Source organism: Pezoporus occidentalis, unplaced genomic scaffold (assembly GCF_034315485.1).
Source record: "Pezoporus occidentalis ecotype Australia unplaced genomic scaffold, CSIRO_AGI_Poc_V1 ctg11, whole genome shotgun sequence".
Taxonomy (NCBI): domain Eukaryota; kingdom Metazoa; phylum Chordata; class Aves; order Psittaciformes; family Psittacidae; genus Pezoporus; species Pezoporus occidentalis.
In genome coordinates, this window is record NW_026912886.1 from 9,867,429 (window position 1) to 9,939,517 (window position 72,089).

General features: G+C 44.3%; 1 protein-coding gene and 1 long non-coding RNA gene across 4 annotated transcripts; both read right to left on the minus strand.

The window, feature by feature from the left end:
- Positions 1–19,456: 19,456 nt before the first annotated feature.
- On the minus strand, positions 19,457–24,308 carry LOC134169599 (uncharacterized). Its single transcript, XR_009966939.1, has 2 exons — positions 23,770–24,308; positions 19,457–23,095 (listed from the first exon to the last, which is right to left on the minus strand). It is a non-coding gene; the product is annotated as an uncharacterized LOC134169599 (long non-coding RNA).
- A 1,215-nt stretch (positions 24,309–25,523) lies between these two features.
- Positions 25,524–44,137, minus strand: MINAR1 (membrane integral NOTCH2 associated receptor 1). 3 transcript variants are annotated; one of them, XM_062630317.1, is made up of 5 exons: positions 43,855–44,119; positions 38,132–38,273; positions 35,041–37,378; positions 33,339–33,593; positions 25,524–29,366 (listed from the first exon to the last, which is right to left on the minus strand). In XM_062630317.1, exons 3-5 carry the CDS (start codon positions 37,330–37,332, stop codon positions 29,169–29,171), a joined length of 2,745 nt encoding a protein of 914 aa, XP_062486301.1. In that variant the 5' UTR covers positions 37,333–37,378; positions 38,132–38,273; positions 43,855–44,119; the 3' UTR covers positions 25,524–29,168. The 3 variants fall into 3 exon arrangements, with proteins under 3 accessions (XP_062486301.1, XP_062486309.1, XP_062486320.1); XM_062630325.1 differs by lacking the exon at positions 38,132–38,273; XM_062630336.1 differs by lacking the exon at positions 25,524–29,366 and having other exon boundaries at positions 33,409–33,633; positions 43,855–44,137.
- Positions 44,138–72,089: the final 27,952 nt, after the last annotated feature.

Below are 72,089 nucleotides of genomic sequence, written 5' to 3' on the forward strand. Positions count from 1 at the left end.
TCCCCATCCCTCCGGGAGCTGGGGGGAGGGAAAAAAAGGGGTAGTGAGAGAGTGAGACTGCATGGCTGACAGAGTTTAAACCATGACAGTCTGAAAGAACCAAGGAGATTGGGAAACAAATACTCATTTCCTTTTAGGTGGAAAAGTGCAGAATTTCAGTATCCCGACAAGAAGAGATACCATTTATGGGAAAATATTCAGTAGGGTTTAATAGACTTACATTACCACAAGAGAACTACCTTGGATGGCTGAAACCCCCACAGACAAAGTCCAATTCTCTGGGCTTTTTCAGACCACTTCCATGGAACCCCATTATATTTTTATAGAATCCAGAAAATTCCCTTTGTGGTGGATCCCCTGAGGTTTTGTCATTAATGTAATTCCTGAAAGAGAGCTCTGCTGTTAGGGGAAGGAGGAAATAAAATGAGCGTTGCATCCCTGAAGAGCCAACACACACACAGATCATATTCACAGGGGCTACAACAAACAATCTGAAACTATAAAAGCTTATGGCTCCATATTACCGAGTTGTCCTTTAGAGAACTTCACAAAGTCTTCTGCTTGTACCAGTGATAATGAAAGCAATTAGCACAACATTTGTTTTAAAGTTTGGAATTTGGAATTATCCTCTTTTATAATGACTTTGGCATTATATTGTCTAAACTGCATGGTTTTAACTTGGTATAAAATACTAACCCATGAGAGAAGCTGCAGAGGTTGATGGTGTTATCAAGTCTTCAGCATCCAATCTAAAAACTTCTTTTCACCACCTTTTTTTTTCCCTCCTAATAAGTCTTTAAAGTAATAAATAAATCCCAGTTTCACACGTTTCTTATTCTCAAGGTATCCAAACTGCTATCAAGTGCAATTGGCCTCATCTCAGCAATCTCCAGCTCCCTCAGCCTCAGAAACAAGAGTGGTTGAATTAATCTGAGAAGGTAAGGAAGAAAACCTCATATTTAAAACAAACCAACCCCCAAATCTCACACACAGCCCTGAATAACAGCTTTATCAAGGTGAAAATTAGAATCTTCACCCTCAGGCTGGCCACTTCACTGCATGTGAAAGAGCTGAACAGAGGGCTCTGAAGCCCCAACAGCATGCCGTGGAAGGGAGCTCTTGGGTCAGGCTTGGCAGCTCCCAGCCCTCATCCTTGCAAGGAGGACGATGTTCTCCCCCAAGTTCTTCACAGCTAAGGAAGGGGAGGGGTTTCTAGGACAAATCCTTCCCCAGCATAAAGCTGGCAGCCTCTGAAGACCTGCAGAACCCCACAGGGCACTTTGCTCCCCTATAAAAAGGAGTCTGGTCACCTGCTGAAAGAGCTACTTGACAACCACAGCTACAGCATCTCACTGCTATTGGACTTTAAGCACATCCATCATTCTAATAGCTCCATGTCACTGACAGATAGCCCATTGAGCTTCAAGGCCTTTGAAGAATTAGCATGCAACAGACCCACAGGATTAAACAGACTCTCTGAAAGTTAATGGGAGTGAAACTGCAAATATTAAGTGCTAGGAAAATTAATCTGATGTCAGGTGAATGGAATTTTCCCACTGATCCTCTTGCTGGGCGAGCAGCTAGCAGGAAGGACCTCAGGCATCTCCTTTTTCAAGTGTGGTGAATCTTCTTGATCCCCTTAATCACTGAGCTCCCCATGCAATAGTATCCAAAGGAGTCCTGCTGCCACCAGGCCCAAAGTAAAGCTCGCAATAACATCTTCCAGTTTCTGTTCACGTTTTATCCCATGTGAGGAAGGGCTATAAATTCAGTGGTGAGCTCTCCTGAATCAGCAGCCAGGGCAAAACTGAGGCTTCAACTGCAGACCCAAGGAATTTCCTCACAATCTGCTCTGTTCCAGGGTGGGTTCTTGTGCAGAAGACCTTCCTTTAGAACATTACCTTACACCCTAAAATTGTTATTCTCTGGACAAAAAAAACAAGTTACTAGATGCACAGTCCACAGTTGCACTTCTCTGGATGCATTTCCATGGCAAGGAGTGCCTTACAGATGCAATACTTGCCTTTGCCAAAAAAGCATCCCCATGGGCCCAGGTAACAGATGTTTTACAACAGCAAAGTCCCTCTGACTTCCCTCTCACATCCCACTGGCCTCAGCTTCACTGCTGAATCTTTGTGCATGTCCCTAGAAATAGAGATGGCAAAGGCAGGTTTGCTCAGTGCCCAGAATAAGGCTGCAGCAGGCCAGAGTAAAACAGCTGCATCTCACTGATACAGATCCAGTAAGCCTATGCTTCTTCCCATTGCAGACTAATTTCCCCATGTGTTGTCCTTCCAAGATGTGTACATGTACTGTTTCTAATATCCTGATCACAATGTTTAATGTCAAAACAAATTTCTGCCATTTGATTTCAGAATAAAGGAGACTTAAAAAAAAAAATAATAAAAACCCAAAATGCAACTTCCAAAACCATCCAAATCCTCTCCCCTACCTTTAATGTTACAGGTCTGATCTACTTACCTGCCCATTGAATTCTAAGGCACAAAACTTGAAGGGCAGGGTCCAATATTTGCTACTTAAGAAAGCGAGAAGTCTGTACCTTTTTTGTGCTTAGGGCCAGGCAGTTTAGGAGGCGAGAGATGGGTTCCCATCCCTACCTGTACTGGGGCTGGGTGGTCACAGGTACCAGCTCAGGGCAGTACCCTTGGAGTCTGCAGCGTGTCGCACTTGAGCACAGGAGGGATAAAAGCTGCCTCAAAGTTTGAAAACAAGTGACTCAGTCTCTAAATATTTGTGTAAAGTTTTGCCAGTGTGAAAATATTCTTTAGACATCACACTTCCATGATATTGTTCTGAGAGTTCAGCCTTTCTCTACTGTGATTCATCAAAACTGCCACTTTCCACTCTCTTGATTTCCACTACGCAAAATGCCTCTCCTAGGAGGCAATTATATACACTTTAATATTCTTAAATGTTATCAGATGCCTCTGAAAAACAGTTGTCAGATCTCTTACAGAAATCTAAGGGATTGCTGTTTTGTTTGGAGTACCTTTGCTTATAATAAATCAGATTAACAAGACTAAGTGCAGCTTAACTCTTCCCACTGTGGCTTGAGACTTTCCCAAAGTACATGTGCTGCACTTTTCAAGCTGTGACAGCTATTCTTAACCATCAAATGAAAATGAATTAGGGGAGAAGTTCTCCATAACATACTTTACTTCTCAAATCAGCACAAGTGATGAGCCGGGTCTGGCAGTTGTCTCTTGACACACACCTCTTCCCCTGTTAGACTGAAGATTAGACTCACAAAAGAAGTCGACAGCCCAAAGCAGTGGATAAGGGCAATTTAGGTGCTTGAGTTCAGAGCGACTGTCCTCAAAACTGCTCTCAATAATCATAGAATGGTTTGGGTTGCAAGGAATTTTAAAGCTCATTCAATTCCAACCCCCTGCCATGAGCAGGGAGACCTCACACTAGACCAGGTTGCTCCAAGCCTCGACCAACCTGGCCTTGAACAGTTCCAGGAATGGGGGAGTCACAGCTTCTCTGGGCACCCTGTACCAGCACCTCAGCACCCTCATAGTAAAGCATTTATCTCTTTTGTTTAAAGCCATTACCCCTTGTTCTATCACTACATGCAAAACATCCCTCTCCAGCTTTCAACATAATCATCGCATCATGTGCCAACAATAAACACACCTTTGCTAGCAAATTCCTTATGTACTCTATGTTTTGTCCCTGTGCTAGTTGCAGGTTGCTAGTACCCCATCAAGGTAGCTCAGAGCCTTCCCCCACCTGAGATTCTCAGCCTGGGAAGTCTCCACATCCCTGGCATGTGCAGGTGAGCACCAGCAATCCCAAGACACCTTCACAAGTGCACACCACAGTTACTAAAAAGTGAGACCAGAGGTCTCTGTGCCACCCTAAAAGGAGGCTGACATTACTTGGGAGCTGGGAGAAGTGGGTTTGAACCCCCTCAGCCACACAGCAATTTGTCCCTTGATCTTTGCCAGTTCAGACCATGACAGTAAGGGCAACCAAGAGGAGCACCTCTGTCTCCTCCTTCGGCACCAGCAAGGCTGCAGCAGGGTAGTGGCCCATCACTAGGGGACCTGGGAGTGGAAGAAGAACTCAAGTAGTGCGAGGTAAGCACCCCAGATTAGGGGCTTGAGGCACCAGCAAACTGGGAAGCTGCAGAAGCATCTCTCTCCAGCATTTCCAGTGGCTCATCTAGGAAGGTCTCTGTCAGGCTGGGGACTCAACTCAAGAGAATCCCTCCTTGACCATCCTCAGCCATAGGATGACAGAAGCTGCATTGAGAACCAAGGATCCCAGACTATCCACAGCAACCTTCCTAACCCTGCAATTAAGGCTGGATTTGACCAGCCCTTTATCAATTTATTCTATGATTCTATGATTCTAATAAACCACTTGCATATAGAATCATAGAATAGTTAGGGTTGGAAAAGACCTTAAGATCATCCAGTTCCAACCCCCCTGCCATGGGCAGGGACACCTCCCATTAAACCATGTCACCCAAGGCTCTGTCCAAGCTGGCCTTGGGCACCGCCATGGATGGAGCATTCACAACCTCCCTGGGCAACCCATTCCACTGCCTCACCACCCTTACAGTAAGGAACTTCTTCCTTATATCCAAGCTAAACTTCCCCTGTTTAAGTTTTAACCCGTTACCCCTTGTCCTACCACTACAGTCCCTAATGAAGAGTCCCTCCCCAGCATCCCTATAGCCCCTCTTCAGACACTGGGAGGCTGCTATGAGGTCTCCACGCAGCCTTCTCTTCTCCAGGCTGAACAGCCCCAACTTCCTCAGCCTGTCTTCATACAGGAGGTGCTCCAGTCCCCGATCATCCTCGTGGCCCTCCTCTGGACTTGCTTCAACAGTTCCATGTCCTTTTTATGTTGAGGACACCAGAACTGCATCTGTGCCTGGGGTATTTAGCATTCCTTGACCACTGCATAGCTCGGTTATCTTGTACCACTGATTTCCTGAGTTCATAAAAAATAATAAATAAATCTGTATATACCTGTCTCATCTGTGAAAATGAGCAGCAACATCACTGCTTTTAATGTCCCGAGATGAAAAAAGAGAGCAGAGAAACAGGTTTGAGAGAAGGTTTAATAAACACATTACCATGGCGCTGACCTGGAGAGAGGCCAGTGGAAATAAAGTTGAAATAGTTAACAAAGACTTGCATTGACTTGAAAGGGTCAAAGGTTTCACCCTGCCCATTTCAGAGCAAGGAGCTCAGACACAGAAGCAAGGTAACCACAAGAACCCTTCTCCAGAGAAGCAATGCCTTTCTATGCACATAAAAATATACCTTCATAAGGAGGCAGATGCACAAAACTCGAAGATGCTGTTTTCCAAGCAAGCCACTCTCCTTGAAATTTCTGATGGATCTGTGTTCCCAGATTCTCTCACAAAACCATGTCACTGTCAGCAGGGAAGTGACTGGGAGGACAATGCACAATCTATACCCTAAATCAGAAGGATCTCAGCACACAAACTGGCCAAGGAACAGCAAAAGAGAAGTAGGGCATATGATGAAAACATAAATCTGTTCCCCAGCAACCTTGATATCACAATTTCCAGACACCCTTCAAGAGGGCTGGACCTCTGGTCTCCACTTATTTTTCATGGGTAAACCAAACTCATGAAGTGGGTTGAAAACTTCAGCCAAACTCATATCACCACACTCAGTCCCAAGTACTCACAGGGGGTTTGCATCGTGAATCACTGCGATAACTGGTGTGTGCACAAGCAGGTCAGCCATCTCTGGCTCCAGAGCTCAGGTGATTCAGAAGTCAGTATGTTGCTATGCAGAAAATCTCTAAATCTATTGACCCCTCTGAACAAAGACACAGAAGAATCATTTTATGGCAGACACAGTTATACCAAATCCATAACACAAGCAGATCTCACATTGATCTTCCCAAGGTCACAGCCCTGGGACATCTTCTGTGCTCAAGTGGGACACGTTGCAGACTCCAAGGGCACTGCCCTGAGCTGGTACCTGTGGCCACCCCAGCCCCATGTCCCACCATAGAGGGGGCACACAGCACTTCCACGCTCTTCACACGGGATGGGAGAGTACAGGTAGGGACGGGAACCCATCTCTCACCTCCTAAGCTGCCTGGCCCCAAGCACAAACAATGAGGATGAGGACAGAGCAATAGCAACATTTTAATGCATTTTAAGATAAAACTCAGCAGCTCATCTAAAACTGCCCTAGAAACTTGCACCACCTGCAAAGTCTATGCCTTCATGTACAGTAACCTGGTGAAAAGGTTAACTCAGAAAAAAATCTCACTGCACTGAATAGGCTTCTAAGGATTTTCCTATGCTCCTTGTCTCTCACCTGGGCTATTTCCTACTAATTGCTTAATACCAGTTCAGCAAACAATGCCATAACTGGTGCCATGCTTCCATAAATGCTCTGAGCTGAGCCTGGCCATAGGGAAGCTCACTGAGAACAGGAGTTAGACCAGCTGGTTATTTGACCTATGTATTTATTTTTATTTATATACATATATATATATGCAATTGCAAATCTTATCTTTTCTACACATATGGCTCCTCTACAGAAAATGCTTTTTCTACTAAGAGAGCCTCTAGGGGCATAGCATTAGCTGCAAGCAAGCAATGCAAAAACTGAAATGCTTTATCACCATACAGAGCCCAAATGCAAAAGCAATATTTGACCCAGAGATATTTTTCAATTTTCTTAAAAAACAAACAAACAAAAAAAAAAAAACAAAAACAAAACAGATGACTAAAGGCTTCTGTAGCTACATCCAAATAACAAACAGTACAATCTAAATAGCAACCACTTCCTGCCCAACTACAGCCAATCAGGGATGGCCCTCCAAAACTTAATCACAGGTTGTGGCAATTCACCATATTTTCACATTTTTCTTTTTACCATGAGACTTCAGATAACCTGCTCCCATAAATGGGTGAGGCAGGAATCAAAGACAGGAGGACTGAGGCAGGTTTGCCTGAGAGAGGAAGGATGCTATCAAAAAGCACAGGCAGAAGGCTTTTGGGGAGTAAACATCCTGCTGTATTCTTGCACGCATCAGTGCAGGAAAACAAGTGTTCAAAGGAAGGGAAGTTTTACATGTGAACACACAGCTATTCATGTAGCCTTTTCACAGGAGACTAAATTATTGCACTGGTTAGGAAAGATGGATCAAGCTTAGTCCAAGCTAAAGAACTTCACAGAACAGTTTGGAGCCGAAAGCTAGAGGGAGACGCAGGAACAGCAGATGCAATAGCTGGATCATGTCAAAAGTACCACAGGATATTTAACACATTCCTCTGGGCAGCTATACGAGATGCCACTTCAAATGGCACTTCTCCTGAGACTTTTCTATTGAGTTTTGGGCTGCAATGTGAATTCCCAGTAGGTGTTTCATGAGAAGTTTCTGAGTTCATATATATGATGATTTGATTGAACCCAGAAACCCAGCTGAAACTGCTGAGCTTCATCCAATTATGAGGTAAACCAATGTAAAATCCAAACAGCGTATGGGCAGCCAAGGCACAGGTCAGAATTCATAAAAGAGAGCAAACCCAAGGGAGTTTGTTACAGTTGCAGGTCTCTCAATATTTCTGACACTGCAGAGATAAGTTCTGATCTATTCTTAATAAAAGTTGTGGATTTTTATGTCCTTAACATTCCCAAGTACTTCAGCATGTTTCTGGTAGCTCCTACTACCCATGCAGTTTTGCAGGAGATACTGCTGGGTCTTTCTGGAGTCTGTGCCCAGTTGGGTTTATGTGAATTTGGCCACACACCTGGTGAAGTCTGCTGATGCTTGGTACTTATCACAGGCACTGCTGCCTTGTCGTTCTTGGATGCTCTTGTCCTAGCTGGTGTATAGGACTTTCACTGTATGAGGTTATTGAGAATTAACCATGTATTGATCATGCCATTTAGACACCCAGGATTAGTCAAAGAAAGGAAAGTTACCCATTCACAGGTTAGCAAGCAAACTGCAAGCCTTTATGAAGTAAACTCTTTTGTTCTATTGCATGAACTCTTTTTCCATCCTATTCCTTCCCTATCTGAAATACAACACTGTTGTCTTGCTTTGTAGGAGTAACCTTGTTTATTGGACCACCTGTCCCAGGCACTGAGATTATCATCATTCACTTTCCAGGTGCTCTCCTTTCACTGCAGCCATCACCATGTGCACAGAAGTCCATAAACCTCAGAAAGAATCATCCTATTCCAAGGGCTCCATGTGGCCTGTTCTCTTCAGTACATCTATATTTTCTTTTCTCAACCACTGAGGGGACTCCAACAAAACACAAAACCCTCACAAGTGATTTTCTAGGACAAGCGAGTTGTCAGCTTTGCTGCTAACATTGGTTTTGACAATCTCAGATAAAGGCTGAGCTTTTACTCAGCTTTCAGATTATCTCTGAAGTTCACAAGCAGCCTGCCAGTGGGCTTGACTTCGGTAAGTAGCGACGCTGGGTCATTTTACCAGCAAGTTTTCACTTGGGCATCCTTTCTAGGATGAAATGTCCCTATTTATCATGTGAGAAATTACTTGTTTTTTGTTATTACAGCACTTGTCCGATTTGGTATGATCAGAGAAACAACTGAATGTATCAGCTACCTCACATTTCAGCTATGGGAGAGAGCAAGAGAAAGATTCACGCTCTCAGCAGCTTATTTCTAACTGCAGAAATAACGCCTAGGCATTTGCCAAGATGGGCACAGCAGAAATCCAATCCCTCATGGCAAAGATTGTGCCATCACTGATGAACACTAAAGCAATGGTTTTTATAATGAGCCATAACAGGTTACAGCAGCTCTATGAAAGTTACAGAAAGCAGGCTGGGAGGTCTTCATCCAAATTAGTTTAGCCAATTTTTGCCATGTTTGCATCCCACTGCCTTGTGAATGTTCTGGGAAGGCACAGAAAAGTAGCACAGAACTGAAACCAGAGCCAGCTTAAAGTTGTAATGGGACAAGATAGAGTTAGGTCAGGTCCACAGGCAGGAGGGGAAAGGGTCTGCATAGAGACACACTGGAAATCCAGAACTGCTGCAAGGCATTACTAAATACATTGAGCAAATTCCAAGTAATATGTTTCTGCTATTGCAAAATTAACTGGGGTTAAAGTATTACTGATTTTAAAGACAGCCAGTCTGTTACTGAGATCAGTTAAGAAAACAAGGGTATGGAGCGATGTTGTCTGTGTGTAAACTGGCAGGCTTAATCATAATTTATGCTGAAGGTGAGCCTCAACCAAACGTGCCAGAGAGAAGCCAAACAGGTAAAAAACAGGGGTGAGCTGGGGCATGTTGGGAGCTCAGAGCACCTTACTGTGTAACATGGCCAAAAAAAGAGGCGTTCCTGCAGGAGTGTGGTTGTTCATGAGAGCGTTATTTCCGTTTGTGATGGATATTTGTGTGACCCAGGTCACAGTTCTGCACACTGCAGAATTCTGAGCAAAGCACATACAAGTGTGAAAATTATTCAACTTCACTGATCTCTGAACACCCCCAAAGAGGTTGCCCTCCCTTCTACCCCCACGCTTCAGGCATGAGGCAGATCCATAAATGATACACGAGATAAACACTCACAGAAGCGTTTCTGTGATTTGGAGTTGCTGTGGTACTTCTGAAAACATTGCTCTTCAGGAATCCAGTATCTGCACAGGGCCCTTTAAAACAGTCACTGATTATTTTGTTCCTGATCTACTCTCTCTGGCTCGTAGTGGTTTTTAATGTGTCCTACATTTTGAGTGATCATTCAGGTACACCAAGAAATCCTTTAATTTCAGAAATCCACAGTTCTTTCATTTTACAACCCATTAATGAACCACTGGGGTTAACTCTGCAGTCCTCACAAAGACAGACCATTATTACTCTGTTCTTTGAAAGCAAGCTAACCCAGGCTGCCCTTGCAGTTACCAGAGAATAGCAAAGTCCTCAGACTCTGTAAGAAGCACCTGGAGGCAGCATCAGAGAGATTATGTTAGGGAAAAACCAAGAGCCACATGCACCTGGAGAATTATCATTACTTCACCAATTGCACTCAACAGTACTGATTTACACAAAGGGAAAAAAAATGTAGCTTTGAGATTTAAGACATGGGGTACTTAATTTAGCTGGAATGAAAACCTACAGTGCCTCCACCCTGCCATTACTGTTCAGGGAAAAATCTGAGCTGTATTTTGGCATCTTCTCTTGATCCTTCCTATTGAGAGGGATGCTAAAGGTGAGAACCTCAGCAGAAAGGTCACATCTTCCCTTCGACCAAATGCACATTGAGAATACTGATGCTTCTGACCTAATCTTGTGGTTGTGCTGACCACCAGATAAAAGCTATGCTAAGCATTCCTGCAAGCCACAGAGCCTTTCTTTGTCTTGCACTTCCAAACCCAACTGCACTTCCATGATACTGCAAGAAAGGTGAAAACAAGCAAACCACCTCAGTGTAGATGTGGAACTTAGGGATGCAGTTTAGTGATGGGCTTGACAATACAAGGTTAATAGATGAACTCAGTATTCTTAAACCTAAACAACTCTATTATTCCATTTCTATCAAGTTTGGCCCTAGGGGGAGAAGCTTCTACTCAGCTCCCTCACCAAACAACTGTTTCACACCCAGAGAGGCAGCAAGAGAGCTGCAACCCCCAAATGAATCTGCTCAAAAATGAATGAAGAATCCTCTCACATCTTTATCTTTCTACACAAGAAGAGAAAAACTAAATCCCTGGCCATAGCAGGGCCTTACCTTGCAGTGACAACAGGAAAGATCCCCAGGAGCACTGCTACCATCCACTTCCCATACTGCATGGGCAAGAAGGCTCACCTGCTCTACATCAACAAATCACAAAGGCCATAGATAAGTGCTGCCTGCTGGGAGAAGGGTCTACATGTGTTTTCACTTACAAAGCAACACCTTGATTGGTACACCCTGCTCCAGCCCAGAGCAGCTTGTGGCTCCCTGTCCTGAAATCTCTTCTAATCCTTGTAGGTCTTTATGGCTAGGGAGAAAAGTGTGAGGTTTAGGTCAAAGGGAACAAATGCCTCAGTTTTTCCTTCTGTGCCCCACAAATCCCCTGGTTTAAATACAGAGGGGAAAAAAAATAGTATTTCTATTTTCTGTTCCTAGCTATTTGGGTTGGGGCATTTTTCCCCTCATAGTGCAGCATGTGAATCACACTACATATTAAAACACGCTGTAAAGAGAAAAAAAGCAGTTATTCAGTGGTTTAGTCACAACCACTGGAGAAAAGGTTCACCCTCTTCTCTTTCCTCCCTTTTAGCCTCCATATGTGGGCCAAAGGGTTCACTTGAAAAATGCAGCAGCTTTTTGCTCTGTGAACTGTTTGAAATAAACCTTACCAGCCTTTGCATATGTTTGCAGTTTAAAATGGATCTGCATTTACACTAAATGAAATATTTACCAAAATGATTATGAACATTTTTTCATTTGCATAAGCCAATGAATTGTATCTTTAATGCTGTTTGAAGGATCGGTGCATTTTTGCAATGAGAAGTAATGTTTTGGCAATATTAGTTTTTTGCGTAGTTAAAAATCAGCTATTTTTGGCAGAACAATTAGTATCAGACAAATATTCAAAGCAGTTCTGTCAGTTTCTCATTATGGATATACACTGGAGTCTCAGTTTTTAAGACCTTTGCCATTATTAAGAACTTCCAGCATTCAGCTCTGCATCACCAAAGCTCAGGCCCACCTTCTGATGCTTGTGGGAAGATAAATCCCCAGGAGAAACCTGTTACTGTCAACAGGGACCTGAGAGGAGAGGAGAGGAAAAAGAGGAGGAGAACAAACACATTTAGAAACTGGAATATCCACAACAAAGCCAGACTCTCAGCTAGTATAGTTTGCTGCGTATCTCTGAAGCCAGTGGAGCATCATTTCCCAGCAGCTGAGGTTTGCACACACTGTCATGCTTATAGCCACGCAGCAAAATGTTGGATTCCCTGCTCTACACATGTATTTCTTCTCTGTCAGCTACTCCATCTGTCATGGTGTTATTGCTGGTGTACTGCCAGAAAGGATGTTCTCTTCTCTGTCTGGAGGAGCAGTCTTCTTCCAGCTGATCCTTGATGTACTGAGCATTAGGAAGCCATGCTGAGTGTCCTCCGAAGACAGAAAACCCCTGGGAAAGAGTTTTGCCATCCTTTGTCTGAAAAGGTTCATTCATTTGAATGTGAGCCTCACTGGGAGACCTTATATATTTACACTGTCCAAGTGTTGTCCTTTGCTGTAAGGATAGATGGTGGTAATAGCACCATAAATGCTTTTTTCACAGCACTGTTTATTACACAGTATTGTCAGACTCCCTACCTTAGCCTTCTAAAGGGAAACGGTGCTTTACAATCCAACAGCAGGGTGGCAGCATTAGGTATGCTGGAATAATCTTCTTAATTGATCTTGGAAGGGGTGGGCAGTGATTTCCTTTGAGTGATTTTCATTAACTGAGTTCTTTGTTATTGCTTGGGTGTGGGTTATGAATATAAGAGTTTTCACATGAGCGTACCTTCAGTTCAAACACAGTTCAAACACAGTATAATCTGCTTCAATAAAGAGTTGGAAGAATGCAGTTTTCAGTGGCATTTTTATTAAGTACTGGCAAACCCTTGTGCATGTTAATGCTTGATAAAAATACAGCTGACCCAGATGCAAAACACTGTGGTGAGCTAAGCCATACGATAGGTGAAGGAAAATAAATCCAGTACCACGTGATACCCACCATCCCTGCAAATTCAGTTCACAAGAACGGGAAGGTGGGATGATTTTCCTATGATTTTCAACATATTAAATTTTGACCATCCACTTATTAAAAATCTGTATTTACACTAAATGAAATAAAATTAAATAATAAATTTCACCCCAGGAAAGCTATCTGAAAATAACCCACAGAATAACTGAATTAGACATTGGCAAATGGGTTGTAACTTGTATTGTTGCTCAAGATATTCTGTGGGAACGCAGTGGTAACGGGTCATTTATTTCATATTCACATTTACAAACCCAGCCAGAACAACAGGCAATTAGATACTCTTATGGCCAGTATATGCTAAAAAACACAACTGTGAGTCAGCAGTTATAATTTCTTGCTGTTTGAGACACTAGTTTCCTTTATTCACTTTTGGTTATAAAAGTCACCTATACAAAAATGAGCTTCGGAAACCACTTGGTTAAGTAACCAAACAGTTGTAGGTATGTCCTTGGCCACAAGCAGTGGAGAACATGAGCTTTGCCTGTCTCGTGTGACAGTTCTGTGACCACTTTGAATTGATGTAAGCTGGTTCTGCCACCAAAACAGCCATTCCTGTCCTGCACTGCTTTGTCCTGTCCCATCACTCTGTTTCAGCTCAAGCATCTCTACAGTTGCATGGCAAAGCAGAGCAAGAGATCGGATGTGGATTAAAAGTAACCTGATGAAAATCAACAACTGTGGCTTATGGTGATGCTGGCCCTAAGGCATCAAGAAAGGCATTATTCCACCTCAGAATGAAATCTTACATGATCTTTCCAAATTTACTGTAGTGCAGCATTTTCCATGCCTGTAAGAATAAGATATTTCTATTTAATAATCCTTCTGCAAAACTACCTCTGTTTCTGTCACTGTTAGAAACTTCATATCACAGTTGGATACAGCTCACTTTGGAGCACTGGTGCAAATCTGAACTGGTGCGAACAAGTGCAGCTCCCCTGGGTGCACAGGGCTGGCACTGATTTCACTGGGGACGTGCAATCACACAGCAGTTGGCACATGAGCTTGACACTGTAACCATCATCCGCGGCACTTGGGACTGCAGCCAGCCTGGGGTAAAATAGCGGATTTCACAGGGTTACACCAATAATTGCCCTTCAGCCCTGGATCTGGATGACAATACAAGTAGCCTGAGTTAGAAGAGCAAACAGAATTGGTGAGCAGTTCAGAGATGCTCTTTCAGACAGTTGTTTTTACTACATTACCTATTGTCCTGGGTTCAGCAGTAGCAGTCATTTTTTCTCCTTCTTGGTAGCTGGTGCAGGGCAGTGTTTTGACTTTCAGCTCGGGAACAGAGCTGATAACAAGGATGTTTTGGTTTGGCCAAGGACTTTGTGAGCCTCATGCTCTGCCAGGGAGGAGGGGAAGCCAGGAGGAAGCAGAGACAGGACACCTGACCCAAACTGACCAAAGAGGTATTCCATACCACAGCACGTCATGCCCAGGATGTAACTGGGAGTTAGCCGGAAGGGCTGGGAGACTGCAGGGCTGGAGGAGGTATCGGTCGGTGCTTGGTCGGGCACGGGGGGCGAGTTATCGGTCGGCTGGTGGTGAGATGATGTATTCTCTTCCCTTGTTATTTCCTTTATCATTATTATCATTGGTGGTAGCAGCAGTGATTTGTGTTATACCTTAGTTACTAAACTGTTCTTATCTCAACCCATGGGAGTTGCATTCTTTTTGATTCTCCTCTCCGTCCCTCCGGGAGCAGGGGCAGGGAAAGAAGGGGGAGGAGTGAGTGAACAAGTTACCTGACTGGGTTTAAACCACGACACCTATTCACATTTTTTTCTCCATTAGACTGTGCTCTTAAGACCCTCTCACACAGGGTCATTTCAGTTGTCCAAAGTATAGTATTGGAAGTGGAGGAAGGGAGATATTTTTAGGTGTACTGTAGGAGGACATGAGTAAGCACAGATGTTTTCTGTAAGGCTAAAGAATGGTACAAGGAGGATACATGAAAACAAACAGATCTGGCTACTTTTCTCCCTCCCCTGAGCTTACCACTAGTAATAGCAAATCCAGATCATTCAGGTAGGAAGAGCTGAGAGCTAGGATGGACTTGAATCTAACCACCACACATGACCTACTCTGCTGGACACATCTGCTTTCAGCTGTGGTAGAGTGCAGTGCTGCCACTGGGGGCCTCAGAAGGGATCCATCAAACCAGGACTTTCCAGGGAAGGTGAGGGAACACCGTGGTATTCACCCTGCTGTACTGAAGCAAAGCCAACATTTGCCATTTGACTTCAGCCTGTAGAAGAGAGTCGTGTGAGACAATCCCTGGAGCACAAAACACAACCTGTCCCCAAATCCCCAACAGCCACTGGCAATTAGTTACAGAGGCTGGGAAATTATTCAGCCTCACATTCATACCTTTGTGAACACAGCTAGTTTCTTTTTACCCTCAGTAATAGATCCGTTAAAGTCACTCCTCCCTATATCCACTTTCTCACCTATTTGTTCTCTCTCACAACCCACAACCGATTATTCCCACAGCACCAACGGCACTGCAGAGCTGCTGTATGCTATGCTAGATGGATGGGTCAAACAACCAAAGTCAGCCAAAACTCTTTGGGATATTTGTATGTGTGTTAGTCCTGGTGTATTCTAATCTGCAGAAATCTGGTTTTGAAGGCAGTCACAGAAACTGACTAACATCACTAAGAAAGTGGGGATGTCTGGTGGGGCCAGACTGACTGAAGGCAGCTCTGCAGTTGAAGCCAATGTGGACCTGTGCCCTGATTTCATTCAAACTCCCTTCCCAGCACAGTGAGTCCATAGAAAAATCACTGCCAGGTCGGCATCTACCGTTGCACTACTACACACTCTATCGGCAGTAGGGCAGTGTCAGGGGAGCACAGTGTTTTCTTGGGGACAGTGAGTGAGCAGTACACATCATTTCTTGCGTGTGTGTCAAGTTTTCACTGTGCTGCTCAATCAGCACTGCTTTGTATTGCTGCAAGCAGGGAATATGGGAATGTGGATTGTGCTAGTGGTTTTGCTGCATTCCTGCTGCAGGGATATTGTCCTGGTTATACACAAAGCTCTCTTCCCCACAATGACAGCAAGAAACAAGGGTTTTAGGACTTGATGGTATTTCCACAGTGCCACTGAGAGAATGTGAATGAGCAAAAGCAGCTCAGTTCAATTTGTGTTATTTAGGAACTACTTGAACCACTGATAAAGGACTATGCAATGTAATTAGGCATGAGGTCAGAAGAGCTCCTAATGCAATAAATAACTCAGTTTTGAAAACATATGTTCCTGTTCATTAGGAATAGCAAGTGTTAAGCAAGTAATCTGTCTCTTTGGTGCAATTTCAACACAATATATGTCATGACTTGTCTTATGAAATGAATTGCAGGGCTTTCTGATAAGGTTTCATTTTACTAATAGTAAAGTGGTTCCGTACACCCAACAGGGCTTTGTTAAGATGGAAGCATATTGTAGCACTAATGAAGCATGAGTTCAGCCTAATTAACAGGATGGCAATAGCAATCATACAGCCTTTTCATTCACTTTTATGCATTCTGTCACAGTAACAAAGTTGTGTTCAACACTGCTGGAACCCTCTGGCTTTGCTCCCTATTTGCACGCCTGCTAATCCCGCTTCTTTGTTCAAATGGGCCCGGATCCAGCCAAACTCTAAGCCCGTATAATCATAGATAATAAGGCCTGGCCCCTGGGCAATCACACCGCACATCCACCCACCTGCCAGCTCCTGCTCCTCGTATTTAACTTTAAGCACGAGAGCTGATCCCTTGCAATCAGCAGGCCCACTCACAAATTTCCAGTTAAGCACATAATAAAGGGCTTTACTGGATTAGGGCCATGGTTTCTATTGTGAAAGGAAGAGTCACAAGCAGAATTTATTTGCCTGAATAACCCATTTTGCCCAGTTTGGAAAACAATAGCATTTTCATTACCCACTGCACAACTCACCTGAATGAAGGGGAAAGGCTCCTTGCCTCCAGCTGCTCTTTCAATTTGGGTTTGTAAACTGAGCCACTGAAGGGCATTGCATGGTACACCATACTGGCGAGTTATTTGTGTCTAATGTGGGCATGATGGAGGAGATGTCCAGACAGAAATTAAGTTTGTTCCATTAATTTTGATGTGTTCTGTGCAATCCCTCATTTGAAGTGCTGAAAATTAAGCCTGCAGATGGAGAGCCACAGATCCTCTCCCTTGGCCTTGCTCCAGCTAGGGTAATTACATGCTGGCTGGCTGAATCCCCTCATATAGCTTCAGATGGAAAAGTCATTCTCCACTTTTCCTCCTGAAATACTGCAATGTAGTGCAGCACTCGCAGAACAGTAACTGAGCAGTACCTACAATTCAGCAGTGGTGGGAGCCATATCTTATGGGCTAAATAAAGGCTGAATTCCCTCAGTAACCACCACAGCTGCCCTGGAGAAGACTGTCCTGCTTCAGCGTACGGCTCCTGGCCCATAAGAACTTCAAAATGCAGGCATGCAGACGGGGCTGGTTGGAGGGATAGCACAGAGATACCCATTATGCCATACAATTTGGGGGAAAGCTCACCTCCAATTCTGAAACGGTGAAACTTGAGTGCAGGAGGCGACTTCCATTTCATTACAGTCTTTTCCATTTCATTATAGCATTAGAGCGGATAACGAGCACAATGGTGCTCTCTTGTGTGGCCCCACTGTGAGTCATTTTCAGCATCCCCCCAAAAGAACTGCTCCAAAATAATTCAAAACCTACACACAACTCAAACCCAGAAACTGGCCATCTCCCACCTTCAGAATGGATTTGTCTTTCCTTGGTTAAAGTAAATCATGCACTCCATTTTTACATAGAGTTACTCTGTAAGTAGCATGAAAAGAAATGAAGGAAGATGTGGTCAAAGTCTCTAGTAAGACTACATACAGTCACTGAGGGCATCTAACAAGTTGACAGATTTTGTTCTTGTTCTAGTTTTTCAGAAGCAGAATTTTCACTTGATCAGGTATTTAAGTAAAAGGAATCATTGCAGCAGAACTTATTCTTTGAGAATTTCATTCACTTCAACCGGTTACAACCTACGGCAAACTGATAGGAGTAAAGATAACCCACTGTTAATGGAGAAAACTTGAATAGAACAAACTTCAGACAGGGAGGTTGGACAGCTTCACAGACTGACAATGTGCAGGAAAACCTCTCTGATTAATGCACTGCAAGTCTTACAGTGACTACTGTTTTTGACTACAGGGAAGCTGAGTCAAGACAATACTTGAGACGTGGGACACTCTTCTCCCTTTACTGGACTGGTTCTTGCTTTTACATTGCCATATTGCTCTGCACCATAAAAATGGCAGCATGTTCCTTCTTTGCAGTGTTTTTGAATGGTTACATTTTACCTGCACTATTTCTGAAATAGAAAGAGTTGATTCCTGTAACCTTGACACTTCATATGCTTTAAGAGTCTCAGCTTCCTGAAAATATCAACATCATAAACTCATCTCTTCCCATTGGTTCCAGCAGACAAGCCAAATACTAAATAAAACCAGGCACTAGATTACCCTCTTATTCCTAAAGTTTGTAGAGGAATTCTTCCAGATTAGAGATACATGATGATAAAATAATACATGAAATGCTGTCCTTTACTTGCCATAAGCATAGCTCTTCAGTTCCCAGGATACTCTTTCATGATTACAGTTCACTGAGAAAGACACAGTTCATTTGTACTCAGTGAAAAATAATTCTGGAGTACTACTTTATAATAGAGTGACATTAAAAGTATGTTCTCTGGTTATTTTTTTTTTCCATTACTTCTATTGTACAGCAGAAATGCAGGTAGTGAAAGTAAGATGAACACCTCCAAAATGACTTAAAGGGTCAAAACCACATGAAGTACAATTGCTCTCCAAATGTTTCAGTTGATACTAATCTGTCAGGAGAGAAGCATGACAACCTTTTGGCAAGTGTGGCATGAAAACAGAGCTCTGGAGCACTCAAGACATTTTCAGCAGCAGGCCCTGATACAACATACATCTTTACTTGCAGGTGTCTTCCTCTACATGTGGCAGGGGAAGATCCTGAGAACAGAAGAAACTGATGTGAGAACAGAATGTACTAATACATGGCAATGACGACTCTTAACAAATGGATTTCAAACCTTTTTTGTTGATCTGAGTAAAATATCCAGGATACGAAACCTCATTAGAAATGAAAAACTTTGAGACAAAATGTGTGGAAGCTCAAGACACAGACAAATAGTTATGAAATGGCTTTATTATCCAAGGTAACAGTGCCATCAGCAACAAATATGCTGCTTGTCTGTCTGCATTTAGTACTGCAATGGTGTTGATTCCTGTAAATCACTGGTTCTACATTTACCTGGGTTTTCCTCTTTTTCCTGAAATAGATAATATCCATTAACACATACTGACATGGGACATGTTCCCATGCACAGTGTTCGTTTCAAATCCACCTAGATACTCCACTCCCTGGACACAAGCAGTGGACAGACAGCCTTCTTCCAAACTGTTGGTTGTCATTTCAGCTCTTTCACTTTGAAACCGTATTTCAAATGGGAAGCAGCCAGGGAAGACAGAAACATGGGACAGTTACTGCAAGGACAAACCCCTGCTGCAGTGGGTGGGATGGAGCAAGGCGACCCATTCCACCTCTCATCACCAGAATGAATGTGAGCTCCTGCAAGGAAAATCACTGGGAAAAGGCATTCGAGTTCTTTTAAAAAAGGACATTTCTTTTTTCTGAATTTCACAGAGTTTCTCTTTGCTTTTTGCTCTCCATCTGTTTCAGGCAGCTGATCAAGGGGTTTTCCCCTTCACCCACAGCTGGAAATGGGAAACCAACACGAAAACCCTTGTTGCCAGCAAACAGCTCAAATACTTCCCCAGCTGGGGACCAGCCAGGGCAGAGGGATTACAGTAACCAGCATTGACAGATTTGCATATTCAAAGATTGTAATTGAAGAATAAGCAGTAATGACATTATGCAAATCCCCGGGCACTGAGTGGCCGAAGCCAGAGCTCAGTATAGAGCATCCTTACTGAAACAAACTCATGCTGACAATGAGGCAGCACAGGGCCAAGCACAGCCAGGGAGCAGGGAACTGCTGAACGGCAGGAAAAGGCACCATAATTCATAAGTAACTGTGCTTAGCCCTGAACTCTGGTGGCTGGGACATCTCCTTCTTGCCTCAATATTAGATATATTTAAGGTCACAGTGATCTTCTAGGTCCACGGTGAGTTAGATGGCAAAATTATTGCCGCAACTGAAGAAAGGCCAGAGAAGTATATCAATAAAACAACATACTTTCATGTGCTACCGGGGAGTTAAGCAGCCCTTATGGTTCCTTTCTTAGTTTTTGTCTTAAACCTTTTCAACCTCCTCATCAGCAGAATTGGTTTCAAGGAGGCATATTTCATCCTGAGGAAAATTCTTCATTAGCTCCACTTCTGAACTCATGCTTCTAGGCCAGCAAAAGTTACGGAGATATAAGGAGTTCAATCGGTGCATTTAAAAGCAATCAGTAACTGCAGCAACACTTGAAAATACCTAAAATACAGCCATGCTTTCAGAGGGATTCTGTTCAAGTCTGTCGTACATTATTTTCCACAGTATATGACTGACTCTGCACCAGCAACTGAGTTCACCTTTATTCATGAATAACTATCCTTCTCTTCCTACTGTAAATACAATTCTAAACATATGGGAGAGGATTTATAGTGAATTAGGGCTGTACATTATCGCCATGATGAGCTGCATTTGTTACCCAGCAGATGTCTGGGTAGTAAAAATCCCCCATGAGTACAGTATCCTGGAGTTTCCCAATTCCTTGATAACTGGTCCAAGAATTCTCATTCCTGCTGTGCTCTGATCCTGGTGGCCCACAGCAGATGCTCGCTGTCTGCCCATCTCCTGCAGCACTAATCCTGCTCTCCCCATGCTGCGATCCCAGCACAGCATCATGCTTTCCCTGCTTTTCTCTTTCCTCCTATACTCCCCAAAAAGCTTTTCTGGTGACATTCATTACTGCAATAATACCAAAACTCTTACACAGACTAAGCCAAATACCTCCCAGGTGTTGTGTCACTGATTACCAACAGAGATTCAAATTTGATGACTGATCTGGCTGTAACTGCTTATGATACTGGTAATGCCATTATAAATATCAAGACAATGCTTGTAAGATGTCTCAGCCCATGTCTTTTCCTCAGCACCTCACAACCACACAGCAAGGGGAAAGCTCTGTTCCAGGAAAAAGCCTGGAGACACAGTGAATAACTGGCATGAAACTAAAGCCTGCAGAGATCAAGTGACTGGTTCCAAAACACAGAAGACATACAGTAATGCCTTGAGAGCTTTCACATGAGATTATCTTTCCTCCTGCTCTGGTTTCTCCATCCCAGGGATGCCTTACTTTTGTCAGCTCATGTCTTCCAGCAGAGAGGAAAAGATGTCACTGTTCCCCCAAAAGCCTGAGACAAAAGGTGCTCCCATACATACAGGGATATTTTTGCTCTCTACCACATCTTTGCAGGCTGCTGTCACTGAGCACTTTGACAAGAGATCACTTGATGTAAAGCCAGGGTCTGGTGTGGTTGGAGGCCACCCTGTGAGACCAGTGGGCTCATGCATAGTGTAACTTGGACTTAATCACCAGGCATTCCCCTGCCCTCGAGCTCCACTACATCTCAGCTGCTCAACACTTCATACATTCCTTTTGAGTCCCAAGGTTTTACCTTTAAGAACAATGATCTTGCATGTACGATATCCCAGACACAAGTCTATAGTACAAGGTAGATCATAAGCACTGAGTTTTCTTCTGGCTGTCAGACAAAGCTTTGAAGAAGAAAACAAGCACTGTCAGACACCATCTAAATTCCTGTCTCGGCACTTTCAAAATATTCCTCCAACCTCTTCTTTTCAACCAGAATACAAGCAAACCCTCGTCAGGTTATCTGCTTTGCATTGTTATATCTGTCTTTAACCTGGAATATCACATTTCAGTTGGTAAAGAGGCTACAAATACTAATCCACCCTTCTAGTAGAAAGTGGCTTTTTTCTTTTTGCTTAGTAAGAAAATGTAAATCTAAACATAGATAACATCAATTAATTCATAATTTACTGAACTGCTATTGTTCACTCATTCCAAAGAGCACAGGGTGTAACTCCCAGGGTAACACCAACATCAAATTCAGCCTCTCCAGACCAGTCATGATTAAGGGGCACATTTTTAGTCCACTGCATTCAGACACATCTGGTTTTGAACCTTTCAACTAAATGCCATTCAAAGAAGTTGAAAGCCAACTGAACCAATTCACAAGGCCAAGATTTTCAAGCCTCTAATTGCATAAACAAAAATGCATTAAAATACATATCCGCGTGTTCTGCACGTGCCTTTTTTTAACCATTACCTGGCAAACTCTTCCAGGCAGAATTATTTCAAGGAATTAAGTGCCATAAGCTGAGCAAAATGTGAGCCCTACATTATTGAACAGCCATTAGCCATGCGAGAAGCTGCGCCATAACATTAATTTTGCAGCTACAAGACGTTGGCCTTGAAGAGAATTAATGCATGGGCACATATTGCTACACAGTCATAAATTTCAGTAATGCAATTTTACAAACCTTTTAAAAGGTAACCATTGGAAAAAAGAAAAAAAAAATAAATTAGTAACAGGAAAGGCAGGGCAGAGTTTAACAGCAATATTTCATTACCAAGACAGGGAAAGAAGACAAATGACTCAGCCTCTTTGGTTCTCCCCTCTCCCCCCACTATTACTTGGGGACAAACACACAGTGCAGCACAGATTTGTTTTGTTACAGTAAGCATGTCAGCCCTGCAGGACAGCAAATCAGAAGGATTTTTCAATACAAGCAGAGATTTGGCTGGTGCTAAAGCAGAGTTTACAGCAAAGGTTTTCAACAGGGACCAGACTTCCCATCGTTTCCAGGACAGGCAGAATAATTAGCATTTCTCTAGTCCCTCTCCCAGGTAGGGCTGTTTTACCATATGTAATTCCCTCTTTTCCTCCCTTCCAGGGGACACCCGCTGTTGTGGACACAGGCTGGAGTCACACCACGTGCTGAGGGACAACATGCAGGCAGCTCACCACATACAGGCTCAAAATAAGCATGGAAAAAAAGAGCAATTTTGCTGTGAGTAGTAGAATTTGACATTTTACATGAAGCACCAGCAATCAGAACTGCATGTTCTTACCCAAGGACTTCACTGATTTATTTTCAGCCTTAATAAATGAAATCAGTTTTGAATCCTCTGGTTGCAGAGTCTGTCCTGGAAATGCTACCTCCACAAAGCTCAACATGAAAGCATATGGGAGTCATCTTCATAACCTGCCATTTCCAGGGTTGGGATAGATGAGAGGAAGGGCCAGGTCACATTTCTTACAGTGCTGTCAACCCCACCAGTGAGACACAGAGATCTCAGATCTCAAGGCAGTTTTTTTAGCTGAGGTCAAAGCATCAATGTCAAAGCAGAAAATTCCCTCTATTTTCTGAGGAAAGCTGTTTAACTTTGAGAAAGGATAAGATCTGAGCTTGCACCATATGTCCAGAGACCTGCTTAGTGCCTCAAAGGAATATCCCAAAATCCACAGTTCCAGGGTGCAGGAGGACAGGGAGAAGCAGAGCAGGGGATGGGTAATTGCTGCTATAAAGCTCTTCATTTCTAAAAGCCTCCAGCCTCAACAGCAACCATGTCTCCAGATGTCTAGCATTTCCCCCACCCTAAACTGTATTAAGCCTTGTGGACAACTTCCCTGGCAAGGAAGAAAGCTCTGCACATCTTCTGCACCTGCATCCAGGACAACTGATGTGTAGTGGTACCATGCATAGGCCAAGCACAACTGCTTTCTTGTGCTGTGCTAATCCAGGACCATTAACTAATTTCTTTGAAAACCTCAGACTCTTGGGAACGATGTCCTGTTGCTTTTGGAAGAGCTTTGTGGCTCTTCTAGACATAGTTTGTGCTACATTGCAGAAAACAAATAAAACTAAATGGAACTTACTTATGTGAGGAGTTTGACTGCTGACAGGACACTTCTTCCTTTGTTGAAGATTTTGCTCCTGTTTCTAAGTGAATGTCACAGATTCACATAACAGCCTGCAAGATATGGAGTGGTCCATGGTCTCAGATGCAATCTGAAGTGATGAAGCTTGCTGCAGAGCTACTGGCAGAGTAGCACTTTACAAGATATAGAACTCTTTCCTGAAAAGATAAATTAAAAATGAGATGAAAGAAAGTAACTCATCTTCATAACTTCCACGGGTGCTTGTCTTACCCCAAAGTGCACACCAACACAAATGACCTTTTCTTTCAATAGGACCACGCTGCTATGGGCAGACTACTGGCTACTTTTTCCTCTTCCATATGTAGATTCGATGGGATGAAGTCACTGTAGCACCTCAGAGGACAGAATATGGCTTCAAGATCCAGTATATTGCTTTTGACTCTTCTGTGCATTAGGCAGAGCCATTCATCAAAGCTAGATCTGAAATAAAGAATTTATTCAACCAGTACAATTGATTGCTGTGAGCAATACATTCAAAGAAGCGCAGTGATCGTGGGACTGGATCCTGGTTGCCGTTTCAGTGTTTCATGAGACTCAAGTGACTCTATCCAGCAGCTACTGTAGAAACCTGCAGCTGCCCCATCTTCCAGCACAGTGATGGCTCAGATGAGGTCCACATATCCTGCATATCCAGCTTTCTGACTGAGGAATTCTGTACCAGTGCTTAGGGTTTTTTGTCATGAGCCTGGTTACACTTAGCATCTTTATGAAAATTTCTGCTGCTGGATTTCTTCTGTAATGTAAGGACACCTGTAAGCTTCTGGACTTGACGGGTAAAACCCTGAAACTGATGCAAAATCATGCCACCATCCCCAAAACTGAAACCAACACTAAACTGTGAATCACAGTCCCTCCCAAGGGGACCTGTGATGGTTTGCAGCCCAACTCACAATATGCGAATACCCAAGGCTGGAGCTGGTGACTTCACCCTGCTGAGGGCATTTGGCACTACCCCATCCTGACCATGATTGCTAAACCAGTGCATTAAAGGTGCTTCTGCAGTAGAGATGAAGGAACCAAAACCTTAGGTTACTATGTTTTCATGGCATTGCTGACTATTTATGTAGGTCCTCTTCTAAGACTGTCTTTTGCAACCTCTGACACTGGATTACCTTTAGTGGTAGACTCAGCATTATCTTTGTTTCAACACTTGGAATTTTACAACAACATGGTTTTGCAATTAATGAGTCAAAACCAGCAAACTGTATTAATAAAGATATCCTAAGCAGACTGATTACCTTTTGGTAGGTGACTACAAATAGTTATATAAAGTACTGACTTAAAAGGGACAGTGGTTGCATAAACATGTAAGTGAAATAGATACAAAAATATTAGTCATGACCTTGTTAAAACAGTTGATATGGCAAAACCCAGTCATGAAATAACCTATAAAATAAAATATTATGATTAGTGTCAAGAGCTAATCTCCCAGAAGCCCAGACAAGCAAAGGAGCTTGTAAAAGAAACCAAACAAACTCATTTTTCATTATCTTCTGCCATCTTATTATTTCACAAGTGAGAAATCCATTAACAATTCTGCCAGGAACTAGATAGGTTGCTTAGTTATTTAACACTGAGATACTCGCATCCCATGGCTATCTTGATGTCCCTGGGAAAAAAAAAGAAAGAAGAAAAGCAGTAGAGTAATAAATTATTATAACAGTTCCATTAAAACTTAGGATGCTGAAATGTTCAAGTTTATTTGGTATTATATTTAAATGAACCAAAAGGCAATGTTGTACAGTAATGTTATAAAATAAAATTATTACATAGTACATTAACCAAAGCCCCAATAAAAAAAAAATCCTAAAAAGTTATTTGGGGACAGATCCTGCTCCTGCTCTTCTGCATACATTGTTTATTGAGCTCAGTTCAAGCAGCACTCTTGTTTTAAGAAAAGCAAATGGGATTTGCCCCCAAAAATGGAATATCTATTTTCTAATTCTTGTCGTTTCATTTTATCATGTGTAATATATCAAGTTCATAAGGCATAAATACGAAAAACAGTTCAATATGCTCATCATTATTTTAATTAAGTAATACAATCTAGGACACTTTTTTCAATCACACCAAGGATTACAATGTACCTATAGCTTTAATTTGTTTATTTCTTTTTAATACAAAAGTCTATCATATAGTATACAGTATATTCTAGTTGGTAACTGGTTCACAAGGTTGATCACAATATTCTTGCAGGTTAATATTGTCAGGATTTCCCCTAGCTTGTATACTCTGTGCAGAGCCGTGGGTCCCTCCTTCCCAGGCTGCTCTCCTCTGGCAGCAGCATCCCACTGCTCCATGTCTTTACCTATTTTTAAGTGAACAGCTCTGTGCCAGATACAGAACCCACTGGGAATGGCTGGGGATGCACATCCCCGTGGTGCCAGAGGCAGACAGGGAGTGGAGAAGGCAAGCAGTGGCTCACAGAGGTATTCTTGGAGCAGGGAGGCAAGGAGCCAGGCTCTGATTTCCCCATTCCCCTTGGGCTTCTGGCACTGTGGAGATCAAGCCCCAAGAGGGAGATGCATGACAAATCACTGTATGGCACATAGGGAAAACACTGCCCTGATGGAGGTGGGTGCCACTGGCTGCTTGTGCAAAGTAAGATGGGCAAAAGCACCTTGATAAATTAAGAGCAGCATGGATGCTTTGGATGCTGAGTGCTTGGGTTAGGCCAGCTCCACATCACCCATAGCTCCATAACCTGCCAAATTCTTCCCAGGATTTTGGGAACCTCTAATGTAAAGAACTCATCTGGTGCCAACTGGATGAGTCTTGCACAGACAAAAGAAAAATCCCTGCACAGACAAAACAGGGGTCATTACATCCTAATGCATCAGTGCAAGCACAACCCCAGCCTGCCCCAGCAATCAATAACATCCAGGGCACCCTTCTCACATCTCCGCTTAGACATTCAGATATTCTCTAAAATCAGATTTCTGAGATGCAGCCGAGGAAACGCTGCTGCTTTCAGGTTGGGGGATGCGGGATCAGACTGCTTATGCTAGCAGAGGGGGATTGGTGAAGGTGGGGGTGCTGCCCAGTGTCCCACATTCACCCTGCCCCTCCAAGGGAATTGTCACTGCTGGCACTGGCAGACAAGGGACTGGGACTGTGCCAACACAGGGCACGCTGCTCTTTCCTGCAGTCCCTTGTGCTTGCTGTCGCCAGGCCAGGGAAGAGGTGTAGAAGGATTTTCTGATGTTAGCTGGAACCAGGAATAGATTTTTTTACATATATTATCAACCTAAATTGTGCATAAGATAAACTGCAGAGCAATGCGCTCCAGAGCATATTCACATGTCTAATATTAGATATCTTGCTGGCATCTCCACATCATCCCCAGAGACATTTCTCTACCTGTCTATATTTACTACACATGGATCCTGAGCTCCTAAACTCAGGTGCTCTGAATCACACCATAACCAAAGGCAGCTTAAAATAGACAAGTGTGAACTGCTCGCTCCCTGCTGTGACTCTATCCTGCAGCATCTGGGAGGAAAGAGAAATAATCTTGGTGTTAGGAATGGGCCAAAGACGCAGAATTTGAATCAGGATTCGGGCCAGGAAGGGGCAGATTTTGGTCTAGGGGTTTCTCCTTGCTCTGTATTTGCTGATGGGACACCCAACCTTGTGCTTACACTTGTTTTTCTGATAGACCAATGAGGATCACCTACCCTTAAATCAAACACAGCATATGAGCAGCGCATAAACAGCTCTCCAGCTGCAGGAAAGAACTGACACACTTCTAAAGTCACAACAAAGCCTTCGCTTTCCTCGCTACTTTTTATAAACCAGCCAGAAACAAAGAGCAAGAGGGAGGAACGAGCATCCGATGCTTTCCTAGCTGCTGTGTCATCGCATAGGGAGGCTGCTTCTAAAGAAAACAAACTACCCTACATAAAAAACATTCACTAAAAGAATCTCTTTTCCCTTACAGGACCAGCAAGATCATGTTATCTCCTGAAAATATATATTTTTTTTTTAATTCATTTTTTTGTTTTCATCTATGCTTGACAGAAGAATAATACTGTCTGTGTATCTGCTTTCACTAACCATAGCAGGTAATTTCTGTCACAGCTTGAGAATTCCTTTGAACCTGCTATTTGCATTTGGGATGAAGCATCAAATGGACATTTCCCATGGGATACAGGCTGCTTGATGTCCGGTAAAGTCAACCATCATTCTTAAGTACATTAGCAAGAGGGAAGCAGATCTTCCCATGCTGAATGCATTGCATTAATAGCAAGTTTGCACTAGTGCTGAAAAATTGTGCCCTTAATGTAAGTGCTCAGCAACCACCAGCCCTGCTGTTTGAGGAGCACTCTGAACTGTATAGAAGGCTTGCGGGAAAAGAACCTCCATTAGTACCCATTATGCAGTGATTTATGTTATGGGCTTAAAATAGCAAAATTAAACAGTTCTATTTAATCTACAGTCTAAAAAGGCACAAAGACTTTGTGAAAAAAATTATAACTGTTCAGATTACATTTCCAAGAACTTTAACCAAGCGTTGCTTTGATTTGCCAGCTTTGCTTGCTGGCAGGAGTGAAGCTGAGACAATTTCACTGTCTGCGGAGGTAAAGAATACCCTTTTGGCAAGGCAAGTTTGCCAGCTCTATGCAAATGTTATTCAACAGAAGCAACTAAAACCTCTTGTGATTGCTTTAAACATAATCTTTTTGGTCTGCAGCACATTGCACTTATCCAAGTACTCAGTGATGATAGAGTGGGTCTTAGGGCAAGACCAAATACAAAGAGCCCTTTTTTAATCTGAACATAGGAACGAACTCTGTTCATGGCTACACATTCTGCTTTCAATCAAATGATCATGAAATACATAAATACTATAAAATAAATACAATACATTCAGAGTTTTCTACATTGTAGAGAGCTTTAAGACTTCCCTAGCTCCCCGATGTAATGCATATAGAACATTCCCTTCTATACAGTGCTACCTCCTTGTACCCACACCTCCGTTAAATGCAACATAGCTCAGACAACCTTCCTCTTTTGCCTGGATTCTCATCAGTCTCTGATTCTGTAAAACATTATATTGTTTCTGTAGGAAAAAAAAAAGATATTGCACTTTTAAAAATGCATAAAAATTGAACCGAGTTCCCATTAACTCCACCAGTCTGTTATTTAAAATCAAACTCAAAACAAAAAATGTTTCCCTAGTTGTGTTTTACTATGTTTACTGCATTCTCCATCAGGATTATCCTCGGAACATTCTTCCTTAGCAAATTCCTTACAGTTCTGCCATCAGACGTTTGAAACACAGCATGAGCTATCCGAGATGCACACAGCTGGGAGTCACGGCTCTGTCCACAGGTTCAGGATTTCATTGTACAAATGGGAACTACAATGACCAGAATGACCGTACAAGCTGCCGCTGCTATCAGAGCAGCTATCTTGCAAACCTTTGCTCTTCTGAACTCGGCTTCTTTGCGTTTTAATAAGGAATCATAGCCAGGAGTATAAATGTCTTCCATCCAGTATTCCAAGTTGTTTGGGTTTAAAGATTCTTGAGTCTGAAAATTAAAAGGAAACAATTGTTAATTGTCTGGGATCTGTCATTAACAAAATAAATAAAGCAGATGTGCCTGAAGGCCTCCCAGCTGCATTTGGATCTGCTGGCAGGAGAAAGTGGGTTATTGCTGCTTCTCACATCCCTTCAACTACTGCTCCCAGTTCCATAAGGCTGATGAAAGTGGCAACAAAATACTGCAAAAAATAAACTCCTATAACAGCGTAATTCTGCTGCAAAGCCCCTCAAGTACCTCTGATTCACCGGAAACTTTGTCATCTTGGGTGGCATTTAAATAACAACTCTTTAATCTGCTAGACAGCAGAGATGTCAGCAACTACTGGCCTGTTACTGCTCTTTAAATTATTAAAGCCCAGCTGATGAGAAGGGTTCTTAACATATAGTCCTTGTGCATTATGTTTTATAAAGCTAACCTTAATTTTGCTACCACAGCTTGCTTTCAAGGGCACAGTTGCTCAGCCTCATCCATCACACATCACCAAAGGACAATTTGCAGATGCCCTCTGGAACAGGAATGCCTAGGACACCAGCCCTTCATTCCAGCATGGGAATACACAGTCACAGGCAGCAGGCACTAAGCATCCCACAGAGTGGGGGCTGCAAGTTGGTTTCCATGAAATCCCCCAGGACAGTGATCCTCAGCTTTGACCTCTCCTTCCAGATTCATCTTCTGAAAGTCACCTGAATGCATAATGCTTTTAGGGGCAAAAGGAGAAAGGGAACAGGATACCTGGAATAACATTTGGTACCACACATTACTCTGGACCATCTTCATAGACGAGACCATTTAACCCCAATGGCACAGTCTGTATCTCTACAGGAAGCAGTACCCTGCTTATTCCCAAAGTCTGAGTCTCTCAGGGTTCAGGATTTCCATCCGAATAATTTACTTCTTTGGTTTTAATCTTTAGGGCTTTTTTTTTTCCTTAGAATTTGTGAGCTCTTCAAGCTTTACATTTCCACCTTGCTTGTTTTTCTTCCTTCATCATTTCTGTTGGGGGGGAAACCCAAACACTTGGCATTATAGCACTTACCAGCAGAAAGGAAAAAAGCAGAAAGAACATATTGAAAAATGACAGCTTTTCCTCAAAGCTGTCTCCTGTTTCTGGGGCTCCAAAAGGCCATTTCTTTAAAAAATGAAAAAGATTACACATAAAAATGTTCCAGTGGGAATACCCAAACACACACCATTTCTGTGCTCGTAACAAACCTGATCTAAAGCTCATTGGACTCCGTACAAAGAAATTCCAGCTGACTTGAGAGGGATTTGGGTAAGCTTTTAATTGGCTAATTCAGATTTTGTGGCTACGAGCTACTGATTGAAACCTTGCTTTGCCTGCTAGCAGCATTTGCTTTTTACACAGAACTACTACAAGAAGTGATTTTGTAGCTACCGCAGAAATAGACAATTAAAATCGAGCAGCAGTTTTACGACCATTTAATGGAGATCCCTAGGATAGTGCTAGTATGCTGAAAAAGACCATCAAACAAGCCTGAGATTGCACCATTCAGGCTCCGAATGACTTATTCCAGTCTTTTGAAAAAAAAAAAACAAAAATACAGCAACTTCATCTCTCAATGCATCAGAAAATAGCCTGACAATGTTTCATCCCAGTGGATCATCATACACAGAGCAAGGCGATGAGATCTCACACAGACCCCACACATGGGACAAACTTGCCTGACTAGTTTTGCCTTTTCCTGAAGGAAAACCCAGCAGACTTGTCATGTTCCAGGAGAAATTTTAAATAAGCAGAGGTAGAAAACCCCCAAAGATACCGATGGTATCACGGAAAACTACAGTTTTGGACTTCTCTGACTTGGTATTGACCTTTTAACTACTTCAGAAGGAAGATGCATTATTAAAAAGGCCCATTACTGTTAATCAGCTTCCTTTCCCATTTCATTGCCAGACGTAGGAATGTTCATTAAAGCATAATGTATTTACTTTCAGTTCTAATAAACCTAATCACTGGGAAAAAAAAAAACACTCATCAGTCTGCATCTATTTTTTAAGTTTGTCAGTAAGCTCTATTACGAAGTCTAGACATGGGCTTTGGAGAGTAAATGCAATTCTGACAGTCCTTTTGGAGGGAGAGAATCAAACCAGTAAAGTTTTATAACCTTGATCCTAAAGATAAATGATGGCAATAAGCCGATTTCTCTGGTTTGCTCACAGTCGTGGGGAGCTGCTTACAGGGAATGTAATGGCCCTACGAGAAGCAGATGGAGAGCACTTTTCCCAGGGGAGCTTTGCTCCCAAATATCACCTCCCTTGTTGCTTCCACACAGCAGGTAAGGGATGCTTTGCAGAGGAACTTCTTTCAGCCTATTCCTACTCTAGCATACAGTCTGCAATGCCAGGAATAGGAATTTAGTAAGCCCTCTAAAGCTTTGAAGACCCAAAAAGCAGCAGGCAGCTGGGGCAAGATACAGCCTGGTCTCTGTGCTGCTTGGTTTCTCTCTGAGTACTCTTTAGCCACAGCAAGGAGCAGGGGCTGGTGAGGATAGGGAAGTTTCCATGAGCCAAGCCAGGAGGTGAATTTGTCTCGCACAAATACCTGCACAAACACACACTGCACTACAGCACCATGTGGATGATTATTTTAACGCCAAACCCGTCAACACGGAGTCCTGAGACATGGCATCAATCGTGAAGACTTGGGCTAACCAAGTTTTTCTCACAGTACCCTGATTCTCTCATAGGGCTTAATCTGACAGTCTGGAGCTGGGTTAGGTACCTTGACACTGAGCCATCAAGAGCTGCTGTGGAGCAGCAAGTCCCATGCTCCCACACACCACGTTCCCTGGCAGAGAAGCTCTGGATACAAGCAGACTCCCTGCCTGAGTACGGCTGCACCACACAGATTGCTGATCAGAGAGCCCTGAGCTGCAGGTCAGTGTGTCCCAACTGCTGCCAAGCCTGTCTCCAGCTGAGGCAGCTTGCTCTGCTCTGACGAATGCACACACATGCAAAGAGCCCAAAACGCCTGCAGTCAGCAGCAGTCCCCTGGCTGGTTCTTACCAGCTGAATAAATGCATATAACTGATACACAGCAATCTCTGCATCAGTGTGGATTTCATTATGTGATACATTTTGGGTTTCATAACCAAATACTGCAAGTTTTGTTTGGTCTTTACACATTCTGGACACCATTCTTCATTCTTTAAATTTGTGCTCAGATACCTTCCTTCCTTAAAGACATCTTGTGTTTATCAGGCTAGACAGGATATCCATCATGGACAGTCAGTCCTGGGTCTGGGCATTCCATTATATATCAAGATTTTGATTTCAAATACACCACAGTTTGGGAAAATTTAAATCCAACATTTGAATTTGTCTCCCAGTAACTTTCTCTGCTCTGTTTGTTGCACATTTCCAAGCTGAACTAAAATGCAAACAAGACACACCATTAGCTGATCTGCTCTTCACATGACTCTGGTTTCCAGCAGCTACTTCAAAGCTTCAACAGTGATGTGTTTCAAAACCAGTCATGGTGTTGAACATCTTCTACAATTATTTCATGTCTCATGTTGCTAGCAAAATGGAAAAATCCCTAACACTTAAATTTTCTATGAATAATTCAGACAGAACAAGGATAGAAGAGAAAGCAGCAATGCCAGCTCCTGCACCACTCTGCTTTACTGCAGTTAGGGACCGGTTCATCTCTGCACCCCTTGTCCCTCAACTCTAGAGCCACTAACACCATGATGGCTTAGCAGACGTTTCTCCATTGCAGAATAAGCTGGGAGCATCAACCTGTCAAAAATCACCATTCAGCAATGAAACACCCACATTCTTCTTTGTCCCTGGCCAGGATGGATAGGGATGAGTAAGATTAGAGGCTCAACACTGCATAGCTCTTTCCTGAGCTATCCAAATCCCTTCTTAAATGCATATTCTGGCTACATTCATTCACAATCAAGTCATTCAAATTAAACAAACAGGACTCACTTGTAGATCCAATGCTGCAATCTTGCCTTTATCCCCCGAATTCCTCGTGTATTCCTCTATGGTCCATGACGGCTGTGCACGTTTCACTTCAGCCAGCTCTGTCAACCTCATGTCTGTGTAGAGTGGGTTGCTTTTCATGTGTGACTTGAGTGACGCAGGGTAGGGATGAGGGCTAAAGACTTGTTCAATCAAGAAAGCATCTTTTGGTTGTTTAGAGAGTCTATGTGGCTGTGGGATTTCGTATTGCCTGTCTGCCTGCAGTAGGGTTCAAAAGAATTTGAGAGAAGAAACAGGACTATGAGGGGGTTAAACACAAAGCACAGAGGTATTCCTTTCAGAATCACCATAAGATAAAGTATTGGCTAGGACGAAGGTTTTGGATGGCCTTAATCCATTTGCCCACTTCGTCTCACAACCGAAGAGGTATTTTACAGACACAAATCCATGTTCACCATAACATGAACACCAAGCTGATGCAATAAAGAAAAATTAGGGTTTGTATTGTTTACAGATTATAAAACTATTCTGAAATGGTCCTGACCCCCAGAGAAGCCCAGCTGACCTGGAAAAGCTGAGACCCATGCAGATTCTAGATTCCTGTTAGGATATCAAATCTTAATATGAATAAGTCTTGAGTGAAGCCCCCAGATAGTACCTCCTTGACACCACACCATCCATGGCACCAGTTCAGGGTCAGCTATGGTCTACTGCAGGAGCAACGAAGGGACTTTCAAAGTCAGCGTTTCATGCTGAGCAGATCAATGTACAGAAAAGCCAAGTTTGGGGGTTTTCTGCACATTTTTTTAGGGTAACCTTCTTCCCCTTCTTAATAACCCATGGCTTATGCTTTCTTGTTCACCCAACTGCACTTATTTCCACCAAGCCTCTTCCTCTCTTTTTCAACCCTTCTCTGCCTTCATTCTCCATTGTAAGGAGGCACAGCATGCCTATCACATGGTCCTTATCAGCAAGGTAGCTGAAGGATCCCCACCGCTCTCCAGTGTCCATGGAATAGAAACAGCCACCCACAGCATGCACAGTATCGACTGAGCAGCAACCAGACCCCAGCACGAAGACAGCAGTGGGCAGCTGCTGGGAGCTATGGGCAGTTTTTCTGGCTAATCAAAACAAGACCACCGTTATGCTGCATTTCCACAATGAGAGGTTTAAGACTTGCTTAAATGACCGTGAAAGTCACAACATAGCTACAGTTAGCCTCTCACCGTACATATGCAAGGATTCTTTTCTTGAGGGATTTGAATCCATGAATCTATTTTGTTGCCTTTTAAATATGCACATATTTCTCAGATAAAAGCCATCACAATGCAACTGCAAAACATCCCTTCTAAAATAACCACTAGAGAATTGCAATTTTCCCCACACCCTTTTCACCAAATTGATTACCCAGCATCTTTATATTGCCATTGATGAGGAAGAATACCATCATCTTCCAAAGATGTCAACCAAATTATTTCCCTTCCCTTTCCAAAAGGGCAAAGCTTTTAAAAAACAACTTGACCATATTGCAGCTGCCAAGAGAGAACATATAGGTGCAAAATCACTCAATTAAGGTAACAATGAAGACAGGCATAATATGGCAGGGCAAAGTATCGTCATAACCTAAGGCTTGCGATGACTATGGAAGACATTCATAACTAAATTATTTTTAAGTGCTTATTACGTGAGTTAAAGTTTAAATTACCTCTTTAGATTTCCTGTGCCAGTCCTTATTTTCTCCTCCATCTCTCTCTTTCCTCTCCTCTTCCGTAATGCCAACTTGGTTGGTGTAAGTAATAGCTCTCCAGTCTCGGGGAGAGTTTGAAATACTTGCTATTTTGGATTCCGTTGCGCTGTTTTCCTCTGTTAATGATCTGGATGACCTCCTAGTAAATAAACTTTTTTTTAAGGCTTTTACTCGAAGACTCTCGCTATTACTTCCACTGGCATCTGAGCAGCACCATTCTGGATTATTCTCCAGTTTGCCTCCATGAGGAGTATTGTGGCACTGAAATATCTGCGGGGAGTTACTCTCATCCGACGCAGCCTCACTTGTCAAAGAATTGAGATCTATTTGCACACTGACCTTCTCCGGCTGCTGGATTTTTTGATCCAACTTGCTTAGTTTTCCCAGGACTTGGGAGATTTCATCTCGGACACCTGAGAGAGATTCCAGTTTCTTCTCTATTTCACCAATCCTCAGCACTAGTTTGCAGACACTCGTTTTTAGTTCATCATCTGTGTTACTGACGTCTGCCCGGGCCACTTTATCCAGCTTGTTACAGGCACTCCCATTGGAGATCTTTGTCAAATTGTGCTCAGGTGAACTCTCACAGTCTGATTTGTGCACCTGGGACAAGGAACCGGTGCTGTTGTAGCATGAAGACTGCATCACTCCCGTGGACCCGCTGATACTCATGTCATCCAAAAACCGGAAAATGTCACTGATATCATCACTCACGATTTCAGAGTCATCATCTGAGTGCTTCAGAGAGTGCCGCTCTCCGTACTTGGCTTGGCCTGCTGCACACAAGTCCTTGCACTTCTTGTGGTCCAGAACTTGCTGCTCTGTCTGTGTCCCAACACTTGTGGTCCTGTCAATGCTCAAGATCTGAACAGAAGTACAGTTAATGCTTTTATCCTTAAACTTTTTGACTGGCTCATGTTTCTCCACATCTAGAATAGAAGGGATTTCCTTGGGTTTATGCCCATTTGGTTTCACGGCATAGTTTGCCTGCATAATTGGTTGCGAATCCTTCGCATTTAGGTAGGACTGATGCCTGTCAGCCGAAGGAAAGTTTGGAGATGGGTTGTTCGAACTCTGGTATCGCAGCTTCTCTTCAGACTGCTTCCTATTAAAAAATGATCTTTCAAAGTCAGGTACCTCCTCAGTATTTAAACTCCAGCTTTTAGCTGGCCAGGCAGTTTGCTTGGCTGGCTTTCCAGTCCACTTTTTGGTCTCCTGGGGCCCAAGAATAGTAGTTGGGCCAAAATACGTTGAAGCTTGAAGATCATCTAAGCTTTCATGCTTCACTCGTCTTTTGTCTGGTATAGGAGAATAAACTGGGTTCAAGTACTGGCTGCTGTATGGCATTTCAAAGCTGTGGTTGAAGAAAGTCTGCTTAGAGCTTTCTTTCCTGTTCTTAGGCTCTCTGTGTCCATCTTCTGGCTTTTTGCTGGGCGGTATTAAGCTGGGAGATATTGTAATCAGATTATGAAAATCTTCTTTGAATATATTTCTTTTCTGGACACATGTCTGCATCACAAATGGCTCATCATTTGAAATGAAAGTTTCTTTTATGCCTGGATGTATAGGCAAGGAGTCCTGGTCTGATTCATTTTCAATGTTCATGGGGAAGTACGTACTCTGCATCTCGCATGGTGGAGATGTGGCAATGGAGTAGGATGCCAATGCCTGCAGCCTATCCAGAGAGGCAGCCCGGCCCTTCATGTCCTTATTAACACCAAGTAAAAAGTTGGGTTCCGATGAGGGGACAAACTGTTGACAGTCTTTGCAGTCCATCTTTCTGCATTTTGAGGACCTTCTGACTGGAAAACCCCGGTTGAACTCCTGGTCATTCAGTTCACAGTTGGGCACGCAGTCTGCCACATTGCAGATTTCTGTGTCAGATCTACAGGACTCGAAGGACTCTTTCTTCTTCACTTTCTGCCTTGCAACTGGAAGCTTCTCCTTGGCCACTCCCCCATTCATTTGTATGAGGTTGAATATTGTTACTATATCTGCTGCAACCATGATTTTCTTTGATTGCTGATTGTTTACAGTGCATCTCATTTTGTCTTTGAACAAAGTCGCTGGGAAATTAGGATCCAGGCAAGCAGTGTAAAACAGCACACTTCTGAGCTTGGCCAACTGGGATAAATCAAACCTCGCACACAGGGACTTGCAGAGGTCCTGGTAAGAAACAGTATTCTGCTTCGTGTCCAGCTCCTCCAAGATCTTCATGAGGAAGAGTGAGGATTCTTGATTGGACTCCATGGTTTAAGCGTATTTTGCTGTTTAGCCTGGAAACTGTGCTCCACTTCTATAGCAACACACAATAGCAAAACAAAAAAGATTGTAAGTCACCCACAGATAAGATTCAGGACCTTGTAATTCAGCCCAGATGGGACTTGACTCTCTAGCCATGTAGTCGAAGGTTTGCTTGTATAACCCATCCTCATGGTTCTGAGCTCCAGGCTGTAATCCTAGCACTGGTGGATTTAATACTTAAATGGAATCAGGATTTCATCCAAGGAGGCTCGTTTATGTCAGTGTCTTCTAAAGCAAGGAAGTGAATAAACAGCACAAGCTTTGGAGGGGCTGAACTAATGGCAGATATACAATATATACAATCCCAGCCTGCTTCCTGTGGGGCTTTCACGGAATTCCTTACCAACTTCTGAGAGGTTGAAAGAACAGACACATCAAATTGTTTGGCAATAATTCTATCCCTAGCCTAACCAGAGATGATCTACCACACCATGACACCCCCAGCTGTTTTCATACCTGACTGCAAATGGCTCTCAGAAAGATTTACTGACAGTAAACTTCTGATGTGGTTTTAGAAGTTACCTGAACACATAATTACCATCGTGCTTATTTCAAAACATTATTTTCACCTCCACTCTGGATACTATGGGGCTTTTCCCAGAAATACCTTTTCCTAAGTTTATGACTGAGGAATGGAAAAGCTGCCTGGTCTCATGAAAAAAATCTATGTGAGCCCCATTTCAGCTGAAAGGTGCAAAATTTAGATAAGAGAAGAAAGAGTTAAACACAAAAAATCCCACTGAACCTTGAAACCAATCCAGCAGATGCTAGAGGGCTGCCTGCCAATCAGGGTGGATTTGAAAACTGAGCAATATCAAGGACAGAGAACATCCTCTTCAGTGATGTGTTCCCAGAGAAACCCAGGGAGTGCAGCTTCATTCACCAGCCTGAAATGATAGGGCAGAGGTGGAGAGCAAAGGCTGAGCATTTATGTGGATAACAAGAACAGCCTGAACAAGCACTGCTAGCAATAGCAAACATCTTGGGAAGGATATAAACCCCTGCCCTTTCAGACTTCAAACCAACCTCTAACTATTATGGATTAGGAAAGGACATTGATGGGAGGCAGATTATTTTTCATCTGCCTACTATGAATATCCTTGTCAGTGTCTCTGCTGTTGGCTACTAGGAGAGGCAGAGCACGCAATGATGCAGTCTGCCAATTCCTATGTTTGGTCACTTTGTTATTCCTACAGATAGGAACGACAAAAGTATTTTCATTTCCCAAAAAAGGTATGGTACCTTTCCCCATTCACTCCCACCCTTAGATGACCCCTGGAACTAATATCTCCATCCACCCAAATGGCAAAGCATATAAGTCAGGCTTGCAAGGCTTCTTATCACTCATTTCAAGTCACCTCCCAGCCAAAAACAGTACTCCTGAGCACCACTCCAGGAATACAGGGCTCCCATTCTTGCAGCCTTTCATCTTGCCGTGACACTGCACACTGGTGATCACCCAGTGTCAAAAGCCAGCATAAATAGGTTATGTGGCAAAAGTCACAGTAGCATCTTCCAGAGGGAAAAAAGAAAACCACCAGGTTGCCCACGTGAATATGAAACAAGTCTCCATACAGACTTGGCTGTTTAAGTAGCATCTTTCTACTGTCTTATGATCAGAACTTGAGCAGCAGCAATGTGAAGGTATTTCTGTGATTGTAAACACAGCTCTCAGAAACCAATGGCTACAGGGATTTTCCAACACCTCTGCTGCAGGTGTGTTTGCTTTTAAAACTCCTGTATTACGCATAGCAGCCCAACTCTTCTGCTCACTGACAAAGAGCAAAAACGTGAAATTGCTCAGAGCTCGGCTCCAGACAGTAATGCTAAAAGCTGCAGAAGGATGTTTGTATCCCTTTCCTCTTTATCAGCAGTCTGTGCTCAGAGGCACAGGCTTTTTAACAGCCTGCCTTTATATTTCTCTGACATGTCACCATTAGACAATGAAGCTCCCAAGCTAGAACTAAACCAAACTACCTGCCACCAGAGCCACCGAGCACTTCCAGAGTAAACTTCACATGTGGGGCTCAGAGACTTTCCCAGCTGCCAGGGGCTGGCATTCCAAGTCAGTTTTCTGCATGTTATAAGCCTGCCATTTGGGGAAAGAGTGGAAATCTGTCTTTTTGTCACCTCCAGGCTCAATACCAGCAACACCAACTGTCTCCTCCCATTTGTAACTTCACAGCTTCTTGCAAAACCCTCACCTGGATATGCATTTTCACACACAGTACACTGCCTGCACTGGCCTGCCAGCGCCCTGCTTTCTCCCCACTCACACTCCTGCTAAAATAGATAAGAGAACACCTTGCAATAACATATTTCTTAAAACTGTAAACCTATTTTGTTCCCTACCTTTCTGCCTTTGAGCTCTCATCCCAGTAAGGATATCCTAGGTACAGTTTCTAGAGTTTTATTCGTTTTGCAACAGCCCATTCTTAGCATATCCCTCCCATCAGAGGTTTTAACTTCAAATTATGTTTCTAAACCCTATGAATCTAGTAAAACCTAGGTGGAAGCCCTGCACACCTCCAAATCTCACACTGCTTTTATTTAGCACCATCAAGGAGCCTTGGCTTGGGGACACCAATCCATACCCAAGCAGTAAGGCAGCTGCACTGAAGCACGGATCCCAAGCAGAAAAGGTCTGCTTGACCTAGTCTAGCTCCATCTAGGATCCTGTACTCCAGAACCAAGTCTGGGAGGTGATGGTCAGCTGTAAAACAGTGAGAGGACAGGGAAGTGACAGAGGGATTAAGGCAAGGGTGACCAGGAGAGAGCTGAGTTTGCTGAAGTGGGAATTGGGGCAGTTCTCTCAACTGAGGCTCAGCTATGAGACATGGGATTTGGAAAAGGCAAGTTGCAAAATCAGATGTGGGTCTTGAGGAAACAGCTAGCTGGAATAATTTCCTCTTGGCTGTTCACTAACAGCTTTCTGGTGTGAGTGCACATTAGGTGCGAAAGGTACCTTTGGGCTTCAGCCTAGGCATGGAAATGTGTGTTCCCTCATGCCAGAGCATTGGAAATGTTGCTAGTGGAGCACACAAAAGATTCAGACTGTGAAGAATAAGATGTATTACCCTATAAGAATAATATATAAGAGCCTTGAAATCTTGTTTTCTAGGTCAGGAATGAAAAACCTAGTGCCAAGGTTTTTAGTGGTGTATTAAGCTCCTCTGCCTCTTGTCAAGCCTCCTAACAGCTTGCGACAGAGACAGGTGACTCTTGGCAAGTCACACCGGGAGATGCCACATCCCAGGTGCCAAGCATTTGGCCGAGCACCATCTCAGCTGTTACAGCGACATTCATTCATTATCTCTCAGAGCAGGACCAGAATAGACCTGGACGTGGCACATAAATGCAAAGCTCCATAAAGAAAAGAGTACAGGAAGGCCTTTTAAAGAGGGTATAGCGTCATGAATCAGTCAAAAGCAGCAAATCAAATGAAATGACCCACAGCAAGAGTAGCAGCACGGAGCCTCCTCAGATGGCCTCAATTCCACTGACAACCTCATGCCTTACCTTCACTACTAGCATCCACATGCATCCTCCAAACCACCCCCAAACTGACTTAGGTCTCCAAAGACATGGAGCTAACCAGACACAAGGACAGGATCTAGCTTAGTTATCTTCAGCAAGACAGTCTCTGACCAAAGGAGCCACTTAACATTTCATCTTTAATGATTTTGTTATATTAACACTGGGAGGGTTGCTTTGACTCAGCTCCCTAAGACTTGACATTTGCTGCTCTAACAGCACAATTATATCCCAGCATGGACTCGTACAGCATCATATTGCATGGCTAGTCGATGGGGTCTGACTCTCCTTGCACGCAGATGAGCTCCAGGCTTACCACAAATCAATGTCTTCTTGCCCTGCACCAAGAGCAATGAACTGAGCTCTCATCTTACCATTATCTCAGCCTCTGGAGAAGAACAAGAATATTACAATTACAACCTCCATCCCTAGTGGTGCTTCCTGCTGCACAAAGGGAATCTACTGTTCTATTTTCTGGTGTCCTTAGGAATCAAGCATCCGTAAGACCTCTCCCCTGTGGCTCTCCAGACCAAGGGAACCTGTGCACTCTTTCATGCAGCTTGGTTCCCCACAGGAAAAGCAGAATGTGATTTCCCTCCTCACCACCTCCCCAATTAGCATCAGGGCAGGGGGTCCCCTCACCTCCTGACTATTCACCATGCAGGAATTCATATTAGTAGTGGTTCTCAGTTGCTCTGGCTGCTTTCCCCCATGGAACCCTCAAACCCTGCCCCACTGGGGGCAGCGCACATCGGGGCAGACAAATCCCAGCACAGGATTCAAGAGAAAGTCCCACCACCCAACTTCCCTGAGCAGCTGTGGAGTGCCAAGGTACTTTTCACAAGCCTGAACCGTGGCCACTAACAGAGAGACTACATTATCTCCCTGTTATTTCCTCCTTCATTTCCTTCCCTGTTCTTTGTGCTTCTGACATTTGCTCTCCCCATTTCCCAATATCCACAGCAGGTGCAGCTAATACACAGCAGCGGTTGCTGGAGCCATCATTTCCCCTCTCCCTTTGATTTGCCAGCCGAGGGGGAAAAAGCATCCTTGTTTTGCTTCCCCCCACAGTGACTAACGGGCCACCCTATAACAGCATTACGGCGACGCCAGGCAGAGCAAGCGATCCTCACATAAATTCCCCCAGAAAGAGCCAGCTACTTCAGTGCAGGAAAACACTAATATAGAGCCTGTGATATGCTGTTTTACTATTAACTTGAACTCATAAGTCTTTCAGCCTGTCTCCCCAAAGACAGACACTATAAAACAAAGCAGGCAACGCACGCCTCGCGTGAAACATGTAACCCATTGTGATGGAATTCAGTTTTTGCTTTTCCCCATACTCACAAATCCATTTCTCTGTCAAAACATTAAGAAACCTGTGATGAACAAACAGGCATCTCAAGCTCTGTCTGGCTTCCTACACACACACACACCGGAGCCGGCATTTGGGGAAACACTGCCTATTTCCGCACACCTTATTCCTCCTCCTCCCCTGCCTTCTGCTGCTCCTTAGAAAGAAAACTAAAAAGCGCACTTTGGAGCCTTGCCCACGCAGTGGCCATTACTTCTCTCCACCTTTTATTGAAGAGACATTCCTCTGAACAGCCCGACACCAGCCGTCTCCTCCGGACCGCTCCCTCCTCTGTGCGGAGCCGGGTGGGCTCCGCTGGCCCGCGCAGGTAGGAAACGGGTGCTGGCTCCCAGCCTCGCTGATGTGGTTCTTATTTACCCCTCCAGAGCCGAAGGGGATGAACGCCTGCAGCCTGGCTGCTCACAGGGCTTGTGCACCCGCTCTCGCCCGCAGCTCGCTGCTGTTCTGCTCAGGAACAGCACTCTCCGAGCATCCCACCGCTAACCTCATCCGCTGATCACCAGGGGGCTCAGTGGGGACGAGCACTGGAGGAAGTTGCTATTTTCTGGCTCTTATCTTGTGGGAACAAGGCTTGGAAAAACCACGCTTTACAAACTCAGCTTCCCCTCACTACAGAATTCAGCAGTTTTTAAAGGCTCCTAATGCATAAATTAAAGGGAAACTTGTGGATAGAAGCAGCGAACCCCCACAGATGTGTCAGGGCTCAAGTCAAACAAGGATTGCCATCGATTTTTCTTGCACAACATTAGGCTAATTATTTGCATTGTTCAGTTATGCAATCCAGGATCTATATAATCTGGAAAAGTGCAAACAATCATTCTAAACCTGTGCAATAAATCACTTGAATTATTACTGCATCATATGCTCTTGGTTATTCTTTGCCAACTACCGGCCCATGCAAACACATACAAATTCCATCCTCTCAATACGTTATCAGAGCACATCTAAGCCACGCTTTTCCTCCAAATTTTCTGAACAAGGAGACACCACTGCAAACACCAACAGATAGACACGAAAAGGTCTAATGGAGTTAAGTGTGAGCAATTTATTCCATCTATGGGCAAACCTACAACCACCTCACTGCCACCCCGGACCTGACTCTGCACTGACCGGTTTCCTCACGCTAGCGGGTCCGGTTTCCCTCGTCCCCATCGTTGGTGCTTCCCATCCCTCCAGGCTCCCTGGTTAGGGTTTGGGGGCGCAGACCGGGGGTCACCCATATCCCCCCCTCCAGCTGCCAGGGGACAGACCCAGCCGTGCGGGACTGAAGTGGAGCTGCCAAGACACAGATGGAGTTCCAGGATTTTGGAGTCCTCCCTTTCCCGGGGAGCCGGACAAAGAACAGGGACCTCGGGGAGCCCGGCAGGGTCCGCAGGGTCTGGGGGGGGTCTTATCTGCGCTTACTCCCCCTATCCCCGACCCAGCGGAGGGAGCCGGTGCTGAAGCCCCCATCCCGCACCCCATTGCATCCCTGGGGCTGGGGAGCGGAGGGCGCTTGTCCTCAGCCCCCCTTTCCGCCAGCGCACCCCCGTGCCCCCCTCCCTGTACCTGGGGCTCACCTGGGGGTTCCGCCTGCCTCTTGCCTGGGGAGCGCGGCCGTCACGGCTGGCTCTGCCTCTGCAGCAGCCGCTGCCCAGAGAGGAGGAAGAGGAGGAGGATGAAGAGCCCGAGCCTGGAGCCCCAGCAGGATGCCATAGCGCCGGGCTGCGCTGACAAAGGCGGCAGCAGGTTGGCATGGGAGGAGGGAGAGACGGAAAGGAGGAGGGAGGGGGCTGCTCAGGCCGAGCCTCCCTGCACCGCCCCCGGGCCCGCAGCCGCCGGGGGGGCTGCCCCGGCCGGCCCCAAGCGCTGCGGCAGCGGGGCCCGCAGCGGCGGTGCGCGGCGGGGAGCCGGGACCCGTGCTCCGGCCCTTTACGTTATCATTGTTATTATCTTTATCATTAGTGCAAGTACCGGCCGCTGTCGCAGCCTTTAAGCTGGGGGGGGGAGGGCGGGGTGGCTCGGCGTCCCGGCAGCAACGAGCCCCGGACCCCCCCCCCCCCAGGCGCTGTTTGTATGGGAGACGGCAGCTCCTGGATCCCCCCGCACTGTGTGCGCCGCTATTTCCCCCATCCCTGCACCCCAAATCCGGGCAGAGGGTGACTGGCACAAAGGTGTGCAGGGGAGGGGGATGCCCAGCACTTGGGGACACCGCACCCCTGGACACCCACCGCCCTGGGGTGCAAAGGCCACTGATGCACAGACTTGTGCTGACCATGTACCTGACCTCTTGTGAGGCCAGATACATCCTACCTCCCCAAAGAGGGGGTTGTGGTCCCTGCAGGGATGGGTCCTGGTGCTGCGGGAGGCCAGTCCCCACCTCGGGTGTGCAGCACCAAAGCAGGCAAGAGCTTACCTGGTGTCAGAGCATTGCTTCTTCCCTTGCTGATGGTCGGCTTGCCACGCCACACGGAGATATCGACGGGAGTTTTTAATAGAGGTGTTGCTGGGTGAATAAAGCAGTAAGATGTCAGAGGCTTGACTGTTCGTCTCATTAGTATTGTTTGGGAAGTGGACCATCAGCTTTTCTTTCCTAGACGAACTAATTCAAAGGGTTGTATGCACAAACACGTCACGGCCATCAGAACACTGTGGACAAACTGGCATAAAACTATGTGTTTTACTCTGACAACCTTGGGAACAGACCTCTCTGCTTTCCTGGGAGAAACAAGGGGCCAGGAGGGGGTTTTGCCTGAAACCCACTGATGTGCAAGTCCTTCCACTGACTTTGAAGAATATTGTGTGTGATTCAGTGTATGTATAATATCTGTAAAGACACAATGCACATAGCAGTTAATACAAATGAAGACGATAAACATCGTTGCAAACAGAAGAAAAACGTGTTCATACTATCCTTATTCTTGCCACTACTTTACAGCACTGAAGAGGCAGTGTCCTTGGGCTCCATTTTCCATGCTTTTGTCAGACTGTTTTACGGCTATAAGTAGCCATTTACTTGCAAATTGCATGGCTGGATGCTTTCAACCCTATGGCCCTTCCTATAGAGCCTTCAGGTCATCAAAGTGGGTGGAAAAGGTTTCTATACCTTTCAGAATTGCAAACACCAGAGAATAAGTAGGAAACACTTCTTACCCCTAGTCCAGGTCTGGGTGATCTTACTTGGTTTTGCTCAGGTTCTGATAGGTTTCCAGAGCTGGCTCCCATAGCAAAAGCTGATCCAGCTAGAAAAGAAGGAGCATAATAACAACGAGATCGATAATGCATTCCCGATTATGAAGGATGGTGTTTGATCAACAACCCCCGATTGACAGGAAGTCCCCAGCCACATAATCCTGAACTCCTCGTGGGAGGAAAAGGGATGAATGCAGCTAAAATGGTCATGTATCAGCCAGTGCTCCCTTGGCATGCAGTCCTGGTGTGTGTTCGCTGGCCCAAGTTGTAGCTGTGATATGTAACTGCCTCCTGTAAAAGCCTGGTGAGAATACGCAGCGACTAAAAAGCTCAAGGCTTCAGTGGAAGGGCTGTTCTTCAACACACATCTTTTGCTCCTGCACTGCATGCAGCATACTTCGTGCACAGCATTATTCCCTCAGCTCCAAGGAAAGCCCCAAAGCCAGGCTGCAGCCACAGCAAAAGGTTGGTGACTGCCTTTTGCCTTCCTCGCTTCTCCCTCAGCACTCAGAAATTACACTTAATTGATGGCAAGGGTTTCATTAGCTCTTTGTGTGCTGTGACCAGGAGCGTGTAATTAGGAATCACCTGCAGAAATTGGTTTGAAACAGTTAAACATGGTGCAGATTCATAAACACAAGACGTTGATTCTACAAAAAGACACTGGGTGGTGTGTCCCTGGCTGAAGGTATGGGGGGGGTGTATGTATGTATTTTTATATATAAATGTATGTATGTATGTGGTGCGTTGGGGCCAGGGCAACCAGTCTGAGCAGCCTGGGCTGTGCAGGTCTGCAGTGATTTCCCCTCCTCTTGCTTTCCCATCTAGACTCCAGTTGTTCCCCCCCTCCCCAAGCCAGGTTTCATAGAAGCTGCAGTGGGAATTTTGTCTGAGGTGAGAGCACCAGATGAGCTCTCCCTGTCCCCGTTCCCCATCTAATTTTAGCACCATCCTCTCCCATCTCCCCTCCCCACATTTCCTTGATGTCTCTGCTTTGTTCTCCACTCTTCCCTTTCATCTACACTTTCCTTCAGTGGCTGGCACATTTACCTTGTCTGGCTCCCCCATAGCCTCCACCTTCCCCCCAGGCCTCCCATCTTCCCTGCCTTCCCCTCCAGCAGCTTCTTCCAAATTATCCAGGTGACCCACTGGGTGTAGGAGATGCCTCCTTGAGCCAGGGGTGTCCAGGACTGCACACTTGCCTTTCCTGGTTTGAAGAAACTATGCTACATAGGGAAGAGAGTATATAGCCTATGTAGCGTAGCCCTAATACAAGGATATTTCAGCCCAATTTGCTTCCCAGGGCCAGAGCATGGTCCTCATTCATATGTGATGCTACTACCAGCTGCACAAAAATAAACACATTCCCACTGTCTTGTTCTCTCTCATAGCATCAACAGTGCTTCTGTTGGTGCACAGGATAACCCCACAGGGCTGGTTACACTGAAGCTGATGGATGCTGAAGGAGGAGCTCATGTTGAGGGTGAGTGAGGTCTAAGAAAGAAGATCTTTCATCACTGCAACACTCAGTAGCTATTTCTCTGACACTTTTGTCTTCCTCTCCATGTTATAACTCCCATGGGGTGGGCAGGTTTTTTCCACTCACACGTTGTCCACACTCTCTTGCTGAGTGTTTTCTTTCAGTTGCAAGCCCTCCAGAGCAGTGTGTATCCAGCAAACTGGTATGAAGTGCAGCAAGCCCAAGCTCAGGGCACCTGCTTTGCCTAATCTCATGCAATCTGGCTGTAACACCACACAGCTGTTACAGGCTTTGACTTGCAAAGACTTAAACAAGTGATAAATTTAAACCAAACTCTTTATCCCATTGACATAAAGGGACTGACCCAAGGGCTCATTTTAAAGCACTAAGAGGTCTTTAGGCAGCCTTTTCTTTACCTCCCTTATTGCAACCTCTGGGCAAATTTGTGCTATTAGAAAAACAAGAGCTAAACATACCCAAAACCCTCAACCAACCTGGTGGTTTAGCTGCTCTCAGGAACCCCCAAATCATTTCCTAATGAGCTTCTTTTACTGAGAGGTACAGGGAAACCAAGTCCGTTTTAACTGGGACATGACCATACCTATCATCTTCTTCAGCACGTCTCTTAAAGAGCAAGCAACAGTCAGATGGTATTAAAATGTAGAAAAAAACAGTCCTTCACCAGTGTAGCTTATACTACAGAGACTGGCGCACATTTGCCAGTGTGCCAATAGCAAGTCCTTAGTCTGTTCAGGGTTTGCTTTTAACAGAAAGAGAAAAATCTAAAGCCCAAAACACAGCCCTATGCTAAGAGCACCAGTAGCTACATTCAGACAAGACTCTCTGAGCCTGTTGTGCTCCCTGAAGTGTTTAACTGGGATTTGGGAGTGCAGGGCAAGCTCAGAGGGAATGGCTGGACAATTCAGGGCATTGCTTTCTTCCCCTTCCTGCCGCAGTCTGGGTGAAACACTGGATTCCCTCTTAAAGACATAGCAAAAGTTTCTGAGTCATTAAATAGCACTTTGCAGCATGCAGATTGCTATTTTTATTAAGTACTCCACATTTGCACTTCCTCTGAAATCTCAGTAGGGCACCAATATTGCTGAAGTTGGCTCCTGTGGCCAGCATGCATGCAGGCTATGCCTGGAAAGATGCATCTCTGAGTTGGCAGTGGTTATCAGTGAGTGATTGATAATGGGCAAACTTCTTGTTCAGCTAAATGGATTTTGGCAGAGGATCGCTTGAAATACAACAACAACCAAAAAATCAGCCTGTTGAATAACATCCACCCATACCAGATGTGCTGAGGGGACAAATTCTTCAAAGCAGTACACTTGACAGCAGTCCTAGGCAAAGAGAATTTGTCCCCCCAATATATTTACAAAGAAAGACAGAACTAACTGTGAGCGGGATGGATAAGACAAAATATTTTTGTGAATATTGATCTAAATTTTTTAATCAGTTTCCCTCTGCTATGTCAAATTTCTTTCCAGTGGGAGTGGGAACAACTGGTTTTTGCTGGCACAAATGTCTGTGAGTAATAAACCCTCATAGTGCAATGTTCAAGCATTTGTAAAATAAGCTTTAAAGATCATGTACAAAACCACTGATGATTGAAGTGATCACAGGCTAATCCATCTGTGATAAGAAACTTTATAGTTAAGCCTGTTTAACCAACTGAAGCAGCAGCTTGTTTATTTATATTCACCACCACTATTTTTTATAAATGAGCCTTCACGTGGGCTTTTCAGTTCAGGTCTTTTTGAGTGCATCACAGACCATGAGCAAAATGGGCAAGATTCAGACACTTCCCAGGCAGTAGCTCTTTTTCTGGAGCAAACACGCATAAAAGCACAGGTATAACTGATGTTACATCAAAAGTGGGGAAAAAAGAGTAACGAGGGGCTGCTTTTCGATTACAGCCCCTAGGAGGGACTGGGAGTCTTGCAGAGTGCTGGAAGGCTGCACAGATGGAATCAGTGCAGCTCAGTGTATCTGTGCTCAGCCAGTGCTCCGCCTGTTGAGGCACCAGTTTGCTCTTGCTCTGATGGGTGAAGGCAGCAGCAATTGTGACAGGTAACCACCTGTCTGCTTTGCAAGATTTCCTTGACCACCGCTCAACAACAGGCTGTGTAGGACTTCTGGTCAGGGCTGGAGATGTGTTTGTTCCATGTGAGCTCTTTGGAAGGTGCTACCTACCATACTGAGTTCCAGAGAGGAGAATGTATTTCCAAGCTGTGCTGGCTTCTTGCACATTCAGGTGAGTTCACAGTGCAATCTGTTTCTCTGTTTGCTACTGGCTCATCCTCAAGTCTTGTCCATCAAGGTTTACTAAAGGAAAATCAAAACAACCTTCACATGAGAGTTAAAACCTGAAGGAAGATACTTCACCTCCAACAATGCTGAACTCAGCCCTCACACCAGTTCCACAACCATGACCTGACCATATGCCCACTGAAGACAGAGGAGACTTTCCAGTCATATCGATGGATGTCAGATTGCACTCACTGGCATGTTAAACAGTCTTCAAGTTCCTTGTGGTCACTAAGGAACTCACAAATGCCTTTGCTTTTACTTCCCTTAGTAATTATTTATTGGGATGGCCTTTTTATAGAATCCCCTTAAAATGTTCATCCAGATTTTAAGGCCAGCAGAGTCTATTAGCTCATCAGTCTATGGAATAACATAGCCCATAGCATTTCACTCAATAACTGCTGTGTTTAGCTCAGCAGTTAGCGTTTGATTAAAAAGTATCTTCCAGAAAAGCCTGCAGACTCCACTTAGGACCTCAGGGAATAAAGACACTGTCATTGCCTTCAGTGGTTTGTCTGGTGCCTGATCCCCTCTTGGGTTTAGAAGTGAAACGTATTTACTGCAAAATATCCCCATGCCTTTGAGCACCTCTGGATACTGAGCAGGGGAGAACCAGCATCTGAAGCCCCTGTCCGCAATCAGCATCCTCTCAGGTTTGCATCCCCCACAACACCAACATGGCATGCCTTGGAGAGAAATGCCAGGCACTGTCCTACAGGACAGAGCTTTTCACCCTAATTTCAGCATTGCTATCTGGAAAAATCAAGGAAGTCTTTTTGCAAATCATTGTTGGGTGAAAGAACAAGTTCTCATTTCTGTCAGGTGCGCCTAAGGAAAGCAACCATCACTGCGATGGGGAGGTTTAATTTTGCCTCTTTTTCCAGCTAATCAAAAGTCACACCTTTTTGCCTCTTGCTCCCTCAGTATTGCTTTTTGGCTTGTTCTAAGCTACAGTTTCCCATCTCCTCTGACAGTTTATCTCCAGAAAACAGCATCTCATTGCGGGAGGAGTCCCAGGTCCATCTCATTCATGTCTGCAGGTGAGCAGAAATGCACTTCCACTTAACCTTGGGGTTCGTTGGCCCTGCTTTTATGTATATCCATTTGCTAGATCTTCGCTGTGGGAATAAGGATCCTGTACCAGCCAGGTGCCCCAACACTTCCATGGATTAAACAATATGTTCTGGCTGAGTCCATACAAAGTGGAGCGCCAAAAGGGAAGGCAACTGCTGTGCCGGAACCAAGGTCAGCTTCCCTGGGAGGAGACCTTCTCCTGACCTCACACATACCAGGCCTGTGTGGGATGATTGTTGGAAGCACTAAAGGAGCTCTTTTACATGTTTTGTCCCCAGTCTGTAAATTATTCACTGCTCATTTTATCCTTTCCTCTGAGCTGCATTTGTCTGCCCTAAAGTTCTTTGAAGCGATGTATGTTTTTGTGCTCTAAGAGTGGAGAGTAGGTCAGAACATCTCTGTGGATAAGTCATTTCTTGCTGGCTTCTTCAGGCCACTTTGTACCTTGATCTGGCTCAAGATTCACTGGCTACAACCCAAGGATCCAGGCAGCAGCACACGTCAGGTTTTGTCTTCAGGCTTGGCTGGGGTTAAATCGCTCCATTTGATATTGTCAGCAAAAAGCCTATCGATCTCAGCATCCTGGGATTTCTCCAGTAGCTGGAAAGGCTGGAGCAGTTGCTGTGACACCATCCATCTACTGTTAGAGAATAAGGGAACAGTGGCTTCAGGTATTCCCATTCTTCAGTATTTCTTACTCCTGTGTCACAGCCCTGTTACAGGTCACTGGATTATTGGTATGATGTAGTGCATGATAATAAGATGCGTCATAGCAAGATGTCTTTATTAGCCAGAAACTCATGTTTCCCCAGGCTGGAAAAAATAGCAGATGAAAGACAGATGACCCATATGGATCCCAACAACTTAAATTGCATTATGGAGACAGTGAACTGTTTGGGATCACCCGTTTGTTGATCCCAATGACTTAAATTGCATTATGGAGACACTGAACTGTTTGTGACACATCTTGTACGAGGCTCTTTACCACAACAAATAGATTGAAACCTTTCTAGCATTTAATCTTTTCTCCCACTGACTATGGACAGGTTATAGAGAAAAAGAAACTCTCTTCTTTTTATCTCTCTATTGAATTTAATTAGGTTTGCAAGGTTTGCTCCCTGGGCAAGTTATTCTTAGTCTCTACTCTTTCCCTTTGTTGTCCGAGGGATTATATGCACACTGCAGCCCAGCTCTTCCATAATTGCTTTATCAATGGAGAACCTGTAGAACCAAATTTTACATAGCAATTTTGACACAATTTGCTCAGCACATGGGAAAGGGATCGCTCTTCTGGTTCATAACAGAGGACATCCATGAAGTGTGTTGTATCTGACCTGCTTGTGCACATCAAATCCAGGAGGGCTCAGGAAAGTCTCATCAAGAGATACAGAGGGAAGTCCAAGGAGCAGCATCCCAGGGAAGACATAGCACTGCAGCATATGCAGTTTGAGGTGGTTTCTCCCATTGCCACCACCGAACATTTGCATATAGCCCAGACAGAACTTGCCCCTTAAGTGTCTTATAAACAACAACACTATCTACACTTGGATGATAGAATCATAGAATCACAGAATAGTTAGGGTTGGAAAGGACCTTAAGATCATCCAGTTCCAACCCCCCTGCCATGGGCAGGGACACCTCACACTAAACCATACCACCCAAGGCTTCGTCCAACCTGGCCTTGAACACTGCCAGGGATGGAGCATTCACAACCTCCCTGGGCAACCCATTCCAGTGCCTCACCACCCTTACAGTAAAGAATTTCCTCCTTATATCCAATCTAAACTTCCCCTGTTTAAGTTTTAACCCCTTACCCCTTGTCCTGTCACTACAGTCCCTAATGAAGAGTCCCTCCCCAGCATCCCTATAGGCCCCCTTCAGATACTGGAAGGCTGCTATGAGGTCTCCACGCAGCCTTCTCTTCTCCAGGCTGAAGAGCCCCAACTTCCTCAGCCTGTCTTCATACAGGAGGTGCTCCAGTCCTCTGATCAGCCTCATGGCCCTTCTCTGCACTTGTTCCAACAGTTCCATGTCCTTTTTATGTTGAGGACACCAGAACTGCACACAATGCTCCAGGTGAGGTCTCACAAGAGCAGAGTAGAGGGGCAGGATCACCTCCTTGGACCTGCTGGTCACACTCCTTTTGATGCAGCCTAGGGTATGGTTGGCTTTCTGGACTGCAAGCACACACTGAAGCCGGCTCATGTTCATTTTCTCATCCACCAACACCAAGTCCTTCTCCACAGGGCTGCTCTGAATCTCTTCTCTGCCCAACCTGTAGCTGTGCCTGGGATTGCTCCGACCCAGGTGTAGGACCTTGCACTTGGCATGGTTAAACTTCATGAGGTTGGCATCAGCCCACCTCACAAGCTTGTCAAGGCCCCTCTGGATGGCATTCCTTCCCTCCAGGGTATCAACCAAACCGATAATGATCAGAAGCACCCAAAGATAGAGAGCGGGGCCAGAAATGTCCAAAAGAGGTGATGAGAAGTTTAATTTCTGCTTGTAACTGGTTAGTTTGGGCTTGCTCTTTCATGGCTTACTGACTTTGCTTTGGAGTCACTACACTAGGGTTTTTCCTTAGATGAAAATTAAGCCATAACAATGCAGTTCTGCAGTGCTCCTAAAATATCTGCTGCTGGTCCTGCTTGTGACAAGGTCTTGCATTGGAGGAATCCTTTTGATCCAAACTGTTACAGCAGCGTCCCTTGCATCTGTGCTCCAGCACAGCCTGCCAGACTGCATTGAAGGATACGGAGGTAATTGATCCCACAGAGGAAAAAAAAGAGCCTGAGGCGATACACACGCACACACACTGGAAAAATGCAACATTTATGCTTTTACCTAAATCAATAGTAACTATGAGAAGCTGCTGTAGCTGTAGGCTCTTAGACTGTGGGTGAGTCTCAGATCTGGAGAGGGATTTGGTGATTCTGTGTGCAAGGAAGCGCCTGCAAACGGTGCATGAAAGGGGGAGCAAGGTGGAGAAAACCAAAGCCAAAAGGAATTAGCCATACTTGTAAACAGGCACAAAGTGTAGTGGGCTACCTTCCTGCTCTGAGTACGTGCCATTTTGGAGGTGTCAATCCATAGGCTGCGACCCATCAGCTCATTTCACAGATAGTAAACAGACCTGGACAAGCTTTCCTGACCTAGGCTGGGTTTGAAGAGGCAGATCAGACAGCCACCAGGTCCCTGAGCACCCTGTGCATCTGGAGACCATTTATTTTGGCTGCAGTGGCAAGTAGCAATACGTTAATTAATCATGGTCAGATAAACACTTACAAGGTGTCCCAGGTTAGAGCAATAGTGATTTTTCTGTCAAACCCAAGCAATAAAAGATAAACTGCAAAATTTCATTGTCTGCTCTGGAGACGGAAGGACCGAAGTATAAAAACACAAGAACAAACAACATGAATTCTTTGCAAATAGCTTCCTCTCTTCTAATTGCATTTCCCATCTAACTTCACTTTCAGTATGGCTTGTGGAGGTAACAGCTATTGATCTACAACTATTTTGACAAGGAGAGGTGCTGCAGAAACAGCAGAAATCTCATCAGGTCGTTGCCAGCTAATCTGGCCACACAGTAAGGGAGCAAACAATTAACACCAAGCACTAGCTGCTGGGCTTATCATTATCCAGCAAACATAAGGTCCTCTGAGGACTTGAATTCTCATTCGGGTTCCGCTCACAATATAAAAAGCACAACTGAGTAACGTGTGCCTGCAAAGCTGATTTCACAGAGCACAGAAATACAAGCACAGGAGCTGAAAACATGTTTTCCATTGACTGAAGCGTACAACGTCTTATTTATCACAAGTCAATTGATGGCTAAACTCACCCAGCAAACTCATAAAAGCATCAGTTTGTATTTGTTTTTCACATTCAGAGACATTATACATCAAAAAGGTCAGTGCTTCCCAACTAATTCAATTATAACACAGTCATCTATCATACTTGTTAATACAATGTTAGCTTGGAGTTTTTGGAGAATGATAAAAGTTGGAGCGTCCATACATGATATTCCACTTTACTGACAAACCTCTTATTGATTACAGAGCTCATTGCAAACTTTTCTGTGGCTGTTCTTTGCCACATGCTTTGTATAATATCTGAACTACTAGTTTTTGCAGTGGTCTTGTGGTTAAATGCACTGAGAGACAGTGCTGCAGCCTGAAGCCATGCTACCTATACAAAGCTTGAAAAATGAGAGCCCTCAGGGATGTTTTATTTGTCGCATTTGTTATTAAAGACATAGTGACTGGGATTCATTTGTTGGCCTTTTTTCCATAGATTTCATTAAAGAAAGAACAAGTGCCCTCCCCTCACAGGTTTGGAAACCTGGATGTGAGATAGCTACAAGGCAAGGATTTATTTAATAAATCTGTACAATCAGATAGGATAAGAAAATATGATATTCCAGTTTTTATTTGAAGTATAAACAAGCAACCTGGACAAGTACAGGCTCTTTAGTATGATTTCACAAGCAAGCCAGGCTTTTTAATACACATTGAAGGAAAGGGCTCTGGAAGCAAATAGCGTCAGGAGAACATGCACTGAGATAAATCATACCCAGCTATGCCATTATCTTTCTCTGATAAGAATCCTCATTTTTCAAAGCAGCACATATAACCTCTCTGGACTTCAGCAAACAACTGACACAGAAAATTAAGTTCATTGGAAATTATTTGGATTCATTCACAACTATTAGCTAGTTCCCCAAACACCCTGTAGGAGAGATGCTGACATACTGCTTCTAAAGGAGGGTGAGCAGGCTGAGACTGGAGATTACTGGAGGAATTCTTCCAGGACTGGGACCCATTCTGGTTACTATTTTCATTAATTACCCCTGGAAGAGCACTAAAGCCTTCAGCAGAATTAGAGAGAAAGCTGAGAAGCATTCTTAGAGGAAACCTGAATATTGCACAGAAAGAGGCAGAGGGATGGGTCTAACACAAAGACATTTGCGACTCTAGACTTAAGGACCACCAAGAACATCTGGGAGCACCTGGAAACTTACCAGTTGGGAGCAAGGGAGAAAGAGAAGGCTTAGTCTAGCATAGAACACTTAGGAGTGTTTGACATTCTGTGGCCGTAAAAAAGCAAAGGTAACGTGATGAGCAGCTCTGCACAGGGGTATTGTGGAGGGGTCTTGTCACATTTTACAGGACACAGACCAGGATGAGAATCACTGGGAAGGATGAACACCACATTGTTGGGAATGCCCTGCCCCATGGGGTCCCGTGTGCTCAGTAATGTCTGATTCAGAGCAAGAAGTGACTGAGATGAGCCAGAGTTGTAAGAGGAAACTGTACAAGCTGCTTCATTTAGCCTTGCAAAATGAAGCCTGAGAGGGGCTGTGATTATTTCCTATAAATACATTAAGGGGGTAAACACAAGGGAGAGAGAAGAGCTATTTAAGCTGAGGAAGAATATTGGCACAAGAACAAATAAATGTAAATTGATGAAGAATATATTTAGACTAAGAAAAAAAAGAATCTTTGGAAAAGTGAATTTTTAGAATAGCCACACAGGGAGAATAAGCTTTCCACCCCCAGCCTTGCTCAGTTACTGAGCAGGTTTGCATTACACGTTTGGGTGGGATGACAGCACTCTGCTCTCAAGCCATCCTCCCATGTCTAAGCTCTCAGGCCAAGCAGACACAAGATCACTTACTGGTATCTGTGCAGTTATGCAGATCCTTCAAGCCTCCATTCAATCCACACCATCTGCAAAGTTTCCAAGAGTTTCATAGTTTAAGTGGTGAGGTTTTCACCAAGGCTGCAGTTTCTTTGTCATGGGCCAGTGACCAGGAGACCATGGAGCATCCTGCCCTGTAAGCTGGCATCCACATGGCCATGCAGAGAAGTGGCATGGTTACAATCAAACCCACATGGGCTGCAGGCAGGCAGATACAGCTGATTTCTAGCCAGGTCAGTCACCAAGTGTCTGTTGTTCAGGCTGATGGAACAGCAAGGCCAATGGCAAAGAAAATGCAGCATCTCCCAGGCAGAGCCACAGCTGAGCTGCTTAAAAACAAACCTTCAGCCTTTTTTTCATTGTGGGCAATGCATTTCTCCCTTTTTTCAGCTCTGAGAGAGACTGGAAGTCCAGATGCTGCATGAAAGGGGTGCCAGGAGGTGGCCAAGAGGACAAGAACCACGGTAACAAAGCTGACACTACCAGGCATATCCTGCAGAGTTCAGTAGGGCTTAGCAGATCCCACACTAGGTCAGTGAATGGTCAAGGCCAACTCAGTTACATAGCCTTGCTATGGGACCGCAGAGGGGACACGTGGCCCAGTGCTGCCTCTTTCTGGGACCCCCAGAGAAACCCAATGGACCAGCAGGGCCATCTCCTCCTCCACACCCTGCTCAGGGTGCCCTTCATCAATGCAGGACCAACCTGATGTTTGCTGCCCTGTGCCGCTGCTGACAGAGGTGGGTACCCACTGGCAGCAAGGTTTAGCAAGATGAGTTCATAGAAAGGAGAGCTCAGAATTACAGGATGTTTACATTAATGGAGATCAGTGACCACACGATTGACTCAGTCCTCATCCCCCATGCTAGTGGGAGAGCAGGCTTTTAAATCACAGAAAAAAAATCATTATCCATACTTATAGCATTATGAAACTCATAAAACACCTGCCTATTCATAGCCAACGTACCATGATACTAACAATATGTGGGAAACTGAGGCACAGAAAGTCAATGCCACAACTCTTCAGTAATTTGATGATCCCTTCTCAGCTGAGTCATCTTGCTCTAGCCTTCCTAGCAGGACATCTAAAAGTCATTACTGTCAAGGTCAAAGAGGAGATCCCCAGTTCTGTAGTGCCTTTCTCAGTCCACAGCCATGACCAACCTCCCTCCCTGCAGGGAGGCCCAGCAGCCCAGGAAGTCATTTTGTCATGCTGAAGCTGTCGGTGCGGCACATTCACGCTCACTGGTTGGTCTTTCTCCACCAAGCAATGCATTTTAGCATCTGCACCAACCAGTTTTTTTTTTCTCAGGGTAAATACATCATTTTCTCAAGTGTTATCACAACAGAGCCGATCTGATGACACACAACTAACGTGGGACTTTGCTTCTACATCATGTTGCAGTCTGCAGTGAAATTAGATGGAGGGCTCCTGAGACATGCATTTTACACTTGCATATCACACTGGTAAGAGCTAAGCCATCTAGCAATGAATGAGTCAAATTCAGAAGCAGGCAAACACATAGTGATATGTCAACAAGTAGGGCAATAGCACCGTAATTCTCGTTACTTTTGCTTAGAGTCGCATATGAGACCTCCTCTGCAGACCCAAATGAGCTCATATATCCCTCAAATGCGAATAGGAAATGCAGTCGTCTCCTCTGGACATCAACTGCAGCTTTGCTGCTTACTGTTCAGATCAGATTGCGGGCTGATATCACTTTTGCCCCTAAGTTTATTGTTTTTATTTATACCAGATGGAGTCATTCCTTTTAGCAGAGACTATCACTGTTCTTTATAAATCTTATCACAAGGATAAATCAAGAGGAACATTTTTTGCTAGTCTATGAATCCATAATTGGCATCTACTCTGATCATTTATGCAGATGAGGATCTTTCTTAATACATTTCTACACATACAAAAAACACCCCAACATATGCCTCTTCAGAAAACCCAATGAATTTTAAATTGAAACCTTCCAGATTCTCTGTGCATGAGGGCTGATTTTATTTGCACATTGAACAAACTCCTGGAAGAGAAACACATTCATTTTAATACCTATTGCTGGATCTTAACACACTTCCATAGTCAGAAAACATTCACAAAAAGATAGTATTTGCTTAAAGGCTCTTCTGCTCTGGGAAGTTTCTCTCTGAAATATGACATAGCTCATGCATCTGAGCATCACTTACAGTCACTGGGGGGCTGCAAATGCAGCCACTGAAGGATGCTGCATGACATGGAGTACAGGGGGTCCCAGGACTTCAGTGGCCTCATACTCACCCCGTACTCATACCCCATCCTTTCCAAGCATCAACCCAGAAACCCCAACTGGTGCAATGGTCACCAAGACTAAGGCAAAATGACAGCAAAGGCAGCCTCAAACACCCAAAACTTGCTTTTATTCCTGTGGACTGTAAATTTTCCTAATGTGCCAGTGCTTTAGGAGCAGAAAAACATAAAGGACCTTATTTTAATCTGAATCCATAGCAGAGGAAACAAGGTTTCATGAGTGCAATACTGTCCGGGGTGATAGTGTAGCTTCTTCCTCTTCCAAGCATGATATAAAGGTTCTATTAAAAGCAAAAATATCAGTTTCTTAAAGAAAAAAAAAGTAATGATGCCCTTTCAAAAAGGGCTCATGTCAGTCCAAAGTGATGGCTTAAATATTAAATATTTAAAAAATAGTAAAGTCCCTGAACCAGAGCTTGATCTATATAGTACTGCTCCTTCAGAGAGGAACTGGGGAAGCAAAAAGTCACTCTGTGTTGCGCTTTGTAAAAGAAAAAGAATCAATTTTTATAAGGCAAGATTATTTTAGCAGCCAAGTTATCAGAAATGCCGGCTGTATCTGGGACATCTGTTTTTCTCTCCCCCATCCTCTCTCTCATAAGGCAATGACTCCAGAAAAGACTGAAAATGAGCCCAGAGCCTGCCCAAAAGTAGGTTATTACCGCTTTTCTTGATGTGATTAAACTTGTCTTTATTGCAGTCTCACTGATTTTTAGCTAACATGAACAGCAGCAGCACAGCTCTTTCCCAGACCCACATCACTACAGTCAGGCGCAACCATGGTCCTGTGGGATGGTTTTCCATGCTCTTCTCAATTGACTGCTCTCCTTGTGCCAGTAGGACACAACATTGGGCACAGGGGCACCCAGCATCCAAAACAATCACCATTTTCCCCAGGGGGACCCTGCAGTGTGTGGGAATGGTGCTGGCAGACTCATTAACAAAGCCAAAATGCTCAATTATCTCTCCAACAAACCCTGGGCTCCTGAACAGGTAATTACAGGGTGATGTTTAGTAGCACTTACAAGCCTTCCACCTCATTTCAACACAGCCATAGACAATTCTTACTGGACTTTGGGCTCCTTAATCTCCCACTTGCTTCTGGCAGGGATGTTCACAGCAGCTAGCCCTGATACACAGACTTTGGCAAAACATCCCCATCCTTCAGGAGCGCAAACCAGGAGGTCACAGATCAAGAGACAGCAAAATTTCAAAGCCCTTTTTGCACAGCCAGTGTTTTACATCTTGCAGGTGGCCTGGTTCCAAATCTTCAGCTGCCCAAAGCAGCCCAGGTCCATTGGATCTGATGGACAACTCCAGACATAAACCAGGTGAAGAGGTGACACAGCCAGCGAGCAGGTAGGAAAAGATGAGTGATGGAAGCTGGTGCTGCAGAAGGCAGAGGTTAAAGGACACGCATCACTCCCTCATGGTGTACACAAGGTGCCCATGGTAGTGGAAGGGTTAATCAAATGACAGCTCCCATGTGGGACTGTCTCACACAGACTGTCTTTCATTGATAGGAACAGAGAAAACAGCTGCTAAAGAGAGAGAAAAGATGCCGTATGGAAGCAGCATTGGAGAACTCCTCTGGGCTTGCAATAAGTCACTGGAGCAAGTTTGTCCTTAAATGTGCCTGAAATGCCTCTGAAGAGAAATATGTTATTTTGGAGAAGGATGTGTTTATACGGAGCATGCAGAGATTAGTTGCCAGTAGAAGAGCACAGCAAAAGAAAATACTGAAAAACAACTGGAAACAGTGTAAGTGGTTATCACGCAGGTCAGCAATCAAAGTTAGTCTTGTTAATGATGCCATACATTAATTTAAACATATTAAAATCTCAAATGGACTAAGGGAAGCCACATAAGCCGAATGAAATCGGTCCCTTCGCTTGCCCCCAGCCAGTTCTCTAAGGAATGAGTTTTCTTCCATCCTGCATCTGCAGCCCCTTGTACAAGCAACATGTGAGCTTGCACCAGGACTTCAAACATCTGGAAATCCCTGAAAAATGTTCAGATCAAGTTGGATTTGGCTCCATGACAGCAAACAGCAAATGCAAATCCTGTTCAGTGTTGGACACTCACAGCAGGATAGAGACAGCAAGGGAACTGCTGGGATTTTTGGTAAAGCAACTTGGCCTGGCTTTCCACCAAATGCCTGTGCTTTCTCTGAGCTCAGAAAGAGAAAGGCCAAAGGGACTGCAGCAATTTTACTGCTCTTGTGGAAGTCTGTTTCTTCTGGGAGAAGGAAAAAAAACCAGACAGGATAAAGGAAGCTGAGGGTCTGGATAACTTGGTAAACTTCGATTTAAAGTTACCTGAAGTGCTGTTAGGCAAAACAAAAGGATTTCATTAAAGCAGAGATGTGCCTCTTGCCATATATTACCACATGCCTCACTGAATGCTTACAGACACAGATAAGGCTATGGGCATTTATCAGGGATGCAGCCTGATCCACACTACTTAGTGCTGGGCAAAATAGCCCAACAACAAAACCCCATCGAGAAGCCCACTTTGAAACCTTGAAGCTTCCTAGACAAACCAACCCAAAGCTTCACCCAGCTCCATCAACCTAATGTACCCCAAACCTCCAAATCTTACAGAAAACCCATCAGCCTCAAGTCACAGGCTTTGAGAGCCAAAATCTACTGTTTTTTAAAGGTTAATTTCTGGTCACATTAGAAGATACTTTATATGTGTGGCTTAGTTGGCTCCATTATTAATTTAGCAGGTTACAAAACTGTTGGTACACCATGCTCTGCACTGGGACATGAAGATCTGGGAATTTTCCTCTCTACACTGGCATTTCATTATCTGCTTCTGTTGATTATTCAAATTGCATTAGATGTCAAGACTTGCTAGATTCAGAGACCTCACTAAGATAAAGGCAGTTATATCCATCAGAGACAATGCCAAGGAAATGAGTACAAAAGCTACACCATCCCTCAGGATAGTAAGTGAATGGTATGATATAAAATATATCCACACCATGCTTTATTTAAAAGTCTCTTGAAGTGTCATAATAGCTTAGATTTCATGGTGGGAGGTGGGGAGGAAGAGGAAATCCATCCAGTCTCGAGATCACGGTCTGCAACCAGAGCTCAGCAAATTGCACTGGTTTTTAGGCCTCACATGTATAATTCATACCCAGCTCATCTCTGCAGCAAAACATGTTCCAACCACATAGAGTGAGAGGCATTTACACAGCAGAGAAACAAACTAAGAAATTACACTTCCAGCCTCCCCTCTAAAGTCTCTTTGCTACAAGAGGAGGTCCAGCCCCCAATGGCCCTAGCAGTTCGACATATCCTCTATGGGCAAATAGCAGATGAACCTAGAAATAAAGCAAGCCCAAGTGAGCATCATCCTTCCTGCCCATGAGGTCTCCTGCACCAAGGACAGCCCTGCCCAGGGACCCACAAAAGCAGGACCTCAATGCCCCAAACCCTTGCTGAGGCTTCCTCCTGCTTGCCACATGCATGGAGACTCTATAAAGCAGAGAGATTTGATCCCATGCGCTCACTCAGACACAAACAATGGAAGAGAGACTGCCCAGCTGGAAAATTGAATTTGTTTTTGTTTAATAAAAGGAAAAAAAGAAGTGGAGATTGCCTAATTATTCTCTCAGCTAACAGTTTTAACCTTGTTTTCTCCTAAGTGAATAGCTTATGTGATTTCTGCGCTAAAAGCAGCTGAATGTCAGAGACACTGATCTTGGTTGAACCTTTGTTTTTATAGGGTTTGGATCTACTCTGTTTTGACACAACGTTATTGTTTTCTATTAGTGTCAAAGTGCCACTTTCTGGTTTGTTTTTGCTTGCTTACAGAGCTCAGCCCTTTGGAGGGCAAGTGCCAACCAAAGTACTTGGGGCAGCTAAACTAAATAAAAAGGAGACACTCCTCTTGTCCCCAAGTCTTGTCACCCTTTTGGTGCTTCCAGGGGACACAGAGGTACCAAAGGGATGGGAAAATCTCCCCATGAATTCACTGCTTTGCTTCTGTACTGAAATGACTATGGACATCACTGCCATTGGGTCCCCATCCATCAGCACAGTGGGACCAGTCAATGTCAGAGGTGAGGCAACAGGACTTACAACCCAACCATCCTGGCTTGTAACCACAATTCCAATCTGAAAGATGACAATGCTGTCAAATGAGAGGGAACAGCCTCTGCCCTGCACAAGCCCCAGGCTCATTAAATGATTTTTCTGTAATAACCTTTTGCATTAAGAGCATCCTCATCCTTTTCCCAAAAACACTGGGCACAGCCTCCAGCTCCCTGCATGCTTTCTAGAAAAGAAGTATAAAGCATTTTTCTCCCCTTCTACAACAATATACTGTATAAAGGTACATTAATCACAGAGCTCACGTTCATTTATTCTCACCGTTATAGACAAGAAATATTCTTTGGTTTTGAAGGTTTCTTTAACAAATGAAGGTGGAGGTACTAAAAAAGAAAAAGAAACCATTCTATTATTCTATGAGCACAGAAATAAAAAAAAGCTACATCAAAATATTAAACATGGGAGAATATCAAGCTAATGCACTCATGGATTCCTTGCCAAAAACCACTTGAAAGACTTCCACAGCTGAAACCAGGACAGAATAAAAAGACTGAAAATATGAAATGAACATGCTGAACAATTAAAACCAAAACAAAAGGTGAACAGAAACACTGACTGAGAAACTCAGCTGTGATCCCAAGGCATTCCCACTATCCATGAGAGCCAAAAAACTTTCCAAGGACTTGAGTTCCCCTTCCCTTGTTGGGCAGCATGAAGACAGGCGTCCTGTTTGGGTCACAGGAACTGATTGGCATGGCCAAGTCTTCTCTGTCCCCAGCGCTGTGACAGGGTGAGCAGACAGGGAAGGAGGCAGGAGTGAAAGCAAAGCAGCTTTCTCCCTGCTTCCAAGACCATAGGGTAGCAGTGGAAGTTAAAAAAGGCACCAAATCCCACAGCTTCTGACAGAGAAGGATCTCCATTGGCTCTACATCTGGGCAGTGGATCCCCAACAGCAAAACCATTGACCTCTCATCCATCCCTTGCTGCTGTGACACCAGATGGGAACACAAGCTTCTCCTGAGAAAGGACAGCCAATGAACATCATCCCAAAACACGTAGTAACTAGGAGGAAAGAGAGCGTCCCAAGTGCACAAACATCACCCGAAGTTCAGTAGAAGAGGATTTGCTGGTGCTTGACCAAGGGCATGCAGGGAGGTTAGCAGACAAAAACTGAAGCTGAATCAGAAGGAATAGATTTTAATCAAAACCTGGGTCGGTTGGAGTGAAACTCATATCACCCACAAGCCACCAAGCAACAGTTAATTCACAGCCTTTCCAAACCCAGGGCCAGCTGCAAAGCGCTGTCCTTCAGAGGAATGCTTTGGGGAATTCCTGCTCCCCTGCCATCAGCTTTTCTCACAGCCAAGGCGGATGTTTTTATACAGTTATTTATCCTTCTCACTGTGGAAGGCTGCCTGCACAACTCTGTTAGCCCAGGAGCAGAGGTTCCTAACAGCTGGGTGTCCTGGCACTGCTGAATGAGGAGCCTGATTTTCCATTGCGTGTTGGTATGATGTTTCACACCATTGACACTATCAGTATTTCAGATCCAGCCACAAATCATAAACCCCAGGTACCAGGCACTATGGGAGCAGCATCTTCTGCAGATGTCTAAAAGCAGGTGAAGGGACAAGTATGGTGCTAGTCAGGAGTTAAACAAGCACATGAAGAACAGCTCAGAGACAGGGCTCAGGTATCAGTCAGCAACTCGGTCCCAGGAGCAAATGGGGATGAGAGGCATGAAAGCATAGAGGTGCAAACAGCGCCAGCATTAAGTCCGTACATCTGCCAGAAAAGCCTACCCATTTGCAGCTCAGCTTGCTTTGGAGATGACTCAACACCAAGTTCCAACTCAAGAACACCGGAGACAAGTAACAGATGCGGAAGCAAACAGCAGGAGCAGCCAAGAAAGTGCAGTGAAACACAAGAGCTTTTTGCTGTCCATGGTAAGGGCCTAACGAGGCAGAACTGTGACCATCTCTTGCAGGAAGACATTATCCACAGGTCAGCAATCACTCTCAAAACCTAATTAGGCCTTGTCCACATCAAAACAGAGTGAAATAAAGGTGTCTGATCCAGATTTGTGAAGTGTCTTCCAGCATCTCCGTAACAGTGTGACTTTTGACAGAACCACGATGAGTGAAGTCAAGACCCATCTGCAAAACTACAGATGATGAAGACATGATTAAGGGAATAAGAATCACTCTTGGAGATGGTGATCTTAAGTAGTTTCCATTTCTTGAATGCTTGTCAATGTAAAGTGCGATATGCAGGCCATTTGCAAGTGACCAAAGAAACCCAAGTTGCCAGTAATTTCCTCTAACAGCCAGAAAAGGCAGTAACTGATAAAGCAGAAGGTGAATGCTACTTATTAAGTCTTCCAAAACCCCTTGTTCAAATTCCAAGTTGGCTATTATTTTGTAGTTAATCTTCTGTCCATTTGTGGTGATGAGAGAAGCAGATGTTTAATTAGTTTTAACAAAAAACTTCCATTAAAAATTGCCTTGTTTCTACTGAACTAGATTTATAATCTGTTTAGTCAGACAATGGAAAAGCCAGAGAAAAATATTCTGTGGGGAATCCAAGAAAATCTGTATCTCGAAACTTTTTATCCTGCACTCAGGGATCTTCAAGGTCCATAGACTCAGATAGAAAAAACGTGCATTTTTCAGCTGTCACCATCACTTACTCACTTAACAAAGGCAAAAGAAAAGCCTAATTACTCATGGATCCTTTTTAATTTGCAGGGTTAGTGATGGTTAAGAAAATAGAAAGAAAGAAAAACACACCGATGAGTTACCCCTCCACTTAACAGCAGTAAAACGATAGTGGCATTTCCAAGCAGGTCAACCCAGAGGGGAGTGCTCAGGAAGCATCACAGCCCATAGTTACTCCAGCCTGGTGCTAACATCAGAGTAGCATTCAGTTTGCAACCCTCTGCAGGTTTTGTTCATGTGTTTTTGAGGGATATTTTGCTTAGGGACTTGTTTCAATGTTATTCTGCCCAAAACCAATCTCATCAAGGCAATTTGTACAACCACCCACTTGTGTGCAGCTCCCCCTGCATCCTCAAATCAGCAGATCCAGGAAGCAGTGCTTTTTTTCTGTACAAAAAAAAAAAAAAAGTCTGAGCTAGACTAGGGCTATTTTTTTAATAAAAAAATCTCCTTTTATCATAACACACCCCCCCAGCTATAATAGGAAAACCCTCTATGCACAGACACTGTTATTAACAACTATAAGCAGTTCCAAGCTAGTGTTCTGCAATCATAATTTACTATTACTCTGTTGAGCACAGAAAGACCTTTAGTGCTAGTTATTTTGCCTCTTCAACCCTCCCACTGCCCCAACACATACTGCTGTGACGGAGCACACATCCATCTCCTGGAGACCACTAGCATGATTTTCTACTTACCGCAGTTTTCTTTCCTCTTCTGTTCAATATTGGTATGAAACTTAGTGCTATCCCTTAACCTAAATAATTTTAACATATGCAGTAACATCAAGGAACACCACAATTATTATTTGCAAGGAGACATCATGACGCTATTCCCATTAGGGCCAGGATTCCCCTGGTCCTCAGAAAAGGGCAAGCACAAGAGATGATCTCTACCTCCAGGGCTCAGCTCCTGCCTCTGGATTCATCCTGCTCCTTGTGGCTGGCCTGAGCCAGCAAACCTCTGCTGTCACCTCAACGCCATTCACTGCTCAGAAACACCCAGATGGTTTAGATTACCCTTCGTCCTTTCTAAGATGTCTTGTACTTGTGCCCAAGGCAGGAGCAGTTTAGATGGCATAAATAGAAATACATAACTATAAAGCAAATAACAGCAGCGTGGAGGGAACGGTGTCTCCTGGAGCTTGTTAAGGCAGTGTTAAACACAGAGCAAGCTGCACTGAATATCAGATCAGGAAAGATGGCTTTTTTCTTCCTTTTCTTCTCCCTGGTGAAACCCCAAGGCATTTCTTACTCAGCTCTGAGGCACAGTGCCAGTACATCTTTTAACATAAACTTGTTCTCTGGCCAAGCGTGGGGACTGGCAAACCGTGGTTAATCACAGAATGTCCTGCTCTCAATACTCCAGTGGGTTCTGGGTTTTTCTGAACTTCTTCACCTGCCCTGACAGCAACTTACATAAAGTCCTGGCAGGAACATTGTTTTCCCTTTCTTTTCCCCAATTACAGCCATCTTTCCCTCCTCCCCAAGCTCAGACACAGGTCCCCATCCCTGAGCATATCCCCTTTATCAGCCTTCCTCAGGGACACTTCCATCCTGTTACTGTCCTGAACTTATCACTCCCATCCAGCATCTCCTGCTTCATCATGTAAGTAATGGTTCGTATGAAGGAGTGTGAAAGCACACTGTGTGTGTGGTAAAGGGAACCTAAGGAAGCTCTTGAAAACTATTCATCAGAAGGAATGCATTATACTATACAGTCTCACTTTTCCATTTGGTCTAATCAGTAGAAGTGGGTGGAGGGTGCTGCTTGCAGAGGTTTGATGTGCCCTGCATGGGCTAATAAGGCAGGACATCAAAACACAAGGGAGAAAGCAAGTGCAAGATGTAAAGCGATACTAATGTCACAGCAGACCTGGGAAACTGATGCATCAAAACATAATTTTCCAGAGCACTGCTTTTCCCCGCTCAAAGCAGGGATAAGGCCCCCAAGCATAGAGAGGGGAAGTGAAGAAAAACCCCAGAGATGTTACAAGCAGCATGCTCAGGGTGGTGATGGAGTTAACCAAAGTTCAGCTTGTCAAGGGAAAAACAACCAGGGAATGTGTGATAATACAAAGATGCTGATCAGGAGCCTTCAGGATCCAGAGGACTTTGGCAGAATCTAAAGCCATCCCTAGGGTAACAGAAACACCACTGCCCAAGCAAGCTAGAGCAAGCAGTGAGATGCTGTTGTGGGTACAAAGCAGACAGCAAAAAAGGCACAGAGCTCATTGCAGCAGCAGGCAGGCTCAAAGCAAATCAGTCAAGACTGGAGTACTACACCAGGGAAGAGTCACTGCATGCCCTGCTTCACTTGTACTCTTTTCCACACAACCTCTGTGGGCTTCCATCTCAGACCAAGCTGTCCTCGATGCAGCATCAACCATGCTCTTACATAGTAGGAATGGAATAAAAAAAGTATAACTTGGTACGGTCCCAAAACCGAGCAAACAACTTCAATTTGCACTCAGCAAGCTGGATTTTGAGCTCTGGAAGACAACTAGGATGACTAATATGAATGGGTTAATAGAAATGGAAATTACCCCATCTGAAGTGGAAGTAAAACCCAGAGCTTAATGTGCTCAAGTTAGAGGGACTGGGTAATTCCTGAGGATAATGATAATTAAAAAAATAAATCTATCAAGGAGTAAATGGCAGCATGTGCTAGGGAACAGCAAACATAAAACTGTTTAAGAGAAGCCCATTAATCTGACTGCAATAGTGTGCAAGATTTCCTGAATAAGTTATGAAGGGAACAATAATTAAAAGAAACGGTGGTTAATGGGAAGTGGTATAAAACGTAGCACGGGTTTTCAAAAGGAAGCTCATGCCAGGCTGAATCCAATGTCTTTCTTTAAAGAGATAACTGGGTTTTCAATGGGGAAAATGTGGTAGGTCTAATCTGTTTGGACATCTGTAAGGAACTTGTTAATAAAAGAGCACAGGAAATCACTAGCTGGAACTAGAAAAGAGGAGGTGCTACAAGAATTAGTAGCAGGTAACTCACCCAGGAGCTGAGCAGGATACACACAGCAAGGTTATTAGTCCCAGAGGAGTCTTAGCTTTCCTAGGCTGAGCTTGAGAACAACCTTCTCTGGCACTTGCAGGGCCAACATTGGCTCAGGCAGAACAACTGCAAACTGATGGCAAACTGGGTGGGACAGAGCAGCTCTAACAAGGCCACAGTGACCTCCAGGACTGCAGTAATAAAACAGAATTGAGAAGCAAAACCTCTAAATTCAGTCACACACTTCAGCATTAATGAACATTTGTGGTCTGACTCAAAAGCTCATCGGTCAGAAAGGAAAAACATGAGCCCGTCTCAGAGTAAACACAAGACACCAAACAAGAGGCAGCCATGAAAAAGAGAAATTCAGTGCTAAAATATACCAAGTCAGGGATTTCTGCTAGAAGTTACCCAAACCTTTTGCATAGTGTTACAGAATAAAGCAGTGAGGTGCCCATTAAGGATGCATGCACAGCTTATCGCTCACATTTTGGAAAGTTTGGATGCCAGCCATCCCTCAGACATGCACACTGCCATAAAAACACCGCCTGAGGGTCAGTGATCCCGTTAAATACATGAATAAATGAAAAATCACCACCCCAAAGTACCCTCAGCTTTTGTTCAGCTGAAAAGAGACAACAAATCCTCCCTGGTGACATACAACCCCCAGCCCAGCATTCACTAGCTGGGAAGTGCATCCCACCCGGCACAGACTGATGGCCAACAAAGCACTTCCTCCATGTTATCTTCTTGCCCTCCCATCTTTTATCTTAGACTAACCTTAAAAAATTAAAACCGCTGCCGGATTTCTGTGGTTGATGAAATCCAATTCTCACATCTCAGGTACTTGACAAACCTACATGCAGAACGAGGTTTTTTTCAGGGAACATTACAATTTATTGTCCTTTGAAGTAGACAAGGACAGTTTTAGGGAAGTTTTGTATAAGTTTTATGTCCTAAAATATCCAGTTTCTGATGCACCCCAACATGCAGTTCTCTCCACAGCTGCAGAACAGCTTTGGGTTTTCACACAGTTTCAGTCCATCCTCTGCCTCTTGTCTGCAAGCTCAGTCACATCACTGCAAATGCCAAGATGTGAAGTTTGCTTCACGTTCACAAAGAGGAGATCCAGTTACTCTGTCCCCGCCTCTGAGCTATGGCTACTGCTGGGGCACCAATGGGGGATACCAAGCATGTGACACAACATCTGTCCCCACCACAGCTGGACTCCCTTTAGTGACATTTTGCAGCATTTAAGGCTGTTCTCCGTAACAGGAGGAGCCCCTTGAAATCTGCTGTGAGTGTAGTTTAGAAAAAGGCACCCACTGGCAAAGGAAAGAACTTGAAACATTCTGCTGACATCACACATGGAAAGTTACTGTTTATTCATGGCTATTAATTAATGCCATGCTGGCATCAGTCAAACCCAACACCCATCTACTGTGGAAAAGCCCAACACAGCTTCCCTGGGCTACGCCAGTCAAGTCCAATATCAAACAGGAATGACACTGGTCTGGGCCATAGATTGTTGCATTTCCACCTGGGAGACCTCTCCATAAAGGCATCTTCTCCTTGCCTGGCAAGCTCCTATCCTGAGTTTTCCCCAGGCACAGCAGCTCTTCAGCTCTACAATCACAAGCAAGTGTGCATAAGGCACAATTTTCGCTATATTAGCAAAGTGGACGATACTTTAATAGCCATACAGACACTTTCATCCTGTTGAAGAAATAAAAACCAGGAAAGGCTGCACACACCAAGTGGTACTAAACTGCTATAAAATTCAAATCAGGCTGTATTACGTTGCACAAACTTCCCCCCAAACACACCCCAGGTAAGGTTATTAGATGGAAGTGACTTAAGTGTTGCAGAAGAAAAATAATATCAAAGCTCCTAAGAAAGCCAATGTATAATTTTCCCATCTCAAGGCCATAACGTGGCAGTTCTAGGAAGGTTTCCTATTTTGGAAACATCAGGCAGGCACATCCTGTCTCCATCCCAGCATGCTCTAATCAAAAGCATCCAAATCTCAGGTTCAGCAGCTATTTGCAGGAACAGCCAGCAGCATGCAAGCAACAAGAGAGATTACAGAAGAGAGAAGTCCCGCATCGAGCAGCCTTAGCTGGGTCTCCTACCCTCCCGAGACATGTGCCTTTGTGCTTTAATATCCCCACACACTGCTGCATAGACCAGGCAGGAACAATACAGACAAGATGTGAGCACTATGGTCAAACCAGGCTTTCCAGAGCATCACTCACTTAAGGATGCTAAAGATAACTCTGTTTAATTGTGCTTCCTGCAGCATGTCTTGCAGTTTCTAGGTATGCTGAAGAAAGCAAGGAAGAGGTTGGGAGCAGGGTGGGAAGGTGCTCAATAGCCTGGAAAGCACCTGCAAAGAGCAACGGCACTTAAAATTAGAAGCTGGCTTTCCAACAGGAGACAGAAGGTCCAGTCCTGATGTAATTTATGGTTTAACTGCTTCAAAGAGGCTCAGCTATGCACTGACTCATGGCTCTGCCCTCCCTGAAACCAGAGGTTCAGACATTGTGGAATGGAAATCAATGTTGATGAGCCAGAGCTCACTTTTCATTACAGAAATAATGAATAAACAGCTACTCCTCACAAAGGGCAATAGAAAACTTTACAAGACCATCCACAATTTGATTCTTAATAAGCATATAATATATGAATATCACAAGCATTTGATCTTTTATGAGAGGTGGAAGAATATTAATTTACTGCTGAAGCATATTTTGGTTCTTCACCTCCTGTGATGAGTATCTCAGTCGGAGAAAAATCAAATCAGCTCACATTACTACCTGTATATCATCAGGCCATGCTGAGGTACCATTCACAAGGTAATTGAATAAAGTTTTTAATCCCAGAGGACATTCAAACATAAGTAAACAGTTTTATCACTATTAAAAATATATCATTCTTAACTTAGCAGGCAGCAGACACAACGATAGCTTGTAAGGAGATTGCAGTATTAAACTGAATGAAATGGCAGAGCTGACAGTACCTCCTCAGTGGTTGTGAGAAAACAAAGATTACTTGCAAATGTTTAACTCACTGTCTCAGCAGGTCTCTGGGAAAGGTTGGCTATACATGGAGATGGACAGAAATTTATAGAAGACAATTAAGTTCTATTTGCAGAAAGTTAAATAAAAGATTTCAAAAAGACACAAAAAAAAACTAATGCAATTTATAAACCTATCTCTTATTATTTCTTATACTACCATCCTCTCCAAAAGCTAATGTGAGCATCATATCTGAAGAGTTAACTTAAATAACTGTGGAAAAAGGCAATCCATCAGCTTGGCAAGCAGTTTCTTTATTTCTGATCATCCGTATAAAGAGATACCTTGAAATATTTCCATTGAAAAACCACAACAGCTTCCATTAAAAGCCTTAAGGAGATTATGAGAGCACTTTGTTTTGACACAAGGGCAGCTTCCTCAGCTGCTCCCCAGTCCTCCAGATGCCTTCTCCAGAGTCCGGTGCACCTGGAACCTCACAGTCCTGAGCACACAGCCATAGGTCTCAATGAAACTCATGGGATCATTAATGAAACACCCGCAATTAAAACTCTACTTTTCTTCATACCTTGCCTGTTCACCAAGTGATTTGCTGCCTGCAGGCTCCTGTGCCCACCACGCAGGGGGAGGACGGGCTGCAGCACTGGCACAGGGAGAGGATACCTGTGCTGCTGAGCTGCAGGGTAACACAGCCCTGGCACCTTCTAGGGCTCAGCCACCCCAGACCCACTGCAACCATCACAACAGCAGCGCTGAAAATGCTGCACAAGGGTGTTACCCTCTCTAGTTCTTGGTTTAACCCCACTTTGACACAGCTATTGCTTCCCTTGTGCCTGTCCTCCTGCTAAGCTGATCAGCACTGGGGAAGCCAGGGCAGCTCAGGTGCTCATGATGAATGCTGCCTCTACTTACCACCTTTTGGGGCACATGTGTCCTTC

Coding starts and splice junctions, on each gene's coding strand:
- MINAR1 (XM_062630325.1), bottom strand. CDS start 37,332: ATGGAGTCCAATCAAGAATCCTCACTCTTCCTCATGAAGATCTTGGAG. Junction 33,594..35,040: donor GGCACAGGAAATCTAAAGAG/GTAATTTAAACT, acceptor ACCCTACTGCAG/GCAGACAGGCAATACGAAAT. Junction 29,367..33,338: donor TTGCAGCATTGGATCTACAA/GTGAGTCCTGTT, acceptor TTTAATTTTCAG/ACTCAAGAATCTTTAAACCC.